Source organism: Dromiciops gliroides, chromosome 2 (assembly GCF_019393635.1).
Source record: "Dromiciops gliroides isolate mDroGli1 chromosome 2, mDroGli1.pri, whole genome shotgun sequence".
NCBI classification, from domain to species: domain Eukaryota; kingdom Metazoa; phylum Chordata; class Mammalia; order Microbiotheria; family Microbiotheriidae; genus Dromiciops; species Dromiciops gliroides.
In genome coordinates this window covers 143007532-143079620 of record NC_057862.1, presented here as the reverse complement: position 1 = coordinate 143079620, position 72089 = coordinate 143007532, and the positions used below count along the sequence as shown (strand labels likewise).

The 72089-nt window shown below is 36.1% G+C and overlaps 1 protein-coding gene across 2 annotated transcripts; it reads left to right on the top strand.

The window, feature by feature from the left end:
- The first annotated feature begins 16761 nt into the window (after positions 1 to 16761).
- Positions 16762 to 71716, top strand: ICE2 (interactor of little elongation complex ELL subunit 2). 2 transcript variants are annotated; one of them, XM_043989967.1, is made up of 16 exons: positions 16762 to 16853; positions 20200 to 20307; positions 21439 to 21543; positions 26123 to 26384; positions 29292 to 29411; positions 32691 to 32828; positions 37199 to 37321; positions 37543 to 37702; positions 40677 to 40858; positions 41136 to 42117; positions 43417 to 43595; positions 46419 to 46548; positions 52368 to 52452; positions 58364 to 58414; positions 61050 to 61308; positions 68867 to 71716. In XM_043989967.1, exons 2-16 carry the CDS (start codon positions 20279 to 20281, stop codon positions 69011 to 69013), a joined length of 2952 nt encoding a protein of 983 aa, XP_043845902.1. In that variant the 5' UTR covers positions 16762 to 16853; positions 20200 to 20278; the 3' UTR covers positions 69014 to 71716. The 2 variants fall into 2 exon arrangements, with proteins under 2 accessions (XP_043845902.1, XP_043845903.1); XM_043989968.1 differs by lacking the exon at positions 16762 to 16853 and adding an exon at positions 16868 to 16989.
- Positions 71717 to 72089: the final 373 nt, after the last annotated feature.

Genomic DNA, 72089 nt, shown 5'->3' with positions numbered 1-72089 from the left:
TACTATTGCTTTGAGGCAACAAGTTGGCACTATGGATACAGCACTTTCTTTTTTCTTTTTCTTTTTTCTTTTTTTTTTTTTGGTGAGGCAATTGGGGTAAAGTGACTTGCCTAGGGTCACACAGCTAGTAAGCATCAAATGTCTGAGGTCAAATTTGAACTCAGGTCTTCCTGAATCCAGGGCTGGTGCTCTATCCACTGCGCCACCTAGCTGCCCCTGATATAGCACTTCTTTCTTAATGGAGTCAAGAAGACCTAAATTCAGATACTTAGTAGCTGTTCAACCCTGAGCAAGTCACTTAATCCCCATTTGCCTCTGCTTCCTTATCTGTTAAATAGGAATAATAATAGCACCTACCTCCCATGGTTGTTGTCATGATCAAATGAGATAATAATTGTATAGCACTTAGCACAGTGCCTGGCACATAGTGAGTGCTACATAAATATTAGATAAAATTATTTTTTATTATTATTAAACAGATATTACTGTTGGATAGATACCAGTGGATAGAGCATTAGTCCGAGAGTCAGGAAGACTTGAATTCAAATCCAACCTCAGACTCTGTGTGACCCTAGGCAAGTCATTTAACCAATATCTGCCTCAGTTTCCTCAACTGTAAAATGGGGATAATAGAACTTTAACCTATCTCCTAGGGCTATTATGAGAATCAAATAATATTTGTACAGCATTTAGCACAGTCCCAAGCATACATTCATTGCTTAATAAATGTTTGATTGATTGCTTAACCAAAGCCCTGAGGTGAGAATACCTGAGCTTAACTATACTGGAGATCACAGAGTTTCAGGTTTCAATCTGTAGTGGACTTGTTGCATCACAGCATGTACATCATATATTGACATGTCCCCAAGTGACTTCAAACAGAAACTCTAGCAAACAGAACCATAGTTACAGAAATATATTCTAGAGGGCATAAGTCATTTCAGATATCTAAAGGTCAGGTGAGAACTAAACTTCATTGCCATTTTGCCTTGCAGACACTTCTTCCCTAACTTTTAGAAGATTCCCTGTGTAGACTACCATTTATTGACCTTAAATCTGCATGATCACTTCCTGTCCTTTGGTAAACTGACTTTACTGATAAGTAATAACTTAATGAATAACTAGGAGCTTTAACTATTGTTCTGGCTAAATCACTAGGAATTTAAGAACTCAGAAAGTAAATCACTAAGACAATTACAGATCTCCTTAACAATCCAAGACAATAAGAAAATATCTGAAGCACTTTGAAAAGCCTCTTCTGTGTTTGAGATATATGTAGGGAAAAAAATGCTTCCATTATCAAACAGCATCTAAATCTGAATTTCATAGATTTCATATGTCTACCAAGCACCCTGAGGAATTAAATAAATTAAGTCATAGGGTGAAAAGTATAGCAGACCTTGGAGGTCACCTTGTTCAACTAGACCAATTTACAGATGAGGAAATGAAGCCCAGAGAAATTAAATGATTCATCCCAAGGTCCTGCAGGTAGTAAGTGACAGAGTTGGAGACATGAACCCAGATCTGACTCTAATTCCAAGAGCCTTTTCATTGTACCACAATATAACCATGAATACAATTAACTATTTTTTTTTGCTTTTCACATTTAACACATTTAATAAATGTTTATGAGAGGGAGCATTCCTCCCTTATGTTGTTATAACTATGCTACTTAGAAACCATTATTTTGGGGGCAGCTAGGTGGCACAATGGATAAAGCACCCGCCCTGGATTCAGGAGGACCTGAGTTCATATTCGACCTCTGACACTTCACACTGACTAGCTGGGCCTCTGGTTCCCCATCTGTTAACTGAAGATGATAATACTTGAACTGTCTTCTTCACAAGGTTGCTATGATGAAAATTATTTGTGTATCTTAATTCATGATATGAATGTGAGTCATGATAAACAGTGTGACATCTCCACAAAAGCTTAACTCTAATGTCACCTCATGGTGGGGAGATGATCCTAAATTCTCAACTATGCCAGCTGGGTTTTACCAACACCTGGTAAAACCAGACCTAGTCACTGATCTTGTGTGCTATTTAAGGACAGACTGAGCCTAAATAAAGAAAAGGTTATCACCAGTAGGTTATCCAAGGCAACCCATGAAACAAAGAAACATGAAATGGCCCTCAATCCTGTGTGACTCCGTTTGGCTTCTGCAATGTTGGTGGCAAAATAGTGGTGGGAAAGGGATATGTGACAAAGAGTGCTAAGAATCTCTTGATTTGGTAAATATTTACAATGGTTAAAATTATATTTATAATGTGACATTCTTAACCAACAACCAATAATTTGACATACATACTACTAGAGGAACTGAACTGTATAAATACTGAAATAAAAGCATAAGAAAAAAAGAAGACTAATTGGATACTGATCAGCTAGATGGCTCACAAGTTCTCTTTGGAAAAGAAAATAAAGTAATAGATAGAATTAGTTTTGTTGCATTGCCAAAGGTAAAAAGAGACATTCTTTCATCCTTCTCATTCCACCTTGAACTGAGCATAGTTAGTACACAGGCAAAAAAAAAAGACTATGAAAATAACTGCAGTTTGTGCACTAGTATTTGTTGTAACTCTCACAAAATCCTACCTCATTGCCTTATTGTGGCATAAAGGTGATTCTAAGTTCTTGAAGGCTAGGCCTGCAGGGCATACTCTCTGGCACTTTCTATTACTCTGGAAGATTCCATATGACTGACAACAGACAAACTCCATTTCCTGAAGACCACCCTAGCTAACTGTGGAAAGGCATGTCAGCAGTAGGCTAGCCATTTGGTAGAGGAGAAGGAACAGGAGGAGGAGCAGGAGCAGGAGGAAGATGAGGAGGAGAAAAAAGAGAAAGTGGAAAAAAAGAAAGAGAAGGAGGAGGCAAAAGAGGAAAAGGAGAGGGAAAAGAAAGAAAAATGATGACAAAAATATATGGTAAACAATTAGAAGATCTTAATCCTTAACTTTTTAAGTAAATAAGTAATAATCAGAACTAGTAATGGACAAAAGGGATAATTTTATCCAGAATTTTAACTTGAATAAATCAATGGCCACAACAAGGGGACTAACAGAGTTCAGAAAGTACCTTAGCAAACATCTGACTTACTCGCTAAACTGAATAAGAAATGGAAAATAAAGGCAACACAAAGCTGAAATATAAACTTGTTTATAAATAACAAAGAAGTATAATATACAAGAGCAATGGCATCTCATGAAAAGCAGAGAAGAATTGAAACTAAAACTAGTTTAAAGAAAGAATGGCAAGATATCCAACCAAGCAAATTTGTACTTAAGGGTATTCATAGATGAAAACGGATACCAAAAAAAGTGTAAATGATCTGCAAAAATTGTTATAACAGACTATTTTCTCCAGCAAGGACAGTGTCACCACTAAACTTGAACTTCAAAATCACAGTTCCAAATGTAATTATAGAGGAAGTAGAAATAGCACTAAGGAGAATAAAAATGGGAAAAGCTAGTTTGGACAAAGTGTATATAGAGGCAATCTATGCTTTAGATGGTACAATTGTGAGGACTCTGCGGGACCAATATACATGACATTTGAAGAAGTAGAAGATACAAAAGATGTGGGGGGAAATTTCAGGCTTTATTAATACCTAATAAAGGCAATGAAGAGAACATCAATAATTACTGATCTGTAGATCAGTACTTTCCCATCTAAACAAAATCTTTGAGTGTCACACACACACACACACACACACACACATACACACACAAATCAAAGGCACCATCAATAAAAGTATTAGTAGGAGACAAGCAGACTTTCAAAATCAATATTCAACAATGGACCACATCTTTGCCATTTCATAATTAACTGGAAGATATAGATAATAAAAGATCCCATTGTGCATATTGTTTGCTGACAACAAAAAAGAACTTAGCTTGTTTACACAGGAAAAACCAAGTGAAACTAAAGTTTCTTTTGTCAAGATTTTAACATTCAATTTGAAGGACACCCTATACAACGATCTCTCGGTATGTATATCTGGAACAGATAATAGAGATGGACAATGATTTTAGCTAGGAGTTGAAGAGGGGGGAGGAAAATGGCTTGGATTGCCCATAGGAAATTGCAAAGCTCCTTCAATTTTACCAATTTTCTATACAAACCAAAGGCCATCTTGTTAAGGGTAATATTCTACCAGTGTTGCTATAATGACAAGGAGACAAAAATACAACTATTTCCAAATAACTAAACATGAATATTATCTAGAGGGCAAAGGAGAAACACATTGTACATGTGAGCAGACTGTAATACATAACCAAAGAACTTCAAAAGAGAAAAGGAACAAAAGGTATCATAAAAGAATGATATGACAGGAAGAAAGGATGGTTTCTTCCATGAGGGATGATAGTTGAACAGCCAGAGTGCTCTACTGGTACCTTTGTAATGCCAGGATAAAGCAAGGCCTCCAACAGATGGGATGAATCCCCTATGACAAATTTATGGGAGAACATGGACAAGAGTTATATGGAAGAATATGGATATGAGTTGAACAAGGTGGGCAGCCATGGATAAGTTTGAGCTCCATCAATGAAAGGAAATTCTGAATTGATGAGATCACAAATTGATTTGAATATTTGTAGAGGATAAGAAAGAAGAGAAATTCTACAAAGTGCTTGTTATGATCCTGGCATTTGAATCAGTGATTCCAAAGCAAAAGAAAGACGAGAAGACTTTGTTAAAAACTGATTCAGTGGGGCGGCTAGGTGGCGCAGTGGATAAAGCACCGGCCCTGGATTCAGGAGTACCTGAGTTCAAATCCGGCCTCAGACACTTGACACTTACTAGCTGTGTGACCCTGGGCAAGTCACTTAACCCCCATTGCCCCGCAAAAAAAAAAAAGAAATCAAAAACTGATTCAGTAAAGTTAAAAAGCATTTATGAAGAACTTACTACTATGAGGTAAGAACTAAGCTAAGCACTAAGGATAAAAAGAAAAGCAAAAATAATTCTGCTTTCAAAGAGCTCAACATGCAAATAACTATGTACAAACAGAACTGATGGTCCTCAGGGTGCTGCCGCTCCAGCTTCCTTGGGCTAACTTTCCAACTGGTAGCAGCTGGCCATCAGTCAGGAGAAAGATTAGGGCTGGATAAATGGATCTGAGAATCATCTGCATAGGGATAATAACTATATGCATTGATACTGGCTGATAAGACCAGCAAGTAAAATAAAATAAAGGGAGAAGAGAAGTCCTGGAGCACACCCATGGTTAGCAGGCATGACTTAAATGAAGATTCAGCAAAGGAGACTGGCAAGGAATTGTTAGACAGGTAGGAGTAGAACCAGGAGAAAAACATTTTAGAAAAGCCTAGAAAGAAGAGACTATCGAGAAATGGGTTATTCCCAAGCTTCAGAGAGGGTAAGAAGGATGAGGCCTGAGAAAAAGCCATTAGATTTAGCAATTAGATTATTATTCATTTTGGAGAGAACAGTTTCAGTCAAATGATGAGGTGAAAAAATAAATTAAAGAGGGTTCAGAAAAGAATAAGAGGTGAGTGAATGGAAGTCCCCATTGTAGAAAATATTCTCAAGGAGTTGAACCATGATAGGGAAAAAAAGATATAGGACAAGAATTAACAGGGATGGACAGAACAAGTGAGAGTTTTTTGAGACTGAGAGACATGGGAGTCTTTTGGGGTAGCAAGGGAACAGCCAGTAGACAGAAAGAGACTGAAGATTAGTGAGAGACTGGGGGTAAGAAAGGGGTATTCTGTTGTAAAAGATGGGGACAAATGGGATCGAGTGCATACATAGGATTTTGCCTTGGCAATAACAATGACCACATAATTTTATCACCAAAAAGGCAATCAAGAAGACATTTGTAACACCTAACCCAAATGCTTACTTTCTCATCTCCATTCCATCTTTACAAAAATAATCACATATATCAAAGATATCCTTAATGAGAATATTGAGAAGGAAATAAGTAAGCATTTGCATATCACATGTCATTTCACATTTACATAGTTGACTGAAAGGGGAAGAGAATATAGATTTCCATCGAATTTATTATGTGTTGGTCATGAAAAAGCCTTTGACTTATACTTCCTTGACTGACAGAACCATAGAATTATCTTTGTTCATATTGAACCCTAGATTACATATCAATATCAAATGAGACATAAAATAAGGTTAAAAAGTTCACATTAAGAGGCAGCTAGGTGGCACAATGGATAGAGCACTGGCCCTGGATTCAGGAAGACCTGAGTTCAAATCTGACCTCAGACATTTAACACTTACTAGCTGTGTGACCCTGGGCAAGTCGCTTAACCCCAATTGCTTCACAAAAGAAAAAATAAAGTTCACATTAAGTGTTTGTACCAGTTGAGGACAATGTCCTAGGAAGAGCCCAAAGTGTAGGAGCATTCCCTATCCCTATGGTAAGGTCCTCCAAGTTCTCCTGTATGTGGGATGACATGGTACTGATTGCAAAAAGCTCTGAAATCCTACAGGACTTCTCTAGTGAAGTCCACAACCACACAAGAGATTGCTTAATAGTTCATCCATCAGGTGGCCTAAAAATGAAGACTGAGACAAATTTTTGATATGGCCAATGTGGAATTTTTTATTATGCATATTTGTTCAAAGGACTTCTTTTTCTTTTCCCAAATTGTTAATAGGAAATTTTAAAAAACACTCACAGGAAAAATCAAATGGATACAGATTGGGAGAAAAAGAATAGATTGGCTTGCATTTGAGAAAATTAATACACAAAGCATTTTTGATTATTGGGAAAAATCATCTTCTGATGAATCAAAAGTATGAGTTGTCCAAAGGGAGAGATACAACATGGGTACAAGTAAGGTATGGCATATCAACAATACTGGCTTGTGCCTAAGGAGCACCATAATTGAGATCATCCAGGAAATGTATTAATGGAAAAGGAGATCAGTCATGTGTTGACAATGAGGGATAACAGATGAGTAGCCCCAGTGTCATAATGGTACCCAGGTAATGTTAAAAGACTTAAAAGAGGACAGATTTTCTTTGGAAGATTTAATTGCAAACAGTAAGAAAGCATGGACATGGGTTGTGATCTATACTATGGAATGAGAGGTGAATTTGATGAGATCACAGATCCATTGAGATAACAACAACAATGACAAGAAGAAGAGACCAGAATTTATTGATCAATTCAGAAATCATGCAAGGAAATGGTATGGAATGGTGGAAATGGTAAGGAATGATGGTCCAACACATCACCATTACATGTTGCAAAAATTTAGTACCTACCAAATGTCTAACAAAATATTACCTTGGTATCTAGAATTGTATATTGGAAGCTCTCCATCTGTCACAAACTAGCAGATAGCAAATCCCCATGGTATAAAGACAAGCTTCAAAGTATGTATGAGAATTCAACAAATAAATTGTACCTCTGGAGTCAGAGCATTATTACAGACAAAACAGTTGCCCACAATTACCCCAAAATAACAGTGATCCATAAAAATTTATGTACAATTTAAAAAAATTGTGACTCAGAAAGTATCCAAATACAGTGTTTAAAAAGCATAATAAAGCATTCAGGACCTGGAGACAGGAAGACCTGAGTTTATATTTGGCCTCAGACACTTACTAGCTGTGTGACCCTGGGAAAGTCACTTAATATTTGTTTGCCTCAGTTTCTTCATCCTTAAAATGGAGATAAAAATAGTACCTACTGCCCAGAGTCGTGGTGAGGATCAGATAATAACTGTAAAGCACTTAGCACTGTGCCTAACACATAATAAGCACTACATAAATGTTAGCTACTATTAGGTGTTATTATTAGCTATACAAATTTGAAGATTTACTTTTCAAAGAAGAGGAAAGGACTAGTGGATCTGGATCAGAACTCAAACTCAGAACTTCCTGATTTAAAGTCCAGTTCTGTAATGTCTATGCCATACTGCTTCTTGGAGGTAGAGGGGAAGGAGGTAGTGACCCTCTAATTCGGGTTATTTTCAGGTTATCCAGAAGGACAGCATGTGCTTATGATACCAATTTTGGTTTTGGTTTCATGGTTCTGGCAAAATTATGAAGCCATTCATCAATCAAGCAATCAATAAACATTCATTAAGCATCTACAATGTACTAAGCACTGGGGATACAAAAAGCAGCAAAAGATAGTACCTGCTCTCAAGAAGCTTAGAATCTAATGGGGGAGACAACATGCAAACAAATATATACAAGGCAAGTTAGAAACAGGATAAATAGAAAGGAAAAGCACTGGAATTTAGAAGGCTTAGGGAAGGCTTTCTATATAGAAGTTGGACTTTTAGTTGGGACTTAAAAGAAACCAGGGAGGTAAGTAGCTGGAGCAGAGGAGGGAGATCATTCCAGGCATGGAGCACAGCCAGAGAAAATTCCTGGATAGAGTTTATGAAATAATCAGGTGGCTAAAATTATACATTAGAAACTTGGTATCTTTAATAAACTAACAGATAGGGGGCAGCTAGGTGGAGCAGTGGATAAAACACTGGCCCTGGATTCAGGGGGACCTGAGTTCAAATCTGGCCTCAGACACTTGACACTTATTAGCTGTATGACCCTGGGCAAGTCACTTAACCCTCATTGCCCTGCCAAAAAATTTTTTTTTAAAAATAAATAAACTAACAGATAGCAAATGCCAGTGCTTCAGAATATCCTTGAGAATCCAACAAATAAACTTAAATGGAACTAGAGTATCATCACAGACATCTGTTGTCATGGTTACCTGGGCATAATAGTGACCTAAAAATTTTAAGAACAAATTTTTAATCGATGTAGCCATACCAAATGTTCATCACCTTCAAATCCTGTGTAATGAAAAGCTCTTAAAATATAGAGACCAAGCAGAAGAAATAATAATCATCGGAATAAGTTGAAATACATGTCATCTCCATGCTACTGAAGTCATTCCAAAGTGACAGTCAACCTAAAGAAGATGAATTTACACCCAACACATCCAATTACAACATAACCAGATTAACTGTGCCAAAATTAGCCAAACATCAAAAATCAAAGAATAATAATAGAATAGTGATTATTCCCAGGACTGTTTCTGCATGAACTTTTTTGGAGTATAAGATGAGAAGAATGAGAATAATAATTATAGCTCACATTCATTGAGCATTTTACAGTTTGCAAAGCACTTTCCAGAAATCATCTCATTTGACCCTCACAAGAACCTGGTAAGTTGGTTGAGGTACATGCTACTATCCCCATTTAATAACTAAAGAAACTGAAGATCAGAGAAATTAAGGGATTTGTCCAAGGGTCACATGGGTATCTGGGTCAAGACTCATACCCAGGACTTTCTGATTTAAAGTTCAGTTCTGCAACTGGAGGAGAAGGAAGAGGAGGAGGGGGAGGGTGGGAAGGGGAGGAGGAGGAGATCACCAAAAAGTCAATCTGTTGGAGGAGATGGGATGCAATGGCATCACTTGAACAAAAAGAAGAGGTTCAAAACACAGAGAATTTAAAAACAAAACTCAACTTTTTTAAAACACAAAAAGGGGAATGTAACCTTTCCATATATTGGCTCATGTAATAAATAAAGGGGAAAAAAACTGTTGTGAAGTATTTTACATCGTGAAGTATTACATCCAATGTAGTTCCAATTTTAAAATAATTATTGAGTTGGCAATCACATATTCCTAAACAGAGTGGCTGTTAGATTTTAAATAAAGTGATCTGAGAATATAACTAAAAATTAAATATGTGTTACTTGGTAACACTTTTGGGGGTTTTGGGTTTGATTTTGTTTTTCTTCTGGTTTTTTAATCCTGATGTAACATGTAATAACAGACTGAGTATTTTATTTTTATTTTTTAGCAAATAAAATCATTTAACCTAGCTGATTGGAACCAGAAATCAGAAAAGGCATACACAGATGAGAATATATAGCAGACTATACATTGTGAGCAAGATATCTCAGCTCAACTGAGAGTCCTAGATCTCACCCAAAGGGAAATTCCTCAAAGTTTCTAGGGTAATAAGTTGGGAATAGGGACATGCTTAAGGTACTAGCTCCTTTATGTGTCAGCGTCTTCCTAGAGTCTTTCTCTCCCTTCAAGGACCTGAAGAGAGTCTGCAACTGCATGTCTTCTTTCTCAAAGCTTGAAAACAGAAAGGACTGAGGGACTGGAAAGATGGCGTTACCCTCCACAGTAATAAAAAAGGTAGGAGTTGGGGGGGGGGGGGTTAGGGGAGAGAAATAATGAGTTATGTTGTGGACACATTGAGTTTAAGATATTTAACATGATCTCTTTTCTCTTTCAAGGTTTTGCAAATTCCACCCCTCACGAAGGCACAGATCATTGAGTAATCAATCTCTACCAGTAAAGAAAGTCTTTTGCAACTGGGCTTTGAGCCTCAGGTTATATTCCTTTTCAAGGATGCAGTCCCTTGCAAAAATCATACATCTGTTTCCTTAAGGGGTAGTCTCCAGCAGAAGAGTTTAAATACAAGGAGATAAACTGAGATAAAGAAATAAGGGGGGGGGCAGCTGGATGGCGCAGTGGATAGAGCACCAGCCCTGGAGTCAGGAGTACCTGAGTTCAAATCCGGCCTCAGACACTTAACACTTACTAGCTGTGTGACCCTGGGCAAGTCACTTAACCCCAATTGCCTCACTAAAAAATAAATAAATAAATAAAAATTAAAAAAAGAAATAAGAGAGGGCAGCTAGGTGGCACAGTGGATAAAGCACCAGCCTTGGATTCAGGAGGACCTGAGTTCAAATCTGACCTCAGACACTTGACACTTAGTCTGTGTGACCCTGGGCAAGTCACTTAACCCTCATTGCCCTGCAAAAAAAAAAAAAAAGGGAGAACTTTGCTTTCTGGCTTCTCAATACCTTTGTGAAGTAGGTAAAGTAAGACTTTGGTACATTTAAGAACATGTTACTTCTGTAGAACTGTATGGAATCATAGCTCTACACCTGGGAAGCATTTTAGAGGTTTTCTAGTCCAGGCCCCTCATTTTATAGATGATGAAACAGCAGCAGCCCAGAGAAGTAAAGTGAGTTGCCCAATATCACAAGTAGTCAGTTAAAGAACTGAGATTTGAATCCAGGGCTTCAAAATCCACAGTGAGTACTCTTTCCTATTGTGTAATGTTTTCCTCGGCCTCCCATTTCTTTCTTTTTTAAAATAATAAACATTTTTATTTATAGTTTGGGGTTCCAATTTTTATCCCTTCTTCCTTCCCTTCCCCCCCCCTTTAGGTGGTAAGAAATCAGATATGGATTATACAAGTATGATTATGTAAAACATTACTATATTAGTCATTTTGTAGAAGAAAAGTGGAATAAAAGAAAAAAATGAAAGAAAGTGAAAAGTAGCATGCGTCAGACTGTGTTCTATCAATATCAGTTCTTTCTTTGGAGGTAGATAGTATATTTCATCAATAGTCCTTTGGGATTGTCTTGGATCATTGCATTGTTGAGAATAGTTAAGTTGCAGTTCTTCATCAAACAATATTGCTGTCTCTGTGCACAATGTTCTCTTGGTTCTGCTCACTTCACTATATATAAGTTCATATAAGTCTTTCCAGGCTTTTCTGAAATCATCATGCTTATCATTTCTTATAGCTCAATAATATTCCATCACCTTCATAAACCACAGCTTGTTTAGCCATTCCCCTATTGATGGACATTCCTTTGATTTCCTGTTTTTAGCTACCACAAAAAGAGCTGCTATACATATTTTTGTATGTATACGAATTTCTCTTTTTGGAGATGTCTTTGGGATATAAACCTAGCAGTGGTGTTGCTGGATCAAAGGGTATGCACAGTTCTATAGCCCTTTGGGCATAGTTCCAAATTGCTTTCCAGGATGGTTGGATCTCTTCACCAACATTGGATTAGTGTCCCAGCTTTCCTACATTCCCCCTAACATCCAATGTTTTCCATTTTTGTTATATTTGCCACTCTGATATAGCCTCCCATTTCTAAACTCTTCCCCTTTTTTTGGGGGCTGGGGTGGGGGGTTCTCCCCTATCCTTTACCTTTATTATTCTCTCCTCTCTGTCTCTCTCTGTCTCTGTTTCTCAATTTGATTTTTAAAAAACAATCTGATTGTTATGTATTTCTTAAATGATGGTCCAAAAAGCAGTAGTAAGCTTTCTATCATAGGTGCCTCTTTCCTAGCCATTTAGTACAATGTTTTTTAAATTCTTTGAGAAAAAGGGAGTATTTAATTTCTTTATATCTGTATCCTCATCATTTAACATAGTTCATGACATACAGTTGGCACATAATAAATGATTGGTGAATAAATTTAAATCGATGTTACCTCACCCTGGATTATTTACCACTTACTTTAGACTTCTAGTAAAAAGGAGTTCAAGCATCAAGGAAAGACTAGGGGAGGGAATTCTTTAGGAAAAGCAAAGGACCTTTCTTGAAGTCCTTAAAATCCTACCATGTAAGTAGCTAACTACTCACTTGTCTTTGCCATTCAATGTTGACTGGGTATAACTTTTGCTCATTGCTAAACTCACTACTTCCTAGGTATTGGGTGCCTTTAGTACCCACCTTATAGGGTGGTGAATTTTCTGCAATAGATATTTGTATTTAAATGCTTTACAAACTTTAAAGGCAATATAAATGACAGTTAATATTACTATACTAATATTATGGTCTTCCAGTTTTCTTTCAGTTATGGGAAAGAGAAAAATTTATTTTGCTTCCACCTCATTTAACTCCTGCTATTCAACAGTATTAAGAAGTCAAACCATGTGTTATGTATTTAATCTACTTCTGGATTCATTTTCCACACAGACGGGAGATTTTGTCATCATTGAACTACAACCTACTCTCAGCCATCTATCTGTAAACTCTTCACTTGGTGGATTATCCCTATAAAATCTTTAATCTCCAAATGGTTTGCTCCTTTTGGAGGAAATTAGCCACCACCATCCCCCTTAGCTATCAATGTATGTCTGTGTTATAGAAAATGTAAACTAATTTTAGCAGACTAATGCAAGTCTAATTAGTAAGGTATCTTTTTTTTTTTTTTTAGTGAGGCAATTGGAGTTAAGTGACTTGCCCAGGGTCACACAGCTAGTAAGTGTTAAGTGTCTGAGGCCGGATTTGAACTCAGGTACTCCTGACTCCAGGGCTGGTGGTCTATCCACTGCACCATCTAGCTACCCCAGGATATCTATTTTAAGACCCATCCCTACTTCCACCTGCTTAAACTGCACTTTCCCTTCAAATCTGAGTACAGTCCAAAGCCAAATAAAAATGGCTTAGAAATGATCCCCCTTTAATTCTGTCTGCCATTGCTATCTTCCATCTGCTTGGATAATTGTTAAACATTTTGCATGACATGTACACGTCTGGGTTCTCCCAACTAAATTGGTCCTAAGCTCTAGAATGCAACTTGAATATTTTAGAAAGCACTATCTTCCCAATTGGAACATTTAAAATTGTTCTGTTTCTAGAGAATAGTTTCCTTTTGTAATAGTAGTCCTTTGTTCTTGAAGAGGACCATGACATCAAGAGATGATGTCATGACTTGCACTGAATTGGATTTTAAGTGAGGGAGGGCTGTGTAAAGTCACCAGCCTCACTCTCTCTTCCAGAGCCATCTAGGTCCACTGGCAAGATATACATCAGGACAACCGGAGATGGCTCCAGATATTTAGGCAGTTGAGGTTAAGTGACTTGCCCAGGGTCACACAGCTACTAAGTGTACAAGGTGAGATTTGAATTCAGGTCTTCCCAACTTCAGGGCCAGTGTGCTATCCATTGTGCCACCAAGCTGCCCTCCTAGTTCAGAGAATATATTCTGATTTTTTTCTTAGACTATTCATTTGCTGCAGAAAAGCTTGGTTTGAATAACTATTGACTGGCATTTTCCCAATAGTTTCTGAATCAGTTACTGGATTGAAAACTCTTTGCATAGAGTTATTTCTGGATCTCATTTTGAAAATACCTTGTAGAAGTTACAGTATATGAATGTGATGGCATACTATTTTACTGTAAGAAATGACGAAGGAGGGGGCAGCTAGGTGGTGCAGTGGATACAGAGCTGGCCCTGGAGTCAGGAGGACCTGAGTTCAAATCTGGCCTCAGACACTTAACACTTACTAGCTATGAGACCCTGGGCAAGTCACTTAACCCCAACTGCCTCACCAGAAAAAAGAAAGAAAGAAGGAAATGATGAAGGAGATGATTTCAGAGAAACCTGGGAAGACTGGTACGAACTGATAAAGAATGAAGTAAGCAGAACCAGGAGAACAATTTATGCAATAACAATATTTAAAAAAAAAACAAACAACTTTGAAAGACTTAAGAACTTTGACTGATGCAAGGACCCACCATGGATTACAAGAGAACTTATGATGGAACATACTACCTACCATCCTGACAAAGAGGTGGATTCAGAATGCAGATTGTCACCTTTTTTTTTTGGTCATGGCCAATATGGGAATTTGTTTTACTTGACTGTACATATTTGTTATAGGGACTTTGTTTTTTCTCTCTTTTTCAATTTCAGGTGGGGGGAAGCGGGAGGGAGAGAAAGTATATTTTGGCTTATCAAAACATGCAATTTAATTTTTAAAAAATAAACTGTCTTGTGGATCATTGCAAGTTCATGAGATAATTTCCAAGTGGAGAACAACCAGTCAATAAGCATTTATTAAGCATTTCCTATGTACCAGGCATTGTACTAGGTTCTAGGGATATAAAGAAGGGCAAAAAAAAAAATCTCCGTCCTTAAGAAGTATATTCTAATTAGTGAGACAACGTGTAAAGAACTATATAGAGAAAGCAGATGAAGGTAACATGGAAAGGGTAGGCAAGAGCAGCTGGTGAAGTTAGTGAGGAAGGAGAAAGGCCTCCCATAGAAAGTAGGATTTAAGCTGAATTCCAAACTAGATGCTCATAAAGTCTAAGTTCTCCACCAAGGATTCAAAAAACTGGAAGCATATTAATTGAGTGGTGGCAAAATGCTCTAGTCTTGCAGGTGAGATTTTATCAGAGTCTTGAAGGAAATCAAGGGGTAAAGACTGAGTAGGGACAGAATTCTAGGCACGGCAAATGAAAATAAATGTTGCAGAGAAAGTACAAAATTTCATTGATAAAAGGAGTTTTCTCACCTGAAAATGACCAATACCAATGAAATCACTGGTCTAGTCCCTTTCTTTGTATTATTATAATTATTTTGTATATTGCTTCATACAAATCTTTCCAAGTTTCTCTCAATTCCTTCTTTCCCATTGCCCAGGAATATTCCATTATATTCATATACTACAGTTTATTCAGCCATTCCCCAATCAACATGGCCCTGCTTTATTTATAGTTTGGGGCTACTACAAGAAAAGCTGATGTGGATTTTTTGGGTATATATAGGACCCTTCTTTCTATCCTTGACTTCCTAGGGTAGTGCAGTTACAAAGCATTTCCCATAGAGCAATGACAGCTTTAGCACATGGTAATAAAGTCCCTAATAGCAGGATACAGTGACAAAAAAATTTTTTTTTTAAAAAGTAGAAGAAAAATGCCAAGATCAGGCAGTAGAATAGTTGGAATTAATATGATCAGAAATGGCATAAGCAAATTCAGTTCAATTTGGGAAGTTTAAGCATTGCCCTTAGAATCAAAAATTTCTGAGATGAAAGATATTATAGAAATGAACAACCATTGGCTTTTTTTGTTTTGGTTTTTGTTTTGGCAGGGCAATGAGGGTTAAGTGACTTGCCCAAGGTCACACAGCTAGTAAGTGTCAAGTGCCTGAGGCTGGATTTGAACTCAGGTCCTCCTGAATCCAGGGCCCATGCTCTATCCACTGAGCCACCTAGCTGCCCCCATAACCATTGTTAATTTGACTTGAATCTGAGAATTCTCTAGAACACGTGGACATCAAATAATTTGCCCCAGGGTAAAAAAATAAATAAATTTGAAAAGAAAAAAAAGAAAAGCAGTATCAGAAATGGGACTTGGATTCTGGTCTTTCTGACCTTGGCGTAAGCTCTCTGGCCTTTCTCTCTGTCCCCCACACTTAACACAGCACTTGACATATAGTAGGCACTTATTAAATGTTTATTGAATTGAATTGTCCACTATCCTAAGCTGCTTCTCGATATATGAAAAGAACACTAATATTTAAGTCCAATTCTATGCAATTGTAACAAGCTATCCTGGCCCCCAAAAGAGATGAGAAACGCAGATTGCTTTCCCTCCCTCCTCCCCCTCTCCCCTCCCTCCCTCCCTCCCTCCCTCCCTTCCTTCCTTCCTTCCTTCCAATGTAGTCGGAGGCCATGGGTACACAACAGTTACTTAGGCTGTCTGACGGGATTGCTGCTTAACTGTTAGAAGGGAAGTCTCACTGGGTGGGCTTCCGAACTTAACTCTGCACTGGAAGGGTGGATGGAGGAGATATTTCTGCAAAGATATCAATGGAGAGTTTGTAAACCGTGGCGTGCTTTTGTAACTGCACTCTCCGATCTAAAATTGGGGAGGAAGAAGAGGGTTGGTCCTGCCTTAAAGTACACTACTAATAACTGAGTTTAGGCGCAGGGTGCCGGAGAAGAATCTGCTGAGAATGGGGGAGGGGGATCTCTAACGATCCCTAGCCTCACTGCTCCGCAGGATCCTCGGGACTCATCACCAGGATCCCAGTCACGAGTCGTGAGATTCCCGCCTCACTTTCAGAAGTGCCTGACGTCATCACGCAAGGCCGCGACGCAGGCACGCACGCGCCCTTTAAAGGGGGAACTCCGCGAGCACCGCCGGACGCAGTCTGAGGTAGGGGGGGGCCGTGCGGCGGGCCGTCGTGCTGTCGTGACGCTGTGGTGGCGTCGCCGCGGAGCTGGGTGCCCGAGGTAGGCGGGCGAACGGAAGAAGAGGAGAGAGGGTACGAGGAGGACCCCGGGGAGAAGCGTGGTCCGGCCAGGACGCTGTGGGTTTCCAGCGGCCGGGCCCGGACTACGGCTGTGTTCTTTGTGGGGACAAGATTGGGAACATGGCGACACCGGCTTGTATCCGGCCAGGTGTTGACACAGCCCCTTTCGCTCGCTCTCTGCTCCTGTTCTGCTTCTAACCTCTTCTCCCAAACCGTAGCCGGCTCTTTTCCCCTCCCTGCTCATTCTTCCCACAACCCAGTTCCTCCTTCCAGCTTCCTACCTGCCCTCCCCCCTTTATTAAGCACCTACTATGTGCTGACCGCTGAAAGGGCCTCAGAATGATGAATACATTCCTTGCCCTCCACGGGAGGGAAACAGTGGAATCTAATTGTTATAAGTTTACATCCAGCGTCAGAGGAATCTTAAAGTGTAGAGTTGGGGGTGCGGGAGGGGAGAAGAAAGAGCCCCATCAAGTCAAGGTGGAGTAGAAAGAAAGCTCTGTTCCTGGACCTAAGCCTCAGTTTCCTCAACTATAAAGCAGGGAAAATAATGCCTCAGAATGTTTAAAGAAAGTACACCTTAAAGCACTATGCTAAAATAAATGGGAGTTGTTATACTTCATTTATAAAATGAGCTGGTGTTGGACCAGATCATCCCTAGACCCCCGTTCAGGTCATAAATTCCTGTAGCATTTCCTGTAGACACTGGTCATTGGTATTAAATGTTTTTATTGATGAGGGAAGTTAGCTTGGAAATGACTGGCTCTGTAGTCGCTGGGACCAGAGTTAAATTTCCTATATTTGATTCTTGGGTTACCTAGGGCAAGTCTTTTAACTATACTTCTTGCCCTTAGTTTCCTCCACATTAAAAGGACATTGTTGGACTAGTTGGCTTCTAGGGTTCCTTCCAGTTCCAGATGTATGATTCTCTGATTTAGGAAAATGATCTTCTAAGCTTAATGATTTAACCAGTAATAATAGCTGGTTATGAAAAATTATAAAATGGATTTGTTTTCAAAGCATATTTTCTCACTTGAGTCTAACACTAGGCTTGTTAACAGATTTTTGTGAAGCCTTTGCTATGTGCAAAGCACTAGGAATGTTAGGACAGAAGTGAAACAACATGTACATATATTTATGTACAAAACATGCAAAGTAGATATGAGAATTTTGGGAGGGAGAAGGGCACATTAACGCCTGAGGGGGTATTGTGAAGGGCTTTGATGTTGTAGTTGTTATTCTTGTTTTTCATATGAGGAAACTGAAGCTCAGAGCATAATGACCATGGTCCTTTAAATTTTAGAGTTAGGATTCCAACCCACATCTTGGAGTTCCTTATGATAGCTGACAGCCTGATGTTAGGGAACAAAGAAATCTACTAAGTAGTCTGGTGATTTTAGATAATGTTATATAACTTTACAGGCCTCAGCTTTCTCATCTGTAAAATGAGATTGAATTAAATTATTTCTAAGGTCCATTCTAGCTCTAAAATTCTTTGCTGCTTAATAATCCTCTAGTGAGACCCACCTTTCCATTCAATTAATTCATGAAACATTTGGTAGGCAAAATACTATGCTCAAACCACTGTGCTGGGGCTACAAACACAAAACAAAAACAGTCCCTTGCTCTCAGATTTCTGCTGGGGGAAAGGGGTGAGGAATAATATATAGCACAAACAAGGTAGTTTAAAGAGAGCACTGACAGCTGGGAAATCCTAAAAGGCTTCACATTGCTAATGCAACTCTAATGCCCTTGCACAGAGGCTGTATCCTTTTATGCTTGGAATGTACTCCTTCCTTACCTCAGCCTCTTAAAATCTCATACTTACCAAATGTGAACTCAAATGCCAGCAGTTGTTTGAGGCCTATTTTGATCTCTCTCCCCATTCCCAGAATCCTTTCCTCCCCCAGATTACTTTGAATGTATTTTGTATTTACTTTTCTATATATGTGCAGTGGAAAGAGCACTGGATTTGGAGTCAGACCCAAGTTAGCTTCTCTGGGTCCCTTTTTCTTTATCTGTAAAATAAGGGAGTTGGACTAAATAGCTTTGAAGATCTCTTTTAGCTCTAAATTTCAATAAGAATATTAGCTCATTGAGGGCAGGTACTGTCTCATTTTTGTACATGTATCTCCCAGCAGCTGGCAGAGTGTCATGTTTATAATAAGTAAAAGTTTAATAAGCAGTTTTTAAATGAAGTAAAGAATGTTAACCTGAGCTGACTCTTTTAAAGGAAGTTAAGAATTCTAAGCCGTGATGTTGAGGAGCAAGTACATTCTAGAAATGGAGAAACAACCTGATCAGAGACAGAAGATAGAATGCTGAATTCAGGAACACATTATCTGGACTAGTCAATTTGTATCTTACTGATTTAGTCAGATTTTGTTCACTGAATTTAATTACTGGTTAAACTGGCTTGCTTTAATATATAATTTATGATTTGTGAGAGGAAATACACTTTTTTTTTTTTTAGTGAGGCAATTGGGGTTAAGTGACTTGCCCAGGGTCACACAGCTAGTAGGTGTTAAGTGTCTGAGGCCGGATTTGAACTCAGGTACTCCTGACTCCAGGACCGGTGCTCTATCCACTGCGCCACCTAGCTGCCCCGAAATACACTTTTGTGGGTCAGATAAATTTAGACCTGGAAGGAACCTTGAAGATGAGTTAGTCCAATCCCTCTCATTTTATAATGAGAAAATTAAGATTCAGTGAGATAATTATATGTACCAAAGCCAGTATTCAAACCCAAATCCTCTAATAACAAAACTAATGCAATTTCAACTGTACCATGCTTGTCTCTGAAAGACCTCAGGCTTGATGTAGGTATCCATTCTGTAAGTTTTTCAGGAGGCCGTGAATGTAGTAGAATCTTAGTCAGGAAATGCATGTGAACTTCAGTTCTTTTACCTTATTAGTGGTGGGGAAAATCTTTTCATCTTTGTGGTCCCCAGTTTCCACATCAACAAAAAGAATAAAATCATTATCATCCATTAGTTTTACAGAATTGTTGAGAAGATCAAATGAGATATGTATGTGAAAATGCTTTATAAACTATTAAGCATTACATGCAAATGTAAAGCAGTATTATTTATTCTCCGATGATGTTGAGAACAGATACATTTGTCCTAAATAATGATAACCAGAAGAGGACTTCACTTGTCTCTGATGGTGCTGTGCAACAAAATAAGAAACTTCTTATCACCAAATTCGCTTTAAAGAGTTGGGTGTTGTGAGGATGTGGCAGAGATACATGTTCACATCTCAGCAAGTTACTTCTGTTCAGTATATCAAGCTGGCTTTTCTGCTATATTAATACTTAGCCCCATATATTTGACTCTGACTCTTTTCTTTTTCCCAGGTGGACATTAGAGGACCTAAAATTCCATTGAATCCAGGGTAACAGCAGTTTGAATTTTAGTGAAACAAGACTATGCAAGATGTCAATGGGCAATCCAGTTCTTAACTGGTGAGCTAAATCTGTTATCATATTCTCAAAGAAGGGCCATCTCCAACTATCTTGGTTGAACCAGGAAGGATTTGAGTCTAGAAGAATTTGGTGCAATTAAAGTCAAATTAGTTCAAGATGTCAGCTAGGTACTGAGTGCCCTCGAAATTCCCTCAGCTTGAAATCTTGGGCAGTTATGCCCAAGAAATAACTGCACCTCAGTATTCAGAAATTTTTCTTGGGCTTCAGCCTATTTTATTTGGCTGCTCATTATCTAGAGGGGAAAGTTTATGGGTTCTTCCTGTGTCTATTAAATATTTAATATTTAAATAAAAATATTAAAATGAAAGTCTATTTAACCTTCATCTTATGCTGTTCAGAAAAGAGAAGTAGTATTAAAAACAAAAAGTATGCAAGCTTCTGTACCATTTGTCTTGGCTTGTTACTCCAAGCCAATATATTCCTCATTAAGGGATGTATAATAACATTGTGTGTTAACAACTGTCTAAAATTCTTATAATTCAGCAACCTCAGTTTTGTAGAGCAGAGTCTGTGCAAATGTAAATTTTGAGTAAAGGTAAATTTCTTTGACATTTTAATAGTAATCTTTACACTTAGTGCTTTTACACTTATTGTCTAGAGATATAGAGTGGTTTGGTGGAAGGAGTTCTGAATTAGAAATCAGAAGCCCTGGGTACTGATCCCAGGTTCTCCATTCAATAATTGGTGTGACTTTGAACAAAGCACTTGACCTTCCTGACTTGATTGTTAACATCACCATTCTCACTTGCTAAGATGGGAAAAATATAATCCTAGGATTAATAGAAGTACTTTGGGTAGGTATCGTTTAGGAACTTTTTCTTTTTAAAAGTGGTATACCCCTCCTGAAAAAAACACATACCAAAAAACTTGAGAAAACCACCCTTAAGCAACACTCCATCAATAGTTTTTATTTATATTTAATTGCACAGAATATATATCTTAGCAAAACAAACATTTAAAAGCACAAATAACATCCACTTTGAATCCTGTGCAGTTAATGCTTTTTTTCCCCTGTAGGGAATACATATAGGTGGGTAAGCTTCGCTTGTGATATTTTAATTCTGAAGGCCTCTGAATTGTTCAACGCAAGTAAAATACTTTGCTTCATAGGGATGTTCCACCAAAAAATGGTCTGGATGTATTTTTCTCGCAAGAAAAATATGAAGAAAATTCTTTGACTCCTACTCTAAAGGAACTACTTATTTTGTCCAAAAGGTAAAACTTTGGTTTATTCTTTAATACTGTAGTGTTTAATTTCATTTATACTATTTATTAATTTTTAACATTTAATTGAATATTTATATGGTAATTATTGATATATTTTAAATACTTAATCCCAATGAAAATGCCCATTCCCCATCTTTTTTCTTAAATAGTTGGGGTATTATAAGTCTTCTGGAAAAAAAAATAACAAAAACCAAAAACCTGAAGGTACAAAGGTATCTACTATTTAAATTGGCAGTAAAATTGCTTTTTAATTTTAAAATTCCTACTGATCATATTTATGTTTTTTCTTCATAGAGAAGTAAAAACAGCATATTCATTCATCAAGAAAGGGACAGTTATGCAAATACAAAGACAAAATAGTTCTTCTCCTCAAGGGACTTTTGGGAGAAATGACATGTTACAGATATTAAATACAAAGGAGATAAAAACTAATTTCCAGGGAGTGCATGAGCATGTTGGGGGCTTAGTTTAGGTTTCCTATTGGATGTAGCACCTCAGCCAAGCTTTGAAGGAAGCCAGGGCTTCCATGAGGTGAAAGTGCATTTCAGGAGTGCATTTCAGGTTTGGGGGAGAGCCTTGTACAAGGGCCCAGGGGCAAAGAAAAAACATCATGTCTAGGGAATGAGAAGTAGGCTGCTTTGTCTGGAGCATAGACCTTGTGAAGGCAGTCGTTCAGTAGGCATAAAGTGGGTACTAGGTGTCAGGGATACCAAAAAACTGGAACTGTCCCTGACCTCAAGGAGCTTGTATATGAAATAAGCTTGTAAAAAGCAGATTGGAGCCAGAATGAAGGAATTTAAAAGCTCAAGGAATTTGTATTTAATCCTAGTGTGTGGAGAAGAGTATGAGTAGAAGAGTGACATGATCAGAATATCAGTAATATTAAGAATATCACTTTGGCAGCTATGTGGAGGATAGATTGGAGAGGAGTGAGGCCAGAGGAAGAACAATTAGGCAACTGCAATGGTCCGGGCTAAGCCTTTTAAAAAAAAGCTATATTCATTGTATCTATTTTCTCATTTCCCATTCCCTAAGCCCTTGTAGTCTAGTTTTCTTTCTCTACCCTACTTGGAAACTACTCTCCCCAAAGTTACTAATGATTATTTGTTGCTAAAATCCACTGGCCTTTCTCACTTCTCATTGGTCTAGGCTTTTCTGTTGTATTTGTTACTGTGATCACCCTTTTTTTTTCCTGGATGATATTGGCTTTTTTTCTGATACCACTCCATCATTGTTGTTGTGGTCCTAGTACATTAGGATTCGATGAACACACTTTTGTTTCCATGCTTTCTGGTGCCCTTCTTGATTGTATAAACTTTTGTTTTATCCCCTAATAGCTTTTACCTTTCTACGAATGTTCTTTCAATGAATATTCTTCATGCTGTGTTCACTTCCTTGACCATTTTAATTGATTTTCTTTAGCACAGTAATTGCTCTCTTGAGCCATACAAAACTACATGTAACATTTTAGGTATGAACGCACCACAGTGCTATATACATCTGGAATAATGTTTTCTTTTTTGTTTCAACTGCAGCTTTTTCATAGTGGCATGGGATAAATGTGCTTAGCCTCCATATTTTCTAGTTGTTTATATATTCTTTTGTTTGTTATTTTGTACCTGAACCGAAATGTGCTTTTCTTTAAAATCAAAATTTGATAAACTAAATGGAAGAAAGCCAGTAATTGATGTGATTTTTTTTCCTCATAGCTTAGAAAAATAAAAGGAGGAAAATTATATGACAATATTTTCCCAGTGCAAGCAAGGGTTGAATTGTACATTGTGTGGGAAGTGTTATGTTTGTAATTATTTACACTTCAGGAAATAGCCAGAAATTTTAATTCAGTTTCTAATCTTATCTTCCCAGTGAAGTTTTCAATTTAGTTTGCTTTAAAACTGGTCTGTTGAAATTTAATATTGTTGACAATGAAAAAATAAAAAATACCAGCAATTTCCATTTTCTTCATTATTTTATTCAATTCTTGAACTGGGTTTTTTTTTTTTTTTTAGTAATTATTACCTTGAATTATGTTGCCTTCAAGAATATAAGCTTAAGGCCCAAAGCTTTAATCAAAAATTTCAGGAAAAAACCTTGTTTCCTTAAATATGAGAGATTTCTTTTAATTTACATGTGAATATTTTTTGAGAGTTTTAAGATTTAAAAACTCTGACTGCAATGTTATTTATAGCTTTTGGTTTTAAGTTAGATTGAAAAAATTAACTGATTAGAGGCTTAATGTTAGAAAATTTTAAGCTACATCAGACAGACAGAAAAACAATCAAAATTAAGAATTAGAATTTATAGACGTAGGGTAGAAGGAACATTCTATAAATTTATTTTTAAATAAATCCCCCAAACTTTTAAAGTTTACATACTGGAAACAGTGCAATTTTGCATACACATATACATTTACTCTTCTTTTTCATAGGTCATCTGAATAGAAGATAGGTAGTTGACAAAATGAAGGGAAAAAACTTCAAACCATCAACTGAAATAAAATATAATGCTGTAAATGTGGGTAGAGAAGCCCTGTCAGATGCTTTTGGTTTGTATCCTGATGAAGATTTTGACAGCCACTCCACAGTGAAATGATCTTGATGTGCTGCCACTTCATTCTTTGCTGAATGTAGCCAATTTAAGCTGCTAGAATTTCTTGACATTCCTGCATTGGCATATCTGAGTCAGCATCTTGTTGCTGCAGTAGCTTAATTAAATTTGCCAGTTTGTGCCACAAGGACAGACATGTTCTTATATTTAGAGAGACAGCTGTGAAGCAGTATTGTTAAGAGTTGTGGACATGATACTGTTAGGTTTGAATAGCTCTCAAGACTTTTTCTTGTGAGAAATCAATTTGCTGTAATACATTTCTCCCAAGATCAGCAGTTAATGTTCATTTTGTTAACCTAAAATATGCTTATTTTTTAAGTTATTGGAGAAAGCTTAGTAGTTTAACTATGTCTTCTTTAACCTGCATTATTTTTAGAGTCTAGCTTTAGTGTCTATTCCTAGAATCCTTTCCCTACTCATAACTTACTTATTAACAATTGGAATTGCATATTAGCTATCTGAACTTTCAAAACCAGCAGATCTTGAATTTTTGCTTTATGTTTTGGCTAAATATTTTTTGCAGGGTTGATTTGTTTTGCCATTTAATCATGTAATGGTAAAACTTTTTATGCATTGTTTTCAGTCCAAATACTGGGGTGCTTAGTAAACACAGGTATTATTAAAAGGAGTTCACTCCTTTTTACAGAAATATATCTGGATAATTCTTCCTCATAATCTCTAATCCTGAAGTACCAAGGACTCTTAGCAGACAGAGATCTAGTTGTTGTTGTGTTTTTGTTCTTGTTTTTTTGTTTTTTCATGAGCTACCCCTTAGCATTGTGAAGATTTCTTAAGTAGGATCTCATTTGTCAGTTCTACAGATCCAGTGACCTGGATAGATTTTTCTCCCCTCCCATTTCTCTTTATTTTTGAGGGTTTATCTTTCTGTGTCCAAACCAAGATCTGAAGACTTGAAGCCCCAATGATAGATCATTTATCAGGAAGCATCAATTTAGAGTGTGACCTGGTAGAAGTTTAAGTTCTATGCCTCAGTGCTGATCAAGTGGTATAATTTTTTTTGATAGTCTGTGATTTGAGGTTTCCCATTAAGGCATTTTCATTTTCAAAGAATGGAACCATGTTATAAACAGGAAGAAAAGTCTTGCATTTACATACTTCATTATTTGAGAAAAATCATAGAATAAGTAATTAGCTTTGTATTAAATACACAGAGTTAGAGTCTCTGGACTAATTTATTTCTCTTTATCATTGGTGCCGTTTTAATGTTAAAAAAAAAGTCCCCACTAACCTAGCTATAATTAACTGATTTTTTTTTTCTCCAAACAAAGGAGTGCAAAAAACACTACTTTGCTTGTATGAAATCTCCAAGACTACCAACTTAATTTGAAAAATGGGATGGGAGAATAAGAGCAAAAGTCTAGGTTTTTTTCAGTGTTTCAGGACATGGGATCTTGATATTCAGAATCTTCTAATAGCTTTGTCAATTCAGATTGCACAACCATAGCAAAATGTGCTTTTAGTTGCCACTGATGATCATACTAATTTGTTTTTCTTACACATGAATTTGAACTTAATTACAGATAATTTACAACAAAACAAAAATATATATTAAAGCTTTGTAATTAAATGTGTACATAAATATAGCACCTAGATGAATAAGTGAAAAGATTCTCTTATTCATAAAAAATAATAAATGATGTATAAGTAAGACCAGTATCTCTGTTTTTCTTTTTCTGTATATCAGCTAAAAGGTAAGCTGGCAATGCAATAATGTCCTGCAGAATATTTAATCCATGATAAGTGCCAGAACTGCAAGATGCAGGTGGCAGAGCTTTGATGGTACTCCAGAATTTACTCTGTTAATCATGATGTATTCTGCCTGGTGATTCAGAATCAAGAAACTCCATGACTGTCAGCCCTAATTTTCAAATACTAATCTTCATGGTAAAAAAAAAACAAGTACTTCTAAATTGTAATTAATTTTTTCCCCTCATTTCAGACCTATAGGAAAAAATTTGGATGCATCAGCAAAGCCTGTGGAAAATGAGCCAGCAGTTAATTCAGCAGTTCAAGCAATTGGGGATGTTAAAACCACAATAGAAATTGTTCCTTTCCCAGAACCAAGAATTCCTTATCCTTATTTCTCTCGGTTCTCAGAAAGAGAACAGAAGTGTTATGTGGATTTACAAAACAAATATTCAAAAAAGCCTATAAATTTCAAGACTTTAGGGTTACATAAGAAGGAATATTTCCAGTATTTGGTATGTATTTTTTCTGTTTCCTTAAAAATTACTGGCAAACTTTATTTTATAACTATCCACTTAAAAAATTAAAAACATTTGTACTAAAGTACTTATGATAGCTAAAACTAAAGATTTGAGTTGAGTTATGGAGTGGGAAGAGCTTTGGTATTTCAAACATGAAAATATATTTTATTCCCTGTGCTTCATTTTCCTTATGAGTGGGAATAGTCTGTTTTAACCTATTTTATGGTTGCTTTGAGATTTAATTAATATAATAGTACATAAAATATTTGAACTGACAGATTCATACAAGAGCTCTTTGTTGGGCACACGTGAAATCTAGAAGGTCTTAGGTCGAATGTGACCTTAGACATGAGGTGTGTGAACTTGGATAAGTCGCTGAACTTAACCATATTTTAACATGTAAACACACTTTCCTCATTCATAAAAAGGGTGTAAGAATAACATCAACTTCTTGGAGTTGTTTTGAACATTAAATGAGCTAACACATGTAAAGACTTGTGGACATCTTAAAGCACTATGTAAAGATTATTATGCATTTTAATCAGAGATAGTAGACTTAGTGTAGTAGTTTTAGGGCTTTCCTTTAGTAAGGAAGAACTGGTTGTGAATCCGTTCTCAGACACTATTTTGCTGTGGGACAAGGTAATCACTTCTCTGGGCCTCAGTTTCCTTATCTGTAAAATAAGATAGCTGGTCTCAGATCTCTGAGGCTCTTCCTACTCTAAAACTATGATTTCAGGATTCATGCTTCTTTTTACTTGGGAGTGACTCTGTGTTTTCTAAGGCTGCATTAGAGAGTCATGTATTCTGGCAAGTCCTAATAAACTGGAAGGACTTTAGACATGATTGGAGTCATGGACTATTCATTTCATCTGCTGACCAGCATAACAAAATTAAGGGAAACTTATCATTTCCAACAAATAATAAATGATCTTCTTGGCCATAGAACTCATAAAACCATCTATTAAGACACACTGATAAAGGATCTTTTGAAGTATTGAAGCACATTGTGTGTGCAAGGTGCTTATCTAAGTACCTAAGGAATTCAAAGACAGCGCTTTGGTGTCTGCTTTCATAGAGCTTCCAGTCCAATAGTTTGCATATTCTTTAAGGGCTAGGATTTCTTTGCTGGGGCAGCTAGGTGGCGCAGTGGATAGAGCACCGGCCCTAGAGTCAGGAGTACCTGAGTTCAAATCCGGCCTCAGACACTTAACACTTACTAGCTGTGTGATCCTGGGCAAGTCACTTAACCCCAATTGCCTCACTAAAATTAAAAAAAAAATTATAATTGCTGAGGAAATGGCTAAGATACAATATAATGAGCTTCCCTTTATTTTTGCATTTCTCTCTCTGGTTTTTTTTTAGTAGTTGATATAGGATTTGCCTCCTTATTTCTAATCCAAAGCTGAATTTATTCTCATTTCTGCCAGATCTAGTAATTTGAGAGTTAGAGGGCTTTTACCGAGTTCCCTGATTTCTGATTATATGTTTCCCAATAGATACTCAATAAAACGACAGTTTTCACTATTTCTTTAAAAGTTGATGTAGTCTGTTGTGTTTGGGAGGCAGCTAGGTGGGTCAGTTGATAGAACACCAGGCCTGGAGTCAGGAAGATCAGAGTTCAAATGTGTCCTCAGACACTTAGTAGCTGTGTGACCCTGGGCAAGTCACTTAACCTCTATTTGTCTCAATTCCTCATCTGCAAAATGGGGACATGATTATGGCAAAAAGACAAAAGATTTCAGAAGCCTGATTGAAAAGTCAGTTTAATTAAGTTGGTGCTTGCTTATAAGTGGAGGAAACCAAACTGACTGAATGGAAAATCTGAGTTATAGGACATTTTATGAGCCATGCCATTTGTTTCAGGGACACACCTTAAACTGAAAATATGCTAACTGAATTTTACCCAGTAGTAGTAAATAGATAAGACCTTGCAATAAAATGAATGTAAATAAATGTTTCTTTAGTGTTTGAAAAGCATAAAACAGGTAAATGTTATTATATAAGTAGTATTTAAATTATTTTTGTAGTAGTCTTTTTAAAAGGTATTGAAAATAGCCCCTTTATTACCAAGTAATTCTAAATTAGTCTAAAGGAATGAGATTCTTATTACATTTAAACTGTGAATTTTAGTCTTTAAGAAGTGTTGATGTTGAACTTTTTGAGGAAATTATTAACTCAAATTATCTTTAAATATTTTGATTTTAAAGTGAATTTATGGGGGGCAGCTAGATGGCACAGTGGATAGAGCACTGGCCCTGGAATCAGGAGTACCTGAGTTCAAATTTGGCCTCAGACACTTAACACTTACTAGCTGTGTGACCCTGGGCAAGTCACTTAACCCCAATTGCCTCACTAAAAATAAAATAAATAAATAAAGTGAATTTATGGATATCTGTTTATTTTCCATACCTGCTAGCCCTTGGATTGCCATAATAAAATTATTTTAAACAGAATATTTGGTTAAAAAATATTTGGTCAGGGAGCAGCTAGGTGGTACAGTGGATAAAGCACCGGCCCTGGATTCAGAAGGACCTGAGCTCAAATCTGGCCTTTGACACTTGACACTAGCTGTGTGACCCTGGGCAAGTCACTTAACCCTCATTGCGCCACCCCAAAAAAAAAAGGAAAAAAAAGAAAAAAAATTTGGTTAAAAGTATGAACTCACTCATTTTTTATTAATACACGGATAAGAACTTATTTAATGAATATAATGCAATAAGAATGTTAAAATGGATCATTGGATATTTTTAAAGGTGCTGAACCACTTCATTAATCCTCCACGTGTTGCTAAATATTAAAGTAGCTTTGCTATAACATTTGAGCCTGAATAATTATTATCAGAGCTTTCACTAAAATGGTTATTATACCTTAGTCCACTTTTTTTTCTTTCCCCTTTAGGAAATGAAAAAATGTGTAAGTGATGAAGTTGCTGAATTTTTAAAATTTCTTCAGAATGCTGCAAAGAGTTGCAGTCAGGATTATGATATACTCTCAGATGAAGCAATTCTGTTTACAAAGGTAAAGAACAGTAATGTTTGTAGATAGTATCATTTATGGAAAATGAACAATAGCAAGCAGTAATATTCCAAATGTATTTATTTGGCCTTAGTGTGCAGCAAATTCTAAAATGTGTTGGTATGTAGGAAGCAGCATAATAGAGTGGAAAGAGAACTAACTCTAGAATCAAAAGACCTGGTTTCAAATTGTGTCTCTGATTCTTACTACTTGTGTGACCTTGGACAAGTAATTTGACCGGGTCTTAAAGGTTTTCTCAGGTAAAATGAGAGAACCTTTGAGGTAAGGCCCCTTTCAACTTTAGTAATTCATGATTATTCTACTTTAGTGCTTTTGCAAATATATTTTCAGTTCAGAAATTCAGATTGTCTTGACATCTCATTTCTTTTATTTGATCTATTGTAAAGGTAAAAATGTTGTAAGCAGTGTTAGTCACAAAATTACAGAATATCAGAGTTGGAAGGGATCTCAGCAGCCATCTAGTCCAACATATGGCCTGATTATCCTTGCATTGGGCTTACAGTTTATATACCCTTCCAAGAAGAGGTGTTCTCCAGAGTGATTGGTTAATAATTAATGAGGGGGGCAGCTAGATGGTGCAGTGGATAGAGCACCGGCCCTGGAGTCAGGAGTACTTGAGTTCAAATCCGGCCTCAGACACTTTACACTTATTAGCTGTGTGACCCTGGGCAAGTCACTTAACCCTAACTGCCTCACTAAAAAAAACAAAAGAAAACAAAAAAAAATAATTAATGAGAGAAGACTATTACTGTGAAGGGCTGAGAGTGACGTCATGTTACCCTTGGACAGAACATGAAAAATAAGAGAACCTCTGTTCCACAATGCAAGAAATAATATAAAAAGATTGTCTAGATTAGAATTTCTGAATATTGACAATAAATGATATATTGAGAGAATCTACAGATTTCTGCCAGAAAAGTATCCAGAACTTCAAACTACAAAGTGTAAAGTGGTTATATTTCACAATTTCAGTAACAAACAATAAACTTTGCTAGTAGCCAAGAGAAAGACATATCAAGAAACACAATTTGAGTAATATTGTATTCTTCATTGATGAAAAAAAAAAAGAGATCAGGCTGTAATCCCATGTAACATCCTGAAAACCTGTGCCTAATCATCAACAGAAGTTGGCCATTCAACCAAAAAGAGACATTTGACATATTCCTGCAAAAACCCCCAAGTAATACAAGTTCCAAATACTTCAAACAAGTACAAGAAAAGTCAATAGAATTGCCAAGACTAAGTGATGAAATCACTTTTCTCATGTGTATACGTTGTTGTTTAGGAAAAAAAGGCCTAAATTTTCTGGAAAGCAATTAGGAATTAATACTCAGAAAATGATTAAAATGTCCAAAACCTTTGTCCCATAGATCCCATTATTAGGTGTTTACCAGGGACATCAAAGATAAAAATGTCCCATAGAAGAGAGGAGGAAATGTACCTCTTTTCTTTGAATGTGAGGTGAATTGGGACCATTACTGTCAGACATAGTGTTGCTCAGATGTACTAAACTGCTTTTTATCCCCCTCTTTTATTCATTATTACAACTGATGGCTTTCTAGAGAGGTGAGGTAGGAAGGATATATTTAGAAATAAAAGATGTAATAAAAATTAAAAATCAATAAAAATCAGGAACAAAAAACTAAACAAAACCCAAATCTCATTTATACGAATTAGCCTTTCACCTGTTTAGGTTAGAAATGACACAAGGAGTTAAGAAGGTTGGCAGAAAGCTAGATTAAGAGGAATGTGAGATGAGGGGAGGTATGAAATTGCATGAGTAGGACAGCTTCAGTTTTAGAATTGTTCATATGAAAAGAAGAATCTTAGAAAAAGGCTACCTGTTAGAAAGAGCATATGTTTATTTTTTCAGGCTACTGTTTTGATCAAAATAAGTTTGAAAAGTTTCTCAAATTATATTTAGCGGGTGGAGAAAGTATGATTGAGTCATGAAATTAGAAGGTAGTTCAATTACCAAAGAAAATAACTTATTTGTTTCCTTAATCACTTGTCTGTTACCACAATCAATATGGACTTTAAGAGTAAAACTGTGCATTTCAACTTTCTTTATAATTAAATTTCCAAGTTTCATTAATATTTTGCAAGCAGTTTGGAAGGGGAATGATCCTTGCAGTTAAAATTAAATATAACTTGCCTAGCCAAAAAATTGAAAATTGAGGGGATGACCATCATTTGGGGAATTGCTGATCAAGTTGTATGTGATTATGATGTAATACTGTTGTGCTACAAGAAATGGTGACCAGGATGATTTTAGAAAAACCTGGAAAAACTTATATGAACTGATACAAAGTGAAGTGAACAGAACTGGAGAACATTATACACAGTAAAAGCAATATTATATGATGGTCAACTGTGAATAACTTAGCTATCCTCAGTGATACAGTAATCTAAGATGTTTCTGAAGGGCTCATGATGAAAAATGCTATCCTTCTCCAGCCAAAGAATTGATGGAGTTTTAATACAGATTGAAGCATACTCTTTAACTTTATTTTTTTAAGGTGTATTTTATTTTGTTTTATTTTGGGGGGTTATGTTTTCTTTCACAACATGACTAATGTGGAAATATTATCTGTGACCACATATGTATAACCTATATCATATTGCTTGCCTTCTCAATGAGAGGTGAGGAGAGGGAAGGAGGAGAAGAATTTAGAACTCAAAATTTTTAAAAGATGAATGTTAAAAATTGCTTTTACATATAATTGGGGGAAAATTTTTTTTAATTTAAAAAAATTCATCTTCCTTGTTTTTGATAATTTGAGTAACATAATTTTAAGGTGTTCAAATCACTTCATGGTGTTTTGTTATCTTTTTAAGTTAAACAATTTAAATTCCATTAATTTCTCTAATTGTCTCAGTAGCCAGTGAAAAGATCTATTACAATCATTTTGCATTTGATTTCATCAGCAGTCTGGATAAGAGTTTTCTGTTTGTTTTAGATTTTTATATGCTTGTTTATTTTAGTTTTATTGAGTATTTTAAGCAATTGAGCTAAAAAATTATCTTCTTTATAATGAGAAATTAGAAATAAACAAATTAAGAATATTCAGAATATGGATAGTGGTTTCTAAATTATATGATTATTTACAAATTTATTATGTCTTACTTTGGAATGGTGTTTAGTTATGCCCATATTTTGCTTTTTTTTTTAGACCTAAAATAATTATAGAAGTAGAATTATCTTTGTGACATTGTTAGACAAATACTATGCATAATGATTCTTCTTTCTTTTTCTTATAGCAATTTTTAATTGCTTCAATTGAACAAGTGAAAAAGTATCCTGAAATCTACACACTCCATGAAATTACTAGCTTAATGGGATTCCTCCCAACTAGAACAGAGATGGGATTAAAATTAGAAAAAACTGTCCTTGCATTGGTAAAGTATATTTCTACTTCAAGTATTAATATTGTGTTTTTTAAAAAAAATATATTTCTGTACATTGAACAAAGGCTTCATCTTATATTTTGAGAGGGTTTTAATGTGATAATAGAATGTACTTTTTTTTCAATACTTAAATGGATCACTGATTTTATCAACCTGGATATCTTCTCCCCTCATATAGATTATCTATCCACACCTTATTCTGTATATTTCTTGTCTCCATCTTATCATAAACATTTATAATGAACCCAAGCAATGTGCTAGAAGTCTTCTGAGTTCAGTATCTTAGGAGCACGTGCATATCTAACTTTAATTCTCACTATGTGGTTCATCTACCTTTTTTCAGTTATTAACATATCAGTTATAAAGCAATCACTGTAACAAGGAGACCAAAGAACCTAGAAACTACTTCAAGCAGAAAATACCTTATCTCCTTACCAAGTGGAGAAACTCATCTCCTAGGATTCAATTAAATTCAGGACATATATATTAAGTGCCTACTATGTGTCAGGTACTATACTAAGTGCTGGGGATACAAATAAGAAAAAACAAGACTGTCTTTACCCTTAAGGATCTTACAATCTGATGAGGGAAGACAACACACAAAAGGAAACTGAAAAGCAGGTGGGGAAAGAAGGAAGGCCCCCAGTGCTTAGCGTGGGGTCATGAAGTTCCATGGAGCCTAACCAAGCAGAACTGCTAATGGAGAATGGAGAGTGACTTGGGATCAAAACTGGATTAAAATATTTGCTAATTTGTAAGAGCTGAGAGGATGATGGTGATAGTATGAGGGGGCGTGGGGATGGTATAGAGAAAAAAGTAGCAGAAAACCAGATCATCTCAAGAGCATTTGAAAATGAAAATTAGAAAAAGAAGTAATTGATCAACAACTGAACAAATCTATTGGCATTTTTGTAACAAATTCTTTTCATCAATGATGGTAGAAAAACACATTGGGAATATAGCATCTAGATTTCCAGTGTGTTATATTAAAAAATGGAAAGATAAAAATAGGAATAGTAGCTGGACCTGACCAAATATACACAGAAGAAATTGGTTCTGAAGACATTGTGGAATGGAGTCTCAGAGTGCTTGAAGCTGGGCAGTATACTGAATAACTGGTTAAACCACAGTTGGCATTACCATTCCAAAAAGGTGATTGATGGTAAATCAAGAATTATTAACTATTTTCTCATCTTGTAAAATTTTAATGAGAATGATGTACATGATATATCAAGGATATAGTTGATGAAAAGATGAGAAGGAAACAACTAGCTTTTCACAATTGAAATTCTATAGCAAACCACATCTTCATAATTGTACAGCTGACAGAAAGGTATAGAAGATCAAAATCTTACTATTTTTATTTCATTGCCAAATAAAATGAGTATTCCACAGACAGGGTAGCTCAGAAAAGGATTGTACAAGTAACTGTGGATATATAATATATGCTATTTATATTTCTTTTAAAATATATAAAAAATACAAATTTCAAAACTGTTCTGCTTGTGATTTTTTACCTTCCCTTCTATGCATTATAAATTTTAATAGAGCAAAATTTTACTTTAAAGAGATCCATAAGTTTTCTCCCCTTTATATATCTTGAGATCGTCCAGAGTGTGTTAGATAAAATCATAGAGAAAACTTGAATATTTCTTTGATTTTTAAAAAAAAGAATATATTTTTGTTAATATATTTTGTTTTTATATTGCTTATGTTTCTATCTGTATCTATCCTCCTCTCTCCACCCAGAAAGCTATCATTTATAACAAATTTTTTTTTAAAAGACAAAAGGCAAAAAATTTCATTAAAACATTGAAAATAATAAGATATAATATGAATTCCACTTCTTCTAAAGGATGGGGAAGGTGTGTTTTCTTATATCTTTTCTTTGGGGACAAATTTCTTCATAATTTCACAGTATTCAATTTCATTTTTTTTTGTGGTGATTATTCTTTCTGTTTACATTGTTGTGGTCATTGTATATGTTATTTTCCTGGCTTTGCTTTGTATAATTTCATATAAATCTTTACATGTTTCTCTGTATTCAACATGTTGTTTTATATCACAGTAATATTTCATTATATCCATATACCACAATTTGTTTAGTCATTCGTCATTTGATGGCCTTTGTTGTCTCCAGTTCTTTGCTTTCACAAAAAGTGCTGTTATAAATATTTCATTCTTATTTGATTCTTCATATCAAATGAAGCATAAAAACACGATGTTTGTTCAACTGAAGTGTTTGCCACCATCTAGAGGAAGTCCTTCAGAGTCCAAATTCAGGAGGGATTTCCTGTAGATTGTGAAGTCCCTTACATGCTTCTTTGTAAATGAGAGCTACAGTCACTTAGAAGAGTTTGGCGTAAAAGTTCATTAGTACATTAGAGCTAGTTTATTAGTACGTTTATCTTGGATCGATACTTCAAATGGATGCTAAACAGGGCCTAGGTTTGCTTAAGAGGAAAAGAGTAGGCTAAAATGCAGCAAGAGGAAAATATAGTGCTTTTACCCATCCCAGCATGTCTCATGAAACAAAAATCCATCTTTTTTAACACCAGGATTCTTCTGGTAATGCTATATGTTAGCGAATCTTGGAATATTACAGTCTTTGAAGAATCAGACTAGCATATGACACAAAGGGAAATAGAGATATATGGTAAGCCTAAAGAAGCTGCAAAGTTTTACCAATGATAAATGATCCATGTGTAAGAAATAGTGTAAAAAAATTAAGCAGCTTGTGATTCAAAAAGAAACAAGACCGGGGGCAGCTAGGTGGCGCAATGGATAGAGCACCGGCCCTGGAGTCAGGAGTACCTGAGTTCAAATCCGCCCTCAGACACTTAACACTTACTAGCTGTGTGACCCTGGGCAAGTCACTTAACCCCAGTTACCTCACTTAAAAAAAAAAAATCTTAAAAAAAGAAACAAGACCATTCTTGTAGGGAATCCTACAAGGGATAACTGAATGTTGCACAGTTACCTAAGTAATGTTAAAAGACCTAGAGGTTTTTTGTTTTTAATATGGTAGGTAGAACCCCTATGGATAATTTATAGGAATATATGAACAAGAGTAATACAGAATGAGAAATCATGGATTGGTAGCAGTCTGCACCATTTGAAGAAGATAATATTTGTAAAGCACTTAGCACAACACTTTGCAAGTAGTAGGTGCTATATAAAAGCTTGTTCTCCTTTCTCCCCCCCCCCCCCCGACCCCTTCAAATACTGAAAAATCTCTCTTTTCTACAAAAGACACTCTATCTCCCAACACTGGATTTTTTCATCGTCTGTCTCCTGTGCCTACAATTCTCTCCCTTCTTATCTCATTTTCTAGCTTTCCTGGCTTCCTTTAAATCCCAGCTAAAGGGGTAGCTAGGTGGTGCAGTGGATAAAGCACAGGCCCTGGATTTAGGAGGACCTGAATTCAAATCCAGCCTCAGACACTTGACACTTACTAGCTGTGTGACCCTGAGCAAGTCACTTAACCCTCATTGCCCTACCAAAAAAAAATGATCGTTGATTGATATTCTTGTTAATATTTTTCATACTGCTTCCTCTATACAAATGTTTATTGGTATTATAGCTTACTATGTGTCTTTGCACTTGGATCCTGTAGCTTTTATTAAAAATAACAAATGTTCATTGTAACTATTTAATGTACATTGAGAACCCATTACAATCAGTGCTCCAACACTATCTAATATAACTTGTCTATGTTAGAGGAGGTAGATAGATAAAATGTAGAAGAGGGAAAGAAATTTGGCATGATATTGTCTTGTAGATCCTTTCTTTCCTATTTCCAAAGAGAGAGATTGGCAGCCTCCTAGCCCATCCTCCAGTAAGGAACCCGATGGCATTTATTAGGTAGGTAGGACTTGCCCTACCATAGTAGTTCCTACAGTCCTTCATTTGAAGGGAATCTTTGTAGTAAAACCTTGAAGCTTGAGCCACATTCTTGAGATCCCTCCCTCCTCTCCATTCCTTCCAGTTTTCTATCCTAGAAATACTATTTTCCTTGTTCTCATTAAGACATGATTAAGTCTTTGATGTTTGCTTCACTGGGGCTATAACAAAGATAATATGATAGTACGTATTGAAGTGATTCTTTAGGTAACTTTATCCTCTGAAGAGTTGCTGCCCTCAACTTAGCACTAGCAGGATCAATCTGATGGGGATATAAAGACAATTTGTACTCCTGGATTTGTAGTTATTTTTCTTTTCATAGAAAACCTTTGCTTAATGAGTGTTTACTAACAGACCTTGACTGTGTTGAAGAAGTTGAAATTCAGTTTTATTTTTCTATGATGAGAAAAATGGGGATTTACTAGTGAAAAATTAATTTTTTCTTATATGTTATTTAGGGTAATGTAAAGTTTGCAAAATTATCATTTCCCATGATGCCTGCTGAGTTGCAGCTCTCCATAGATTATAAATCTACATCAACTATTGAAACACCAGAGCAGAAAGCTGCTTCAATGCATTATGTGAGTAACACTTAACATAATGATTATTCTAGAATGTGTTAAGGTGAATTAAATAAATGCAAATGATTAATTATCTTTTGTGCATCCAACAGAAAGGTTTAAGATATTTTTAAGTTAATAGCCCTGGTATTCTTTTCCCCAAAATTTGCTCTGTATCTTATTTATATTTGATTATAAAATGTGTTGTTCAAAGAAATAACTGAAATGTTTATTGTTTTCAGGATATTAGTACAGATCCAAATGCAGAAAAGCTTGTATTGAGATATCATCCTCAGATAGCTCTCACTAGTCGATCATTATTTACCTTGTTGAATAATCATGCACCTAATTACAAGGAACAATGGGAAATTCCAGTGTGTGTGAAGATCATTCCTGTTACAGGTTTGTGATTTCCCTAACACTGATTTTGTAAGAGGGAAGGGGAAAAATACTTTATGATTATATGAACTTTCATGACTCTTTTCAAATGCTTTAAGCAAGAAGATAAAAATCTTGTTTAAGGCATCATTGAATATATGTGTATGTATATGTGTGTGTGTGTATATATATGTATATATCACATATATATATACATAGTATCCATTTGTATCTGTGTTTAGTTTTGTCTTATCTTTCTTTCCATTTTTGTTGTTATAATTATGTATGTATTTTACTGATTCTTCTTACTTGGTATTATTTCATATGTCTTCCCATGTTTCTATAAATTCCTCATATTTTTTCTTAAAGTGCAAAAATACTTTTTAAACTAGTATCAAATAATTTTGATTCTTCTTTAAGATATATTCTGATATCTAGAGATTTGGTTTCCCCTTAATTACCATCTTTTAAAATTTATTTCCCTTAATATTTTGTGCTTCCAAATGAATTTTATGATTTTATCTGGTTTTAAAAAATAAATAATAGTTTGGTATAGCATTAAATCAGTTATTTGGGTAGTATCATCATTATTTTATTGTTGGGGTATAATTGTGAGCAATGAACAGCACTCTAATTTGTCTTCTTTTATTTCTTTAAACAGTATTTTGTACTTGTATTTGTATAAATCTTTGAGTATGCCATGGTAGATTGACTCCAAGATATTTAATGCATTTTGTTTTGATTTCATTTTTTTATTTCTCAGATATTCTTTTTGTGTTAACAGTTGTCAATAAATATTTTAAAACATAAAGAATAAGGAAAAATATTGTGTAAGAATTGAACATGCTTTATTTTAAAGTCACATAAATACATGGAAGTATATTATTTGACAGGGTAGTAACAAAATTGCTCTATTTGTGTCCTCTTTTTCACATCTTTTTTTCCTTTCTTTGTATTTAAATATTGATGCTTTTTATGTTTCTCATTGCCACTAATGTACCTTCACAATCCCACTAAGTTGAAGCCTACCTTTGAATACATTGGTTAAGCAAAAACAAATCAACACGTTGGCCACATTTGGAAATGCCTTGGGTCAAACAGGATTTTATATTTGATCCTGGAAATGATAGGGAACTGAAGATTTTTTTGTTTTGTTTTTTGTTTTGTGGGGCAGTGAGGGTTAAGTGACTTGCCCAGGGTCACACAGCTAGTAAGTGTCAAGTGTCTGAGGCCAGATTTGAACTCAGGTCCTCCTGAATCCAGGGCCGGTGCTTTATCCACTGCACCACCTAGCTGCCCCCTGAAGATTTTTTTAATATGCATGGTTAGACCTGTATTCTAGGTTGATCACTTTGATAGTTAAGTAGAAGATAAACTGGAATGAGGAGAAACTTGAAGAGAATCCATTCATCTGGCTTTTGCTATAGTCCAGGCATGAGGCAATTGAGAAACTACCAGGGTGGTGACAGAAGAGAGAAGGTGGAAAATATGAGAGATATTATGAAGGTAGACTGGGCACCTTGGCAACTGATTGGATATGAGGTGTGAGAGTGAGGTGTACAGATTGGCACCTAGGTTACAAGCCTGGATGACTGGTCGTAGGTCCCCTTATTAGTAATTGTGAAGTTAGTTTTTTTGGGGGGTAGCATAGATAATTAGTTCCGGTTTGGATGTGTTTAGTTTAAGATGTTTACAGGACATTCATTTTGAGATGTGTTTGGGGCATCCAGTGGGAGATGTAAGACTGCAGATGAGAGAGATAAATGAGTCAGGCAAGAGGGCAGCATATTTATAGACTGACTAAAAGGAACCAGTTGAATGGAAGAAACTAAAGATGCATGTAAGAGAGGGGCCAAGAACCCAGGTGGGAACCTTGTATGCCCTATAAGAGTTTATAAATTATGTAAATAAATGTGGCTCTGATGAATTTTATGATCTTGCACTAAACTTTATTTACCTCTGTATACCTTTTTAACTTAGTTCCTTGAATATAATGGACACTTAATAGTTCTACTAATTTAGATTTATTGATGTTTTATCTGCGCTAATTTTTCAATGGTTATCTGAAAAAAAGTTACTATCCTAATTTAAAACTGAATTGAGGGGCAGCCAGGTGGCGCAGTGGATAGAGCACCGGCTCTGGATTCAGGAGGACCTGAGTTCAAATCCGGCCTCAGACCCTTGACACTTACTAGCTGTGTGACCCTGGGCAAGTCACTTAACCCCAATTGCCTCACCAAAAAAAAAAAGAAACCCAACCCCAAAACTGAATTGATTTAATTCTGTCTTAAAGTCATTACAAACTTTCTCAGTCAAAAATACTAGTTGTCCTCTATTTTCAAGGAGAAAAACTGATGGCAAAGTCATCTTATAGTTTTCTAGACCTTGTTCCACCTCATTACTGAGAATAGAAACAACCTCTAGAGAGACCGCAATTAACACTGAGTTGGGATAGGGAACCTCTCTGCATTAACTTGTGAAATGAAATGCCCTCCTTACTGGTTAAAATATTTTTTACTTTGTAGAGTAAGCAAAATGTTCTTGATGGCTAATGACATTCATTGTCTAGCAAGGAAGAAGTTGATTGGAAAATAAATTTTTAATAAGTTTAGATCCTGAAAATTTTCCCCTGAGGTATAAATTTCATTTAACTTTTTAAAAATTGGACTAGATTTGAGAGAACCATCTTTAATTTAGATCACATTAGAAAACCCAAAATGCCTTTTGTTCCAATTCCTTGTACAAGAAAAAGGTAAAATATATTTCTCTTTAACAATAGAATCAGAGATCTTTAGAGAAGGGAAGGAATCTTGGACATCAACCCTTTCGTTTTTCAAATTAAATGAGATAAGTTTAATGACTTGCCCAGTATCCCACCAAAAAGTGATAACTTGAGAATAGAACCCAGATTTCTTTATTCTTAGTCCAATTTTCTTTATTCTGTGTTGCCTCTCATCTTATTTTTATCAAATACAAATGCCTTTTTTCTTATCAAAAGGTTCCAAGCCAACAAAAGTAATTTATATTGACTCACCTCTTCCCAAGAAAGAAATGACAGTGAGAGAGAGAAATCAAATTTTTCATGAAGTACCACTGGACGTTTTAACAACCAAAAATTCAGCTATTCCTGTCTCTGCCGTATTTATGGACAAACTGGAGGAGAATATATTTCAGTGGGATGTAAGTGATGCTTGGGCGAGGAAACACATTTATAAACATCTAACATTCCTCACTTTTGTAAATTTTTGACAAATGTGAAAGATGCCCATCTACTTTATTAAGTGATATATACCAGACACCCTTATGTCAGGTGCTTAGGGTCCAGAAACAAAAATGATGTAATCTTTGGTTTTAGAAGAGTAATCTACTTTCAGTGAATTTTAAGATAGTCCCTCAAACCCTACTTTGTAGGGTCACAAACTTTTTATTAATGGTGTGATAATGATTTTGTTTTAAGGTGCCTTCTGATATTAAGCAGTCCCGAAGAATTGAGACTTTTGAAGATTTAGATCTGAGTTTTGATGAGGATGTTACAGAATTAGAAACTTTTGGAGTAACAGCTAATAAACCATTAAAAACGTTGAATACATCAAGCCTTCCTCCCTCATCTACTGTAGCAAACCTTCCCCCAACATCAAGTACAGCATCTATTCCCTCTAATCCTATAAATTTATCAAAGATTCTGATGGAGCAATTGAAAAAGGAGAAACAACTGATGACCAGTGTAAACAGTGAGCAAGAAGAACAGAAAATTAAAGATAATCAGGAATTTTCATTATGTGACAATACTCTAGATTGTAAAAAAGCACAGTTTTTTTCAGGTGGTGGTGAATCAAAACAGTCTGAATGTGATTCTTCCTCATTCAAAGACTTTGAAAAAGAAAAAATCGAGTTAAGTGAAGAAAATGATACTACAGATGAAGAATGCAATGCTATTAAACTAAAGGTCCTGGAGAAAACAAACACTTTTAAAGAAATAATTGATATATCAGAGCCAAGTATGACTCAAGATGTTTCTTGTAATAGTGATACAGATGAAGAACGTTTAATTATCGACATAGAATGTAAAAATCATGATAATAACAAGCAGGAGATTCCCACCCTTAATTCAAGTCCTGTACTAGATACTCTAAGGTCTCCTATACCTATTCAGACTTCTTCAGAAAACTTGACTGATGCTACTGGTAGTCATGAGGAGAAAAAATGTGCTACAAAAAAGTGTGGCAAACGATTATATAAGAAATTTGATCCAGTTGGACAGATTTTAAAAATGCAAAATGAACTCTTAAAACCAACGTTAAAAAAAGTCCCTGAACAGGCCTTTGTGAATTTGGAAAATTCTAAACACCACCCCATAGCCCTTGCCCCAGAACAGCCAGCCACTGCTACTGATAGTCCTAAGTCTAAATGCTCCTCAGCATTTCAGAAGCCAAAAGGACGTGAGTAAGCATTTATAATTGTTTTTTTCACCTGATGTTTTTAGCAAATAGTTTTCCTTGCCCCTATTCCTCATATACTTTTTCTTTGCTTTCTTCTACAGCCTTCATATGAAATGTGTCCTTTCTTCTTGTTCTTACTCTATCTACTACTTAATATAATACTACTTCTGAACCTTAGTTTCCCTTGTATAAAATGAACAGGCTAATTTAAAACAACAAATTCTAGATTGTATGTTATTATTCATATAAATTGTGAGTGAGGGGTTCTACAACGTAATGGCAAATACAGTATCCGTTTTGTTGTTTCTGTTGATTGTGTTCAATATGTACTTTCACTTGATGGACAAAACCATCACAAGTTGGTTAAAATTGTCATACAAGAGAAAAGTTGGTTTTGTATTGGTCTAGAATCAGTTTTAGTCCAGATTCATTGTTCATCTGTCTTGGCACAATGCCATTAAAATAATCAATTTTAATTACAGTGTTTTTGTATCAGTACCCCTTATATATAATTAGATCTGAATATGGGTACAACTTATGTGCTAGAAAAATCATATCCCTTAAGGGAAAGAAAATATACAGTCACACTGTGGAGACAGGAAGTTAAGATCCTCTTTCCTCCTCTTGCTCTACTGAATTTCTTACTGTATTAGGATTGAATAAAATCCTTTTTTTTTTTTTAGCATTTGAATAGAATTTTATTTTCCAAAATATATGTAAAAACAAAATTTTAACATCAATTTTTAAAAAACTTTGTGTTCCAACTTCTCTTCCCCCCTCCATTCCCACAAAAATGTTTGAAACATTTTTTCCTTATTTTCTCTCACCAAATTTGCTTGTCTGTGTCACATTTCCTCTTAAAGTAAAGGAAGTAGGATCATAGAGCTAGAGTTAGAAGGGACCTCAGAGGCCACCTTTTCCAATTTTGCAGTTGGGGAATCTGAGGTCCAGTATAGTTAAGTGAGTTGCCTATGGTCACATAGGTAGTAATCATGAGAGGTAACTTTTGAACTGAGGTTCTCTGCAGCCAGAGCCAATATACTTTTCCCTATAGCTTCACACCTCCCGTTCTATCTCTTTCTGGCAAAAGAAGCATAAATAATAGTAGGATTAGTGACAGAAAATGGTCACACAAAGTTGAAAAAGAAAATATCCTATAGGTAATCCTATAGATGATTGAATTTATTGTATCATCTTGTGACTTGTATTGATTAAAATGTATTACTTGTAATAATGTAAAAACGTAATAATACTTAAATAGTACAGACGCAGTCTAATTGGTAATATATTACTTTTAAGGATTGCTACCACACAGTCTTCAGATGTTTGTTGAAAACAAATCAGAATACTTAACACCTCAAGAAGGAAATCTTATTTATAAATTATTCAGCTTTCAAGATCTCCTATTACTCGTACGTTGTGGTGTTCAGAAAGTAGAGACAAGACCACGTTCCAAAAAACGGAAAAATGTTAGAAGGGTAAGTAATTATTGGAGAAAAAGGAAGACTTGAATGAGAGACAGAATGGTATAGTATAAAGAGAACCTGGTTTGCAGTTCGAGGTCTTGGGTTCAAAACTTGCCTCTGTTTCTTGCTTATGTTTGTAATCTTGAGTAAGTTACTTAACTTTCCTGGGCGGTCCTCAATTTCCTCATCTCTAAAATATGGAATTGGATAGGATGGACTTTTATAAGATACTTTTCAGCTCCAAAGCTACAGTACTAGTATATAAACTCCCAGCAAACGCATATGATGCTTTTTTAAAAAAAAGTTTAAATTATTTTAAAACTCTCTAAGACCCTAAATTAAGAGAACAACCTCTTGCAAATCTTAGAGTGAACTAGAGAGGCTTAATTTGGTCTATGTGATGAATTTTGGAACATTGTTAAATGCTCAAATTTCTGAGTAAAACTTAGTACAATTTCTATTTATAAAATTCAGATGAAGCGATTGTAAATGTTTTAGTTGTATCAGTGTTTGTCTAAATGAACCTAGTTTCATAAATGCTTCATTCTAAAATATGAAATTCACAAGACTGATTATTTCAAATGTATGTGGAATTGAAGGAACAGAACAGAAAAGGCTAAGTCCTAGGGTAATTTTGAAGGGGAAAAAAGTGTCTGGTAGGATTCTATAAGGGCATAAACTATGAAACCTCTTATGAGAATTTAATTTGTGGATGATGAGAAAAAATAGAGAATGAGAGGCAGAGAAGTCCAAATAAAGTTATCACTTAGGAAAATAAGAGCCAGAAGTTATGTCTAGAAAAAAACCAAATGTTAACATATGACATCCGTAGCTATATTTAAAATATCATTTAAATTTTTAAAATGTCATTAAGTAATTCTTTTAAATATTTGAAGCAATATAATTTGTTTTCTTTTTTCCTAATTTCCTGGAGATGGCAGTAGAGGTCATAGAAATAGGTTATAGTTTCCTATGCAGATATTCATAGTGAGCTCTTCTTCCCCCAAATTGCAAACACATAAAAATGTTACCATTGTAAAATTGTTAAATTTATTTTAATTAGTTTTTTGTTTGTTTTTCTTGTTATTTAATTTTCTTTTATGTAGCATTATCAAGTAATTCAGTATTCTGATCAGTAGAGCTTTTTATATAGCTTCCAGCTTGACTCTACCATTGTATGACCTTGGGCAGGTCACTTTACATCTTGGAATCTTATGACTGAAGGATCTCAGATGTTATCTCATCTAACCCACACCTGGAGGAATGCCCACTCCATCACAAGTTGACAAGTAGTCTGTGTCCCCATTCTGCCTGAAGACTTCTTGTTATGGAGAATACTTTATCTCCTGAAACAACTCATTCCACTTTAAGACAGCCTTAAGTTTCAGAAGCTTTTGTTCATCTTATGCTGATATCTGCCTTTCCACAGTTGCTACCCAGGGTCCCTAGTTCTATTCTCTTGGGCCAAGCAGAATAAGTCTGATCTTTCCTTCTGCTTCAGAGTCAAGCATTTATTATGTGCCCACTATGTGCCAAGCACTGTGCTATGTGTTGTGGATACTAAGAAAGGCAAAAACAGTCCATGTCCTCAAGGAGTTTGCAATCTAATATGAGCAACAACAGGAAGACAACTGTACAAACAAGAAAAGGATAAAGGATAAATTGGAGATAATCTTAAAGGGAAGTTATTAGCATTAAGAGAGATCAGGAAAGGCTTTTCATAGAAGGGGGGATTTTAGTTGGGACCTGAAGGCAGCCAGGAGTTAGAGATGAGGGAGATCATTCTAGGCTTAAGGTTGGTCAGCAAAAATATTTAAAGATGGAAGATGGAGGATTATGTGTTTGGGAACAGCCAGGTGGCCAGTGTCACTGGATTGTAGAATATTTGGAGTGGGGGTAAAAGAGGATGGTATGGTATAAGAAGAATGGAAAGGTAGGAATGGGTCTGGGTATGAAGAGCATTAAAAAACAAACATAAGATTTTATCCTTGAGGCAATAAGGAGTCACTGGAATTCAATGTGTATGTGTATGAGTGTGTAACAGACATAGAGAGAGAACTTTGCTTAAGGAAAATCACTTTGATAGCTAAGTGGAGGATAGATTTTAAGGGGGGGAAGGCTTAAGTCAGGAAACCAATCAGCAGCCTATGGAATACTATATAAGTGAGGTGATGAGGTCCTATTACCAGGGTGGTAGCAGGTCTAGAGAAGAAAAGTTGGCATATATGAAGAGATGTTACAAAAGTAGAATTGAGAGGAGTTGACAATAGATTGAATACTGATGGTGAGAATGAGTCAAAGATGACACCTGGGTTGTAAAACTGGGTAACTGGAAGGATAGTGATAATAAAATAGTTCATAATAGGGCAGTTAGGAAAGGAGGAGAGATATGGGGGTGGAGGGAGAATTGGAAATAAGTAATTTAGTTTTAGACATATTGAATTTAAGTCTATGGAACATCCAGTTTGAAATGTCCAATTGGAAATGTCACAGTTGGAATGTGAAACTAGAAGTCAGGAGAAAGGTTAGGACTAGATAAAGATACCTGAGAATAATCTGCATAGAGATGATATTTGATTCCATGACAGTTTATGAGCCCACCAAGCAAAATAGTATACTTCTGACTGCTCCCTCTGTGCTTCAGTCTCACTAAGGCCCCATCTAATGGATCTACATAGACCCAACTTCCCTATTAATACTTAACCTACCTTATAGGCTTGTGAGGATAAAATGTACTTATGTGGAACTGCTTTGAAAAGTATGACACATATGCAAATTCATTGTAGTTAATAATAAATTAAAGCAAATTTGAGCAGTTTAATTTTGTGTTTCTAGCAATCTCCAGTTTATGTATTGCCAAAATTGGAGTATCAGGCTTGCTATGGTGTTGAAGCGCTTACTGAAAGTGAACTTTGTCGCTTGTGGACTGAGAGTTTGTTACATTCTAACTGCCTGTTTTATGTTGGTAAGTGTGATTCATGTTCCTTTTGGATTACTGCCTCATTAGCATACAGTGATTTCTTTTGTATTAACTATTTCTTGCTCTAAGATTTTAAAAATCACTTTTGATTATACTTCCAATCAAAGAAAAATTTACTTGCTGTCACTGTATTATTGTTAGGCAGGCAAAGAGACATTATATTGTGCAAAGATTCTTAGTGAAAATATGTGAAACAAAAAAAGGATTCCTGTTTAACTAGAAAATGTAATTGAAATGCCTGTTCGTTTATAAAGATGTTATTGATTTATTATTAGGTTTAATTACTTTCTTCCCTCTCAGGAAGTGTCTAGGAATCTACCTGCATTTTTTATTGCATTTCTCCTTACTTAGTGCTTTTTAAACTATAAAGGGCAATATAAATGTGTATTGCTACTGCTACATTTTTATTGTTGCTAGTAGTTTTGCAAACTTTTTTTCACAACATGACTAATAATATGTTTTATATGATTAACCTCTAACATTGAGTACCATCTTTAGGGAGAGGGAAGGGAACCAGGGAGAAAATTTGGAACTCAAGATTTTATTAAAGCCACTTAACCCTCATTGCCCTGCAAAAAACAAACAAAAATCAATGTTAAAAATTATCTTAACATATAATTAGAAAAAATAAAATACAATTAAAAAAAAGTTTAGTTATGCAACTTTTGAAGCATTTCTTTTACCATCCTATTTGCTTTTGGTAATTCATTCCACCTGGAGGCTTATCTCATTCTTGGAAATTCTCAGACAAACACTTACTAAATGTTTACTGTGTGCCAAGTACTATACTAAGGTCTGGGGATTCAGGAAAAGACAAACTAGTCCTAGCCCTTGAGGAGCTCAAATTCTAATGCTGAGTAAGTAGGTGCTTACAAGATTTATACTGAGTAAATGGGAGGTAATCTTCCAGGGGAAGGCACTGCTAGCTGGGGAGCTGGGGTCTGGACTGGGAAAGGTGGGATATCATACATGTTTTGAAGGAAGCCGGTGAAACTGAGAGGTGACCGTGAGACCAAACAGTATTTAAGGCAGTATGAAGGCCACTATGAAGGCATGGAAATGGAAAATGGATTGTTTTGTACCGAGAGCAGCAAGTAGACCAAGAGAGCTGAATTGTAGGGTATATGGAAGGGAGTAAAGTATAAATCTGGAAAGGTAAAGAGGATCTGTGTTAGAGAGTTTTTTTGTTTTTGTTTTTCTTTACCACCACCAAAATGCTGTCAAGAATGCTTAGTCCTGCAGCTACAGCCATTACGAGTTCTCAGAATTTTCTCACAACTTCCCTGATGGAAATAAACCCCACTTACCCTCACCTCACTTTAATTTCAATTTCTTCATTTTACTGATGAGGAAACTGAGGACCATGAAGGCTAAGCAAATTTGGATTTCAAGGAAAGGAATTATCAGAGGGAGGATTTGAACCCAGGTCCTTTAGGTGTCAGTCAGCCTTCTTTCTATGTCATTGATGGTGTCTTTTGCACCATTTCTCATGTTCAAGTCAAGTAATACGTTCTAGACTATTAACCGTGTTATAGAGTTTTAAAGACCATATATTTTATGTTTGATCCTGGAATATGGAACCATATTATAACTTAAAATGCTTGGCATCAAGCTTCCCTTGTTTTTAGACCTGTTCAAACCTTTCCCACCATTTTTAACAGTCAGTCAACAAGCATTTATTAATCACCTACTCTTTACCAGGTATTGTGCTAAACTCTGAGGATACAAAGAAAGGTAAAATCAGTCATGTCAAAAATCTCATGCTTGCAAACAACTGCTTATATAAGCAAAATACATATAGAAGATAAATTAGAGATAATCTTAGAGGAAAGGCACTAGCATTAAGGGGAGCTGGGAAAGGGTAATTGTAGAAGGTGGGATTTTAGTTGGGACCTAGAGCAAGCCAGGAAACAGATGAGGAGAGAGAGCATTCCAGGTATGGAGAATGGTCAATGAAAATGCTTGAAGTTGGGAGATAGAAGGTCCCTTGTGAGGGACAGCAAGAAGGAAAGTTATTGAGTGCCAGCCATTTCTTGGTCCTCTTAATCTGCCATATATAGAGGTAGCTACAGGATGTAGTAGATAGAGCTCTGGATTTGGAGTCAGGAAGACTTGAGTTTAAATGAATTGGTTTCAGATTTGTAATAGTTAATGCGATCCTTAATCATCTGTGAAATGGGGATATTAATAATACCTACTTCACAACATTATTGTGAAGATCAAATGTAAAGTCCTTTGCAAACCATAAAGCACTAGGGCAATGATATTTTTTTATTTAGTTGGTTCTATTGCTTCTTTGCTCTTTTTCCTTCCTTCCTTCCTTTCTTTCTCTTTCTTTCTTTCTTTTCTTTCTTTCTCTCCTTGTCTTCTGAGGAAGTCCATAAGTGCTGCTATGAACAGTAACCATTTACCCTCTTGGACTCCCAAGGATTTCATATAATTCTAAGCCCAAAAGTCAGTCAATCAGCCATGGTGGGTGGCTCAGCCCTGATTTTCTCTGGCAAATAAATTACCAGACAATCCTTCAGACACTTGAAGATCTCTATCTTGGTGCTGTTTAGTGTTCTCTTTTCCAAGCTAAGTATCCCCAGTTCCTTCAACTAATCCTCATATGACATGGACTCAGGGCCTTTTACCATCCTCTATTGGATACCCTGTGTCCTATCAATGTCTTTTTTTTCTTTTTTTCTTTTTTTCTTGGCAAGGCAATGAGGGTTAAGTGACTTGCCCAGGGTCACACAGCTAGTTAAGTGTCAAGTGTCTGAGGCCAGATTTGAACTCAGGTACTCCTGAATCCAGGGCCGGTGCTTTATCCACTATGCCACCTAGCTGCCCCCATAACAATGTCTTTTTAAAAACTCTGGTACCTACAACTGAACACAGTTCTCTAGATAAGAATTTACCAGGGGGACTGTCACCTCCCTCTTATTATAAGCTTTGCCTCTCAATGTAACCCCAAGATTGCATTAATTTTTTTTGGTTGCTATGTCACATTAATGACTCATTGATCTTGAAATCTATTAAAACCCCCTGACTTTTTTCATAATGATTACTCTCTGACAATGTAATGTCTCTCTTGTCTCATACTTGTGAAGTTGATTTTTTGTACCAACTGCAAGGCTTTGCATTGGTCTCTGTTTATTTTCATCTTACTAGGTTTTCTTCAATATTATAGTTTATCAAGATCTTTTTGGATCCTTATTCTGTCCTCCAGGGTGTTAGCTCTTCCTCTCAGTTTGGTGTTATCCTCAAATTTGATAAATATACTAGCTATGTCTTTAAGTTATTGATAAAAATGTTAAACAACATAGAACTCATAAAATCTACCTTCAAGAAACTTTCAGACCAATATAGCCAGACTAATTACTTCAGGTCATCCACACTTGTTTCTTAAAACTGTCATTTTTTTTGTATATACAGATATGCTCATTTCATTTATATTTGTCCTGTCTTCCCTCTATAGAATGTAAACTCCTAAAAGGAAGACTTATTGCACCAAGGGTGGTGTTCTGTGTACAGTAATTATTTTTCACTGAGTTTATTAGATATAAACTGTGATGTCACTTGAAAACATTTAGATCATTTAAGAAAAGTTCCATTAGTATCTGTGAGAAATAACTATTAATAATCAATATTTTGGAGGACCAAGTGATCTTCCCTTCTTTCTTAGTTCTTTCTTCTACCCCACTCAAGGTCTAAGTCCTTGAAAGTAAGATTCATCTGGGTCAAACCAGACTTAAACTCACAAAAAGAGTCTTAGGTGGAGACAGATCCTTTTGTCTAGATAGCCCAAGGACATTACTGATGAGATTAAACCACACCTAGATGAAAGGATTTTGCTGGATTAGTTTGAATGGGGGTTTTACATTCCTTTCTCTGATGTCGTCCCTGGACTTCATTTTAATGACCCACCTCCAATTGTGTCAGCCAATTAGATTTGAATGATGCTAACCAATTAGATTTGATTGTTATGTGATGGACCTCCCTACAGTGGGAAGGGTATATGAACCAAGACCCGATGTGAGGAAGGGGTCTTTGGGCTGAGAGGAATGGCCATAGACCTCATTTTACTAAAAACCTGCCAGCCTTATTAATAAAATGATTAAATTACCCAGAAACTATGTCTCATATATTTAAACATCACATATTTAGGCTCTTATTTATAATATGTTTATTGGGGATAGCGATTTTTAAAAAAAATGAATATTCCTTTTATAACAATTAAACCATTCACTTGTTTCTTCTTTGGAGAAGTCATTTAATGAGTAAGTGTAATAAGGATGCAAAGATGAAATTGATAAAGAGTAACATAAGAAGATGGGGAAGAATGTATTTGGTTTTTTTGGAAAATAATGTTATTTCTAATTAGTGTTGGATACAGCTAACCAAAGAAGTGCTTGCTAGCAGTGGCAACCTTAGGGAGGAAATAATAATTTTAAGAAATCTAGTTTTTCAGATCCTTTGATATAGGTTGCCTTAATTTATTTTGAAGTCGTCTGCTAGGTGCTGTTTTGATAACTAGGTCTGGGTAGTATAATAATGACATTTTTGGCCTCCTCTTCAAAGACAAGGAAGATTTGTAATTTGCATTGGTGGAGGAAGTGCCCTTGCAGATAAAATCATGGATCTTTGGCATATGGAAGTGTAGTTTCATGTTGATTGGTCTTTTTTTTTTTTTTAATGGTGAGCTAGCTATTTGGAAGTCTTGTGGTGAATTTTAGACATTGTAGTAGTAATGCATTTAGCCATGTAATGAAGTATCTCTTATCTAGTCATGTTTTGACAACCAAAATTAAATCACAAAAGCCACTTTTTTAGAGATTAAACACAGTGAATTTGCTTAATTTGACATTACACTGGACATTTTCACTAAAGTTCTAGTCCAATTCCTCATTATGGAATAGAGGGAAAGGTGGGCTTTTGAAGGCCAGGCCAATGTAGCAGAAGTTCTGGCTGTTCCTTTTAAGCTGAAGAGGCTTAAGTTTAAGCCTAGCAAGAGATTGTTGTCAAAGGAGAAGCCTAGCTAAATTTAGAAAGTCACCAAAATAATTAATAATGACTATTTTTGCCCATAATAATTCAAGAAATTGTCAGCTAAGTTGTGGACATATAGTACAGAGGTGTCAAGCTCACTGCACATGCCGAACACTGAATATCAGTCAGAACCAAATTAAAATGTAATCAGGAAATGTTTAACAAAATAAATAAAAATATAATACAACATCAATCTGTAGCCTAATAGGATCTGTTTCTATTTGAGTTTGACACTGGATATCAGTGAGATGCTTTGTATGTCACTAAAATTATAGAACTTTTGAGATTGGAGAAATCGTTAGATACTAAATTTAAAAATAAAGACATTTACAAATTACAAGTTCAATGTAAATTTGCTTCAATATTGGAAACATTTTCAGTTTGAAAAATATTTTGATAATAAATTAACTGAGTCATTTTAAAAGCAACCCTTTAAAATCACTTTGAAGTTGTAGTGTATAAGATGTTTTTGTTTTTGTTTTGTTTGCAGGGCAGTGAGGGTTAAGTGATTTGCCCAGGGTCACACAGCTAGTAAGTGTCAAGTGTCTGAGACTGGATTTGAACTCAGGTCCTTCTAAATCCAAGTGCGCCACCAACCTCCCCTGTAGTACATAAGATGTTTTAAGGAAAACTTAAACTACTTTGGTTAATGTTTTAACCATTTAACCATTTTAAAGGCTCTAAAAAACTAAATAGTTTGGAGGATTATTTTGGTTTTATTTTTTCATGTTATAACAGTTTTAAAAATAGGCTTTGACCTGTGTTTTCAGGACATATTGATGCCTTTACATCAAAGCTTTTTATGCTTGAAGAAATTCCCATCGATGGACTCAAAGAGAAGTTTGCAACACTCAAGTAAGACAACTTAATTCATTGTAGTAGGTGAAAAATAAATAGATAAGACAATGGCTTGCCTTTATACGAGCTCTAAAACAAGAATAAAACGTCCAGAGCAGCTAGCCCTGCTATTGCAGGTACTGAGAAGACTTTGTAAATATGTGTATGAGGTCACACAGAAGAGTCTTTTGTGGCCCACACCACTGGGAGGGTGGATCAGGGAAAATAAAGCCAGATGACTGAAGCAGATAGAAAAAGGTATGTGGTAAAGTTATTAGAATGTGACTGACTCATTTGGGAGGGGCCACACCTGGCCCGCCCTGAAGTTCCATATGCTAGTGAGGCCAAATGGAGAAACCTCTCTTCATAGGCAGTTTTTGAAGGACCTCCCCTTTTGGGAGAGGAAAATTAGACCCTCACTGAGGGGAGTCTGAGTCTCTTCCAGAGCTCTCTCTCCTTCTTCCCTTCTGGTGGTTGCAAGCAGCTAGAGCAGATGTTCCAGGTGGTGCTAACACAAAAACCCTGCTTTCTTTTGAATTAGCTTAACTGGAAGCAAGTTGGGGATTGTATTGACTTAGGTTAGAGCTAGGAGGATTATCCGTATTTCTTTTTCCCTATTCCCTTATCTTTGATTTTTATTAATTTCACCATTGCTGTTTATTTTACTCCCAATTAATAAAATCTGATCCGTTCGTGGAAAAGAGGCTGCAAGGCTCCTTTCTCATTGACCTGGGAGAAATATCTAAAAAGGCACTTTGGAAGGGAGGGAGCTTTGGAACTAGAGGTCCCTCATTATTTCTGGGACCCCAATATTTTGGTGACCCACCCAATTAACTCTTCAGATATTAAATTGGCCCTTACAGGTGTGACTGCTTACAGGACTCTCAGCCTCTCAGAATCACACAAATTGGTACAGTGTAACCTTTCTTCAAGAGATTATTTGTTGTTCAGTCATTTCAATTGTGTTCCACTCATCATGACCCCATTTAGGATTTTCTTGGCAAAGATATTTGAGTGGACAAAAAACATCCAAATAATGCCATAGGACAATGTCTGGAGCAGAAAAATCCACAGAAGAAAGTGCTGAAATCATCTTCTAACCAAGAACAGCTTGAAAGGTCAGAAGGAGGGAGCTGCTGTGCTGAGACAGAAGCGGAGTCCAACCCCACAGTCAGGCTGACACAGATCCAGTCCCAGGAAGGCCTCACCAGAGAGGGAGATCCCCAGAGCCTCTGAATCAGCTGAAGTGCCAGTGTTGTCGGGAACTAAGCTCACAGTCTGGGGAGAGGGATGAACTCTTGGCAGGGGGGAGACTACAGGGGTCTGTGCTGGTGCTGAGGCAGAACTTTGGTTTTTCACCCCTGCTGGGAACCAGGAGGTAGGCTTGAGTAGCAGTGGCCCAGGTTCGGGAGGGACACAGGTTCATTGGAGCTGATACCCACAACACACAAAGCTGGTTGATTAGCACATTGGTCTGGGGTCATCTACGGACCAGAGAACAGGCCAGGTGAGTGAAGAACCTGATCTTCCTTAAATCATACCACCTGGGACTTCCGAAGCTTGGGATACTGCAGCCTGGAAACAGTGCCCCACTTTAAGGAGCTAAAAGTCAAGTAAAAAAAGGCAAGATGAGCAATCAGAGAAAGGTGAGGACCATAGAAAGTTTCTTCAGTGACAAGGAAGATCAAGGTGTACCCTCAGAGGAAGATGTCAACATCAGGGCTCCTATATCTAAAGCTTCCAAGCAAAATGTGAATTGGTCTCAGGCCATAGAGATGCTCAAAAAGGACTTTGAAGATAAAGTTAGAGAGGTAGTGGAAAAAATGGAAAGAGAAATGAGGGTGATGCAGGAAAGACATGAGAAAAAAGTCAACAGCTTGAAAAGTCAAATTGGTCAAATGGAAAAGGAGGTATAAAAGCTCTCTGATGTGTTAAGGGCTAAAATTCTAGCTTAGTCTGTCTAAAATATCTAATGAGTGGTTGCCAATAAATTATAAGCTTTAGCAAGAGTTAGACTTTTAAGCATTTATTAAGGAGAATAAGAATTTGATAAAGAGAGAGAGGAAGGCCTAGATTCCTATCTGTTAAAGGGAGAGCGCATTTCTAGCTCCTTTCTCTGCCAGAGTCCTCAGGAAAGAGCACAAGACAGAGCGCTAGTCTCTTCCTTCTTCCTCCCACTACCCAACGTCACTTCCTGATGCCAAAGAAAAGACTCCTGGTCTTGCCCTCAAAGACTTTCACTTCATGGGCGGAACTCTTCTACAGTAAGTCTCCAGCAGGTGGCAGTTGAAAGTAATTGCCTAAGAATTAGGATTGAACAAATGGAAGCTAGTGACTTTATGAGAAACCAAGACACAATAAAGCAAATCCAAATAAATAAAAAAAATGGAGGGCAATGTGAAATATCTTCTGGGAAAAACTGCTGACCTGGAAAATAGGTCAAGGAGAGAATTTGAAAATTATTGGTCTACCTGAAAACCCTGATCAAGGAAAGAGCTTAAACATCATCTTCCAAGATATTTTCAGGGGAAATTGCCTGGAAATTCTAGAAGAAGAAGCTAAAATAGAAATTGAGAGAATCCACTGATCACCTCCAAAAAGAGATCCCAAAAGGAAAACTCCTAAGAATATCATAGCCAAATGCCAGAGCTCTCAGGTCAAGGAGAAAATATTGCAAGCTGCCAAAAAGAAAGAAGTCAAGTACTGTGGAACCCTAGTCAGGATAGCACAAGATTTAACAGCTTCTAAATTAAAAGACCAGAGGGCATGGAATATGATATTCCAGAGGGCAAAGGAATTGGGATTACAACCAAGAATCACCTACCCAACGAAACTGATCATAATCGTTCAGAGGAAAAAATGGGACTTTAATGAAAAAGAGGACTTTCAGGTATTCATGATGAAAAGACCTGAACTGAATGGCAAATTTGACTTTCAAATACAAGACCCTAGAGAACCATAAAAAAATTGGAGTTGGGGGACCTGCCTGGGGTCGTGCAGTGGGTGACTGTCTTGTGTCTGAGTCTGAGTTTTGGCTGGGATCCTCCTGGGTCCAGGGTGTATGCTTTGTCCACTGTGTCACCTAGCTGCCCCATGATGACATCTTTAGGGTTAAATTGAGGGGTGAGGGGAATGCACTGGGGGAGGGGGGAGGGAAAAGGTGAAATCCTATATGAAAGAAACAGGAGAAGGCTTATGGAGTGAGGGAAGAGATGGGGGAGGAGCAGGGCAGTAAATGAATTTTACACTCATCAGAATTGGCTCAAAGACCTCAATCTCATCAGAATTGGCTCAAGGAGGGAATAACATACACACTCATTTGGGTGGAATGATCTTTCTAACCTTGCAGGAAAATAGGAGGGGAAGGGGATAAAGAGAGAGGGGCAAAAGAAGGAAGGGAAGATTGGGGGAGGGGACAGACAGAAGCAAATCCCTTTTGAAGAGGGATAGGATGAAAGAAGATGGATAATAGAATAAATATCATGGGGAAGGGAATAGGATGAAAGGGAAACAGTTAACAATACTAATCATGAAAAAGAAAAGGGGAAAAATTGTACAAAAAATATTTATAGCAACTCTTTGTGGTGGCTAAGAATTGAGAATCAAAGGAATGTCCATCAATTGAGGAATGAGGGAAGAAGCTGTGGTATATGATTGTGGTGGAATGGTCTTGTGCTACAGGAAATGACAAACAGGATGATCCCTGAAAAACCTGGAAAGACTCATGAACTGATGTATAGTGAAGTGAGAAGAACTGGGAGGACACTGTGCATAGTGACTGCAGTATTGTTCAATGAGCAATTGTAAACGACTTAACTACTCTCGGCAATGCAATGATCCAAGACAATCCCAAGGGACTAATGATGAAACTTACTATCCACCCCATAGAAAGAACTGATAAAAAGAGCACTTGTGGATTGTACATATATAACCTGGTTGCTGTCTTGTGGAAGGGGGAGGGAGGGAGGGAGAAAAATTTGGAACTCTAAATCTTATGAAAATGAATGTTGAAAACTACCCTTACATGTAACTGGAAAAAATAAAATAAATGTTTGTTGCTAAAGTTTAAAAAATAAAAGAAAGACTTTCCAGCTCATCAAAAAAAAAAGATATTGGAGTGGTTTTCCATTTCCTTCTCCAGCTCATTTTACAGATGAGGAAACTTGAGGCAAATAGGGTTGAGTGACTTGCTCAGTGTCACCCAGTTAGTATAAGCGTCTGAGGCCAGGTTTGAACTCAAGAAGATGAGCATTCCTGACTCCAGGTCTGACCCTCTATCCACTTCACTACCCAGCTGACACTTTGTGGAATAAGTTATATTCTCTCTTGAAGTTCCAGTTACAGCCCAGTCTTTTATCTTTTTGTGATCTTTATGCACGTGAAAGTTTTAATTTCTACAAGACTTCCTTGTACTATCCAGTTTGGGTTTCCCCCCTTACTTATTCATTCATTTATTAAGTTCTATTTTATTTTAATTCCAGATTACCCAGTTTGTTTTTGAACTTTCCTTTACTCTCAGTTGGTGTGAGCTCAGAGATTCATTTGTAACTATGTTTGGCCTCAGCTGGGATTAAAATTAGTCTATATGTTAGGGTGTTTTACATCTCTTATTGGGTTTAAATTTGCACAGCAAGCCTTATAAAAGGCTGATTATTTTCTCTTGGGAACCAGCAGTTCCTGTAACTGTCAGCAGGTAAACAAACAAGTTACTTGTTAATGAGTAGATTGAGTTGTTAGGATATATTTCTGTGTTAGGTTAACACAGAAAAGGAGGGAAGAATAAAATCCATTTACTGCTTTTTTTTTTCCTTTTTTAAAAATTTTTTTTAGTGAGGCAATTGGGGTTAAGTGACTTGCCCAGGGTCACACAGCTATTAAGTGTTAAGTGTCTGAAGCTGGATTTGAACTCAGGTCTTCCTGATTCCAGGGCCGGGGCTCTATCCACTATGCCACCTAGCTGCCCCCATTTACTGCTTTTTCAATAAAAATAGCAGTAAGTATACTATTCATTGACTCCTGAGAAATATACAACAACAGCAAAACCAATATAGATTGAAATTTAGAAAAATACAAAGTTAAACACCTTACCTCCTAAATTTAAACTGTTGCCATTCACTACTGAACGTAATCCTTTTTCTCAGACCTTGTCTTGACAACATTTTCTGAGAATAAAAGTCTCCCCAAAGCTCCATTTTGTCCCCTCAGTTCTCTTGATAAGACTGAGTCAATTTTCTTTTCATACATAAAACCTCTCCAAATTTTTTTCATTATGATCAAAAAAGGCCCAAATAATTTAACATCAGAGATTAATTTGTGTTTTTTTCCCTTTTCTATTTTGTTTTCATTCAGGAGTTTGCTCCTCTGGAAAGTGATCTAGAAGCAGCTAATTTAATCTCAGTTCTAACTCTTTTTCGCCTTTTTTCAAGGTTTAATTTGCAGCAAGGGGTAATTTTTTGAGTAATTTCCAAACTGATTCTGCTAAAGTTCTCTGGCCAATAATGCTTCTTAAATGGATCAAATTCTTTTTTGAATATTTCAAAATACGATTTGAATATGAGTGGTTTTCAGAAAACGTGATAAAATTATTTTCCCTCATTTACCCTGAGCTTACACTGAACCAAACAAATCTACAAAGATAAAATTATTAATCCAACAAATGTTTGTTGTGTTCAGTCTACCATAGTCAATGTTTTATGATAGATGCTGTAAAAAATACAAAGATAAATAAGTTAAAATTCCTACTCTCAAGTAGTTTATAATCTAGGAGTCATTGTCTATTCCTAATCCAAGTTAGAGATAATTTTTTAATTTACTATTTTGGATTGTCAGTAATATTGTTCTTGTTTAGTTAATGAAGACAATTGACTTGCTTTGCATTTGTAAGGATTAGCATTGTGAACTTTATTTTGTCTGTATTTATTCCTCATAGTACTCCAAATGCATTTAATGTTCTCCAGCATATTCTGAAGAAAATAAGTAGGTAAGTAGTTTCTGAATGCTACATCATCCTCTATGATTTTCTTATAACTAAAACAAATAGGAACTATTAAAAATATGACATAGAAAATTTCATCTTTGGGTACCTTCTAGCTAATTTAATTACTTTGTCAAAGTTGAATTTAGGGGCTTTTTTGTGTAAGTTGTACATTCAGCAAATGTTTGTTGTGTTCAATCTACCATAGTCACTGTACAAAGATGATATTCCAAAAGGTAAAAGATAAAAATTTATAAACAATAATAATTTACACTGCAAAGTTGAGCATAGTCTCTCATGGGAAGTAAAGGATGGACTTTTAACAAAGACTCTGAAATATTCCTAATGAAATGGTTAGAGCTGTACAAAAACTTTGAAACAAACATGAAAGCAAAGAAAAAACTAGAAAGGTAAATAGATTTGGGCATTTGTAAGGGACCAAGTGTTAATGAACTACTTACATACTAATGGAGAGAAAAGAGGTAAGTGTCCCTTCGAAATCCCACTGGGAGTTCAGAAGGCTTGGGATTGATTTTGTTCTGTTTTGCTAATTTTAAGACAGCACAAAAAAGGGAAGGGAAAAGAATATGTTAAGGAAGAAATGAGGGGGGAAATGTTAATATTTCTCATAATTGTGCTATATGCAAAGCTTATGAAAATGGAATATGGAATGGAAGGAGCAGATATTTCACAAACTTAAGTCTTAAAACCAGGTAAGAGGGTCAAATATACACATAGGAATTTGATAGAGAAATACACTAAATTTAGTTGGAAAATAGGTGGAGACAGGGAGAGAAAAGGGGAGATTTAAGAAAAAGGGTAGATTTGAAGGGAGTAGACAAAACAAAACAAGCTTCTTCTTTGGAGAATGGAATGATAAATGGGAGATTAAAATAAAGTATAAAATACTGATAGGGTCTTAGAAAAGTGAAGAGAGAGGAGGGGAGAGTAAAATGGGAACAAATCATGTCATAGATTACCAGTATTGATCACATTCCCTTTGCTTTTTTTTGTTTGTTTTTGGTGAGGCAGTTGGGGTTAAGTGACTTGCTCAGGGTCACACAGCTAGTAAGTGTCAAGTGTCTGAGGCCAGATTTGAACTCAGGTCCTCCTGAGTCCAGGGCCAGTGCTCTGTCCACTGCTCCATCTAGCTGCCCCGAAACAAGAAATTGGTTATCTTTTGGGGTTTTTTTGTTTGGTTGGTTTTTTGTGGGGCAATGGGGTTAAGTGACTTGCCCAGGGTCACACAGCTAGTAAGTGTCAAGTGTCTGAGGCCGGATTTGAACCCAGGTCCTCCTGAATCCAGGGCCAGTGCTTTATCCCCGTCCCCCGCCCCTTTGCTTGTTAACGAATTTTGGGAGGAAGGGTAGCAAGAAAAAGGTATTAGAGGATCTGATAGATAGCAGATTAACTATAATAATTGTGAAATTGAATGGAATGAACTCACCAATTAAATAGAAGACGGTAACAGAGTGGATGAGAAAGCACAATCCAACAGCATGTTGTTTACAGGGAAAAAAAATTATGCTGAAAGGTACTAAAGATAATGAAATAACATCACTACTTAATATAGGTATATACAATTACCTTCACATCTAAGTACTTAGATGAAAAGTTAATTAAATCATAGAGAGAAATAGCACAATAACAATAGTTTGGGAACCTCAGGTAGGGGAAAAGATAACAATTTAGTGATATTAAGCCCAACAATTAAAAGGAGAAAAGACCATAAATGGAACATTTACAAAATGTAAAAAAAGAATATAATAGAGTTCTGAGGGAGACATAGACAAGCAGGACATCTTCAGAACTAAGGTTCTGAATTTGTTATATTCTTTAAAAATAATATATATATTATATACACATATACAGTGTATTAGAGATTCAGTTTCATATATAATTCCCCATTTCTGTTCTTTTTATATAGATTTGTTTATGTTAATGTTTGTCAAGTTAATTTTTTAATGAGCTAAAAAATGAAACCTGAGCTCTTAAAAAAATGAAATTAGAGAAAAAAAATGGAAGGAGAATAAAGACCTTAAAACAGGAGGCAGAAAACTTTTACGAATTAAATGGACTCCTTGAGAAATCGAATAGCACAAATAGATCCTGAGATGACAAGAAATTTTACCATAAAATCAAAATACTGAAAAATTAGAAGAAATTGTAAGCCATCTACTATGAAAAATTATTGATCTAAAAAAAAGATTAAGGAGAATTTTAATCATTAAACTCCCTAAAAACTATAACCAAACAAAAAACCTGGTTACCATTCAGTTACTCTGCACTGTGTTAAGCTCTGGGTATATGAAAAGAAGCAAAAGACAGTCTTGTCTTCCAGGCACTCACAGTTTAATGGGGGAGACAACAAGCAAGCAAATGTGTACAAATAGCCATACACAGGCTAAATAGAAGATAATTTTTTCAAAGAAAAAGTAAGAATAATTTATTTGCTTATAAAAGTATTGTTAGATTTGGAGGTGTCATTTTATTAGCACTATTTAAATAGAGTTTCATCAATGAAGTTGTATAGTTATTTTCAATTTGATTATGATATTAATCAAAATTAAGAAAATGGTGTTGAATTTGATATAATCATCAGAAGTGTTAAGTTGTAATAAATATGCATGTGTTAATTTAGTTTGCAGGAAGGCTCCTACTTGCTGAGTCATGCGGCAGAAGATTCTTCACTTTTGATCTACAAAAACTCTGATGAAAAATTTTCTAGAACAGCCTATAATTTGCATAAAGCTCATTGCAACTTACCCACTGTACCATCCAGTCTTTCTGTTCCTTGGGTCCCAGTAGATCCCACTGTCTTGTTACCATACCATATTCATCATGGAAGAATACCTTGTACTTTCCCACCTAAATCTCAAGGCCCTACAAAGCTGCAAAAGGTAAGATATGTTTTCAAATCAAATGGTGCTTTTGCTGTTTTAGATTGAGTCAGATTGGGTCACCTGAGATTCATATTTGGAACACGAGTCCTGAAAGGTTTTAAAAATACAGGGCCTATAACAAGATTATAGAATACTGTCTTTTGTAATTAGTCATATCCGCATATAGGCATGCAAATTAGCTATTGCTCTTTAAGATCAGCTTGTGAAAATTCTGTTGATAGAGTCCTGTTGAGTAGACTTGTAAATAGTGTAAACAGTGTTAATTCACTGCAGTTGATGGAACAAACTAAGTTATTGGAACTGTAGTGTCATGTTGAAAATATAGCTAAAAATATCCTGAAAAGGATAATTTTGTTTTGCAAATTTCATAAGTCACAATTCACTTAATTATAACTTTTAAGTACTTAGGGAAGTGACAGTATTGTATAGTGCAAAGAGTGCTGAATTTGGAGTTAAGGGACCTTATTTTGATTTTTAGTTCTGTTACTAACTTGAGAGAGTTACTTAACTTCTCTGGGAGTCATTTTCCTTATTTGTAAAAATCAGATGATTGGACTAGATGATCTCTCCCTTCCAGGTCTAAATATTGGATCCATTGTTAACTGATATCCTTTATATGAGGACCAACTTGATAAATTCCTAATGGAATTTAATTAAAAGAGAAGAAAGTTTTCCCAGAAAAAAGACTAAATGATCTTTGCATTTCCTTCCAGCTTTGGATCAGTGAGCCAAAAGCCTATATACTATTATTAGAAAGGTAAAACTCGGGGCAGCTAGGTGGCGCAGTGGATAGAGCACCAGCCCTGGAGTCAGGAGTACCTGGGTTCATATCTGGCCTCAGACACTTAACACTTACTAGCTGTGTGACCCTGGGCAAGTGACTTAATCCCAATTGCCTCACTGGGGGGGAAAAAAAAAAGGTAAAACTATGTGACATACTATGAATTCCCATTTTTTTTTTAATTGCTAAAATCAGAGCTAAATATATTGCCTAGGTTTTGTAATCTGCTCATCTCAGGTGCCTAAAAACATACATTCCTTCTCCTTTTAAAAACAGAGACTGCAGGGATTTTGCATGTTTAAAGTCTCATTTTTTTTTTGTCATGTTTTAATCAGTAAATTGCCATGAGTTTATTCAGAAGATGGTATATAAGCCTTAGAGGGGTGTGTGTGTGTGTGTGTGTGTGTGTGTAAAAATTTGGATGAAAATATATATGTATATATTTAAAATGTACTTAATTCAAAAGGATTTGTAAATTTTTAGCATTTTCACTACTTTAGAGTCCTGTTTTGAGATATGAAGAATCCATTTTATGTTCTTATAAGATTATTTGAACAAGAAATAACTAATTGGGGCAACTAGGTGGCGCAGTGGATAGACTACTGGCCCTGGAGTCAGGAGGCCCTGAGTTCAAATCTGGCCTCAGACACTTAACACTTACTAGCTGTGTGACCCTGGGCAAGTCACTTAACCCCAATTGCCTCACTTAAAAAAAAAAAGAAATAACTAATTTATGATTAACTAGATGAAACCAGTGGGGGAAAAAATAGAAACTTGTAATACCTAACATTTAAGACTGCTCTATTTGTAGTTTAGCGTTTTTTTTCTTCCTGTTTATGCCTCAGATAAATGCTTATTCCTATGGTATTCTACAACGAAGGTTTTCTTAACAATCTTAACAATAATAATGATTGAAGAGCTATTTTTGAGAGATGTATAGTCTTTGTAGGTGGATGTGATTTCCTTTTAATTTAGAAACTATGATTATAGTCTGTCAGACAAACATATAATTGGGGGGGACAATGGGAGTGTGGCTTATTTCTTTTTAGAGAAAATGAACAATTTAATACTAGGATTCTCAGCTACTTCATCAACTGAAAAGGAAAAACATTGTATTCGGTTCAAAATATTTTCTTAAAATGAATCTATGATAGACTATAGTTAGGTGTATTTGGAACTGATTGGAAGATCAAATCAAAGTATTTAATAGTTCAGTGTTAACTTTAAAGGAGGTTCAAGTTGGAGAAAATCACTAACAATCTGTATTTGGATTTAGGCTCTTCATAATTTTTATCAATCATTTTAAAGAATGTATAGATGATAAACTTGTCATATTTTCAGATGACACAAAGGTGCAATGTTAGCTAACACAGTGAATGACAAAAGAAGTACCCACAAGTGATTTTAACAAGCTAGAATACTAAGCTGAAGATAATATGATAGAATTTAATGGGAGTTTGGTTCAAAAAAATCAACTTTAAAAGATGAGGAAGGCTTCATTTGACAGTTCATCTGAAAAGGTCTGGGCATTTTATTGGACTGTAATTTCTGTGCCAATTAATTCATCAGTCATTTAATGCTTACTGTGAACTGTGTTGTTCCAATTTTTCTGGGACAACTCAGTGACAGTCTACAAACTTGGTAGGCTCAAAGCAGTCTGGTTCAAGGCAAAGTGTTATTGCTGCCCTTCTAATTTGAGCTCTGCAAGTTCTCAACCTTGAATACGCACAACATAACCTATTCTTGGTTTGGAGCTCCAGTAGACTGCTTCTATACTCAACCACTGTCTTATCAACTGAAAAGCTCTGCATGTTCATAGTAACAAAATTTCAAGTTCCTTTATAATCTGTGCTATCCTAGCCCTGTTTATTCAGCTGAAGGCTTCAGTCTGGGCTGGGGGATAAATCTGAGACCTTGGCCTGTGATGTTTAAAATCTAATGTGTGGGGGCAGCTAGGTGGCACAGTAGATAGAGCACTGGCCCTGGATTCAGGAGTACCTAAGTTCAAATCCAGCCTCAGACACTTGACACTTACTAGCTGTGTGACCTTGCGCAAGTCACTTAACCCTCATTGTCCAACCAAAAAAACAAAAATCTAATGTGTGATTGCCTTATCTCCCACCCCCCCAGTGTGTGTGTGTGTGTGTGTGTGTGTGTGTGTGTGGTGAGAACTAGCTAAGTTTACTGATAAATTTGGCAACAATTTAGGCTTTTAAGCATTTATTAAAATATATTAGGGGTTAGCAAAGAGAGAGCGAGAAAGCCACCTTCACCTAGTTATCCACGCTTCCAAAGAGAACATGTGAAGTTCTGAAAGTTAGGAGATCTGTTTACTCTGCCTGCTTCTCCCACCACACACTAGTTCCCAAAGGAAAAGAGCGATTCTCAGTCTATTCCAGTGGAAACTTGCTACAGGACCAGAAGAGGGGTGGTCCCCACATACAGCTCCAAGCTAATTGGCTGGTCCATTGATTGACATGATTTACAGGTGGTCTATGAATAGCCCTAACTTTTGGACACCAGGCAGCTTCTGGATGCCAGTCACATGCTTTCTTTTCAGGGGGGCGTTGCCCTGGTTCCCACAGTGTCTTTCTCAGCAGGGGAGTGGCACCCTGATTCTCACACTACCCCCTGTGCTTCATGAAGAAACATCGTTTCCTTACATGAAGCAATAACATTACAGATATTTATGACCAACAAAGTAAAGGGAATGAAAAAGGAGAAAAGAAATTGAGCAACACATTAACAGAGGCTAAAGGGGGCACTCCCCTTTAGGCCTTAGCCATTCATAGGGTCAGAGTTTCCTGCTTCCATAATTGCTTATTGCTCAGTACTCTTGCTTTTATGACCACCACTAAATACAGTCCCCCTCCTCAGCCCACATTAGATCTCAGGCCAACCAATGGGTAGTGAGTGGCAGAGCTACTAGTTAATCCCTGTTCCTGTGCCTACACAAGGTCAGGTCCTTCTGTGCTGGTTATGGAACTTTATCTGCCCTGAGGCATAGCAGTAGGCAGGCCCTCATTTAATTTCCGAACTGGAAGGCTCTATGTGACCATTCCTAGATACTGGCCCCCCACACCTCCAAAGCCAGTGTCTGTGCACCTCTCTTTTTTTTTTTTAAGTGAGGCAGTTGGGGTTAAGTGACTTGCCCACAGTCACATAGCTAGTAAGTGTTAAGTGTCTGAGGCTGGATTTGAACTCAGGTCCTCCTGACTCCAGGGCCAGTGCTCTTTCCACTGCGCCACCTAACTGCCCCCCCCCTTTTTTTTTTTAAGTGAGTGTGCAACTCTCTTGTCTGTCTCCCTTTGTTGACCTGGGTTAAAAAAAAACGACTCACTGATTTTTTTTTTTTTGGATTTCCTAATCAGGACTTGGCCTAATGCATTTCTGTCTTTGTGTAATAGTTGTTGAGTAGCTGTTGTGCTTCCTTTACTCCACCATCTTGCCTAGTCTTTCCTTGACTTGACTCTTAACTCTAACTCTCTCTCACAACCTACATTTCCATTCAGTTTCCAAGTCCTATTGATTTTATCTCTGTGATATTGATCCCATCCATCCACTCCTTTCTACTTCTGGAGCCTGTCCTAATTCAGTCCTTCATCCATCTTTTTCTCCATTTCTTCTCCTCTCCAATCTATCTTTCTCATTGTTCCAGTAGTAATCTTCCCAGGACACATCTAATCATGTTATTCCTCTTCTTTGGTTGCTCCCCAGTGCCTACAAGGGAAAATATCATCTTCTTAGCCAGCTCTAAACTACTAAAAAAGTTTTATGATGCCTTTTGTTTTTAATGATTAGCATTCATAGAGTTCTTTAAGGCTGACATAAGTGCTTTACATGTGTTACCTCAGCTGATCGTCACAGTAACCTGGGAAGTAAGCGCCATTATTCCCCTCCTTTTACAGATTAAGAAACTCAAAGAGGTTAAGTGACCTACCCAGGATCCTAGAGCTAGGCAATGTCTGAGGTAAGATTCAAGTCAGGTCTTCCCATTTCACATCCAGCACACTCTACTGTGCCACCATTTCTGGAAATAGCCCTTCTCCCATATCTAAATTGAACCTTCCTTATAACAAATTTTTAAAATCTAAAGAAATGAGACAAAGGCCACATCTGACAGTATGTGCAACATTTTGTCTTTGTTTTTCAAAGTATCTTTTTAATCTTATTCTCTACCATTCCCCTTCACACAGTATATTCTTTTCAAACTACCAGTTCTCTGATTTTATCTTGTTCCTGCTTACCTTTGTGCATTTGTACATTCTAGCACTCCTGCCTGCAACAGATTCTTTCCACAGCTATAGTGAAATCCTTCTCCCTTCAACAGTTATCTCAGGTCTTCCCACATCTTCCATGAAACCGTTCATCAAATATGAAAGTTGTCTCTTTTCCTTAATCTCTGATCCAGGACCTTTAGTTTATAAATTTCACTTTACAGAGACTGTAGTTTTTCATTTGTTTGTTTAATCCAACAAACATACATACTATGTTTTATTACAATTATTTTATGTATTTTATATTAATTTGCTAGATTTTGAATTTTGTGTCCTGTCCTTTTACTAGATTGTAAATTCTAAGAGAGAAGAGCTATGTCATTATTTATCTTTATAACCCTAATTCCTAGCCACAGTGTACTTCTACACAACAGATAGTTAGTAAATGTTTGTTTAATTGAAGTGTGTCACCAAAAGCAGAAGGGGGAAACTGGGGTGGCTTTTGAGGTGGTGTAGATATGAGTCCATGACTGTTTTTATGCCAAGATGATTCAGAGACTGCTTATATTAAACACCAAGTGATTTTACCCTATCATGGCATGCCACTGGTCATGTTATTCCCTGTACAAAAAAGATTTTCAGCTGTTAATGCCTAGTCCACTAAAGTTTGCATTTCTTTTTTTTCCCCTGCTTTTCCAGCCTAATCTCATATTAACTCCCTTCATGTCCTCTGTACTCCAGCCAAACTGGACTACTCTCTGCACCCTGACCCTTTCCCACCCTTTCCTACATCCGTGTCTCTTACACTGTTCCCTGTATCTAGAATGTACATCCTTTCATTCTTTGGCCGCTTGAATTTTTAGAATGATCTCTAAACATCCCTTGAAATGCTAGCTTGTCCATGAAGTTTTCCTAAATCTCCATAGACCTCGTATGACATTTTTTTGCAACTAATAAGTTAATAAACTTATTATGTATTAAACCTATGTGTTTGTGCCTTAATCTCCCCTATAGCTGTAAATTCTGTGAGGGCAAGGACAAGTTCTGAACCATATTTTTGTATCTCCCTGACAACAGAGTGCTCTGTATACAGTATAACTTAACATAAATTTGTTGAATGAATGAATGAGTGAGCGAACGAATGAATGATATAGCAGTAAGTACATTGTGTTTGTATGAGTGTTTCAGCTACCAGTATATCTCTTATAAGGGCCATAGTCCCCTTCAACTCAATTCACATGTTTTGGATGCTACCTAATCCATGATCCTAAAAGGTGCGCCCACCTTAGCTCTTATCAAATCTTTTTATGTTAGCTTTCTCATTTTCATTTCTTCCCTTGACTTTTGCCACCTCTGTTCTCTTATATCTTATTATGATTACTTTCCTGTAAGTAACCTGATCTGTGAGATTGGATTCCTGCTTTAGAAGCTGAGTTTAATGATCATTGGCAAGTCCCTTAACTTCTCTTAGCCTGTTTTCTCATCAGTGAAATAATGATAACACAAATTTGGGTGAGGAAAAAGCACTCTACAAGTCTTAGAGTATCCCACACATGTGAGTTGTTAATAATTATATCCTGCTACTACAGTTCTTCTGGTTCAAACCCTGATCTTATCCCAAACCACTAAGTAATCAGCTAACCACTGTATTTGGGGCTCTATTTGAGGTTAACAAGATTACAATTAGAACAGGTCTGTGCTTGCTAACTGACTTGCTTAGTTTCTGATAGAAATCCCTATGTCTTTCATGAACTCACTCAAGTAAGCACATAGTAGTACCTTTTAAAACTGCTTTATTCCTTAAAAAGCTTTCCAGAAAAAGAGTGGGCAGATATTGATATTGATGTGGAGTGGGAATTGTAGACGTGGGAAACAATGGTAAGGATAATTGAAAACTTCTGTTTGGTTTTTGAATATGTGATTTTTGCCCCACTTTTTTTTCTTTCTATCTTTTATCTTCCTTTCTCCATGGTTTTCCTTCTCTCCTTCATTCTTTTTTCCCCTATCTATTCTCCTCTTTCCATACCCTTTTCTTATTTTATTTTCTCAAATTTATCCTCTCACCTTACTTTTCTTCCTTTAATTGCCAAACTATCCATTTCCTCTTTTTCCCTTTCTCTTTCTCATGTAGTAGAAACAGCACAGGATTTGGAACCAAGAAGTCCTGACTTTAAGTCCTGGTTCTTCCCCTTCTCTCCAACTTCATCAAGCAAACATTATTTTAAAACCCTCCTGTTTCTCAAAACAAACTCAGATCCCCAGAAATTTGTTTGGAGATAGGAGAGAGGAGTACTTCCACCCTCCCTTTCTTACTCCTCTCAAAAACATGCAAGGAATGTTGAGCAGTGTCGAAATGAAGCATTGCTATTCTCATACCAATTTACAGTAAGTAGAGATGGCCAGAAGCAGACTGAAGTAGCTCAGGGAAACCGGCCTCAGATTTTGATATTCAAAGCCTACAGAGTGGATAACCCTCTAGAAATGATCAAGTCACCGAATATGGATTGATTGTAAATGTTTTGAACTGCAGCATGTTACACTTGTTCATCTCTTTTAGGTTGGTGGAACAAGAATGCCCGTTCCTGGCCACAGAAATTCAATAAGCATGGAAACAAAGAGCAGTAACCTGCCTGCTCAGCAAGCTGAGAATGAAGGCGTGGCTCCAAAGAAGAGGAAGCAAAATAGCCATAAAAAGTCAACATAGTGGAAAATGACAATTCAGAGAGGCCACTTGTAGCAAAATTAAGATTTCAGGGAAAAATACATCTAAGGGACATGTTTATTCTGGCAGTTGGAAGAACCACCAGAGGTTTTCTGGAAAACATATTCAGCTCTTCACAATTGTTAGATGTACCTTAGTACTCAGCAAGTATTCATGCCCAAAGGCAGCTGATTTTTTCAGTGGCTAAATTTATTAATCCATAAAGCAAGAAAAGACCATCTCATTCAGTGGATGTTATTCAAAGGACTTTGACGAAAATAACTTTGACCGTGTGAGTAAATGTTGTAAAATAAAGTGGAATTTTGTTCTTATTACCTTTACTGTTAGGAACATTTTTCAACTTTACTATCTTAAGATAATGAAACAAATCATAGAAAAATAATCAGGTTTTAGAAGATCTACCTAAAAGAGTTTAAGTAGGAAAACATTTGCTTAACTCAGTATTTAGTATCACCTTGAATAGTAGCATGATTCAGCAGAAGACGACCTGAATTTCCATTCAGAGGATCTGAGTTTGAATTCCAAATGTCTTCCCTATTGTGTCATTTGAAATATTGGGGGGGAAGCCTGCCTCTAAGTTATTGGGGTACTTAGCTGGGGTTTCTAATATATTGCTACTTATAAATTAGAGGCTATTGCAACTAGTTTTGGCAGCAATCACTTATTATTAATTTGACCGTGTGTGCACCCAGCATAGAGTCTCAGGAAGGTTGGGGGCTGGGGAGAGCCAGCCCCAGGCTAAGAAAAGTGGTAAGTGAGTATCAGGGACTAGCTGGGCAAGAGAGAGAGAGAGACACCCCCCACCCCGCAGGGATTTTTATCCTCTCTCAGGTAGAGGTGGGTCACCACACATAGATCGGAGCTAATTGGTTAGTATCATTCATCTCCATTGATTGACATGACTTGTGGGGTAGCCAAGGTGAGTTTCCTGCGGAGGCGGAGAGCAGCTTCTGAATTTCTCCTAGAAATCCATTATTAATTATTTTCTCACACTTTTGTGACCACGAGCAAATCATTTAGCTGTTCTCATTTGTAAAATGATAGTTATATTTATCTCTTAAGGTTCTTTGAAGATCTAAATCCTATAAATTTAGGAACATCATAAAATATTTTGTTGTACATCTCTAAATTTTTAAAGTTAACCCTTTCATGACAATCCTGCCCTTCTAAAGAATATCTTGTACAATACTTGTGTCAAACCTGGGATATTGAACTAAATGGATCATGATTTTAGGTCATTTTTTTTTATATTGTTGGGTATTTATTTTTTATAGAATAGTTTGTTAAAGATTTTTTTTTCATAAATCATAATTTGATCACCAGTGTTTACCTTGGTAAAGATTCACTACTATAATCAAGGAACACAGTATCCCCTTCTTCACAAATTACATTTTCTGACTGTGTAACCCTAAGTTTGTAAAAGGAATGACAGTTTCTGGTTCGACAGGTTTGGTGGCTTTAAAAATCAATCATGTTGGGGCAGGTAGGTGGCTCAGTGGATAAAGCACTGGCCCCAGATTCAGGAGGACCTGAGTTCAAATCTAACCTCAGACACTTGACACAGTAGCTTTGTCACCCTGGGAAAATCACTTAACCCCTATTGCCCCTCAAAAAAAAGAAAGAAAGAAAAAATCAGTCATGTTTTGGTCATCATCTCCTCCGAGTATTGATGTATGTTGGTGATTTCAAAGAGATGTTCATATGTTATTTGTAAAGTTCAAAACTATTGAGGAGGTTTTTGTTTACTGCAATCATTTGTCATGACATTGATTATCTGTGACCACTTTTTAAAGATGTGAATTTGAGAGGTCAACAAATGGGACTAAATTGGACTCCATATAGTGCACATTTACATTTGTTATTTCTGTTACCTAAGGTATATTAAATCCATCTTCTGGAGCACTTTTGTGTCATTTTAAGATAAAAGTTTTCTATTATAACATGTTCACATTGTATATTTTGTTACACATTAAAAAATTCAACTAATCTTAATTTTCATATAAACTTATTTCAGTTTACAAAGCATTTCTAATTAGTTTAAATAATCATTGATAGATTTGTTTTTCTAATGAATCATTTCCTCATCCTGTTAACAGTTAAGGTATTGTTGAAATGTTTTTTAAAGCCTTTTTAATTTTGTGGTCACACTAGAAATATTTCACTTGTGAGTCATTTATCAGTTACCTAAAGGTGAGGCAGGGAATTCAGTGGAATTTGCTCTTTGAGGCTAGCTATACAATGTTTCCTCAGCTATCTGAATATCTAAAAGATTGAACTTTTCAGGTTTTTTTTTAATAGTGACTGTCCTCTAACATATTGCCATATTCTATTTAATAGAATTCTTAAGAGGCATGTATATTCTAAAAATAACTATTTTAACTTTTTAATTAAAAGTAGACCTGAGTTGCCATCTAATAAATATACACAAAAAATTTTGTTGTTACCTCTTGTTGAGTATTAGTATTATTTTTTGGTCATGTATAAATGCACTCACACATTTTTTTCCATTGAGGCTTGGTTGTTCCTAAAATTTTTAAACTACATATTTCTTTCTTGATAGTCAAATGCTTACATATGCAGCTCCTGCTAGATTATAAACCCCATTGAGGGCAGGGACTAATAAGTTTTTGTGGTTTTTGTTTTAAGTTTGTGTATCTCTGATACTGTATGCTGTACACCCTAGGAGTAGCTTAAAATGTTGAATTGAAAATTGAATGTAAATAAATGGGAAATTTTTTTCTGTAATTTCTTTAGGCAGATTATAATAGAATTAGCATTTCAAAATGTTATACCTTCAAATATGTTTGCTTGACTATTTTTTATTTTCTCAGAAATTGGTTGTGCCATAAGCAGTGCTTTCAGAGTCAACATTTAATAGCACACCTAAAGAATTTGAACCTAAATTGAAAAGTACAAGTCTCTAGTTTCTCATCTTAGAAGCAGAGACTATATCCATTGTCTATGGCACAGTATTTAATACTTCTATAAAATTACTTATATTTTTATGCCTTAAAGCAGATTGTGAAATTCACATACAGACAAAATTCCATCACTTCAA

Bases quoted from the DNA above. Each gene is read 5' to 3' on its own strand.
- ICE2 (XM_043989967.1), top strand. From the start codon at position 20,279: ATGTCAATGGGCAATCCAGTTCTTAACTG. The intron at 37,703-40,676 runs GTTTGTGATTTC...TCTTATCAAAAG, and splicing joins GAAGATCATTCCTGTTACAG to GTTCCAAGCCAACAAAAGTA. The intron at 46,549-52,367 runs GTAAGTGTGATT...CTGTGTTTTCAG, and splicing joins TAACTGCCTGTTTTATGTTG to GACATATTGATGCCTTTACA.